This window comes from Pelodiscus sinensis, chromosome 1, assembly GCF_052426305.1.
Source record: "Pelodiscus sinensis isolate ZL-2025 chromosome 1, ASM5242630v1, whole genome shotgun sequence".
In the NCBI taxonomy this organism is placed as follows: domain Eukaryota; kingdom Metazoa; phylum Chordata; order Testudines; family Trionychidae; genus Pelodiscus; species Pelodiscus sinensis.
Genome location: NC_143052.1, coordinates 42,301,596 through 42,373,684, shown reverse-complemented (window position 1 = coordinate 42,373,684; position 72,089 = coordinate 42,301,596). Strand labels below are relative to the sequence as shown.

At 41.3% G+C, this 72,089-nt stretch overlaps 1 protein-coding gene across 6 annotated transcripts; it reads left to right on the top strand.

Annotated features, from left to right (window-relative positions):
• Positions 1-30,197: 30,197 nt before the first annotated feature.
• Positions 30,198-63,637, top strand: SPAM1 (sperm adhesion molecule 1). Of its 6 annotated transcripts, none has more exons than XM_089778976.1 (6): positions 30,198-30,516; positions 38,166-38,337; positions 45,707-45,876; positions 57,170-58,357; positions 59,138-59,227; positions 62,368-63,637. In XM_089778976.1, the coding sequence occupies exons 4-6, from the start codon at positions 57,395-57,397 to the stop codon at positions 63,025-63,027; spliced, it is 1,713 nt and encodes a 570-aa protein (XP_089635102.1). In that variant the 5' UTR covers positions 30,198-30,516; positions 38,166-38,337; positions 45,707-45,876; positions 57,170-57,394; the 3' UTR covers positions 63,028-63,637. The 6 variants fall into 6 exon arrangements, with proteins under 6 accessions (XP_089635102.1, XP_006122658.3, XP_006122661.3 ...); XM_089778977.1 differs by lacking the exon at positions 30,198-30,516 and adding an exon at positions 37,934-38,034; XM_006122596.5 differs by lacking the exon at positions 38,166-38,337.
• Positions 63,638-72,089: the final 8,452 nt, after the last annotated feature.

Here is a 72,089-nt window from a genome sequence, read left to right as displayed (position 1 = left end):
ATGTGGAAAGTAAGATCAGTGGGTGAATTTAATTGTAGAAATTGAGTTTTAATTCACATTAAAGAAAAAATGAAGCTAAAATGTGCTCCATTCACTCTTTTCTTATGACATGCTCAGGAGGTTGTGAATATTCCACCCTTCCCAAGCAACATAAGAAAAAAAGCACTTATGTGCTTAGCGCTGTATAAACTGGAGAGTTTCTTCCATCAACATAAATTCTGCCTCTCACAGGCCATGTCCAGACTCAGGGTTTTTTTCGGGAAAAGTAGCCTTTTCCCGAAAAAACTTCCCCTGCGTCCAGACTCAAGCCGCGTTCTTTCGAAATTATTTCGAAAGAACGCGGCTTTTCTTTCGATGGCGGTAAACCTCAATTTACGAGGAAGAACGCCTTCTTTTGAAAGTTCCTCTTTCGAAAGAAGGCGTTCTTCAATGTAAAGAGGCCATCTTCGAAAGAGAGCATCCAGACTCGCTGGGTGCTCTCTTTCGAAAAAGCGGATTTCTCTTTCGAAAGATCCGCCTGCAGTCTAGACGCGATCTTTCGAAAGAGGCTCTTTCGAAAGATGCTTTCGAAAGAGCCTCTTTCGAAAGAAGCCTGCAGTCTAGACATAGCCACAGGGGGAGGGGACAATTAATGCTGACAGTTAGCACTGAACTTTTTAACCAGATGTGCCGCAGTGGTGCAGCACTATTCATACTGCATGTACAGACATGACCTAAGTTAACATGCTGTACAGTTAACGTATTATAAAGCCATTATATTCGTATGGCAAACTTTAAAAGATTACATTGAGACCCAGTTCTGATGGGAAAACATACTTTTTTGTGTAACTCTGTTGTGTATACCACTTGTCAGCCTACCCTCTTCCCCAGTTTTCAGAGCCTGGGCCCCAGCCTGGGCCAGCACACCTATACTGCTAATTTTTGCTCTGCAGTCTGAATACCATGAGCCTGAGGTTCTGAGACTGGTCATTGTGGGTCTTTTATTGCAATGTAGACATATCTTTTATTGCAATGTAGACATATCTCTAGGCTGTAGGAAGCAAGATCAAGATTGCAATGTTCAAGTCCCTTGTGGATCTGTGTCTAAGATTTTGAGTACTACCAAAAGGGAAATTGTCAGGCCAGATATTGAGGGATAGAGCATTATCTGGTGTAAGTTTACATCAGAATTTATGCCATCTGAAGATTTGCCCTCAAGAAAGGGGAAATAAAGGAGAGAGGGACTGCCTGATCCTGCCCTTCTCAGAAGCACTATATCTCTGCTCCAGCAAGAAAAATAGAAATTGTACTTCTAGCTGGATTACCTCATCCATGGTTTACACAGAGTCTACATTGCACGTTGATGACAATGGCTCCATGCTGACTTACACCAGCTAAAGATCTGGCCCATGAACATTGCTCACAATAATGTAGATGCTGAAGCCATGCCAGATTTTTCTCTAATATCTTTTTTAATTCAGTTTTTGCAGTATGCTCTGCAATCCTGCACTTGATTCTTTAGCTATTGTAGGGTGTGTCTAGACTACATCCCTCTGTCATCAGAGGGACGTAAATGAAGCACTTTCAAAGTGCAAATGAATCAGGGATTTAAATATCCCATGCTTCATTTACATAATCACATAATGGTGCTCTTTCGAAAAAGCGCTATTTCAAAATTGAAACCGCAGTCTAGACACAGTTCTTTTGAAAATGGGGCACTTTTTTGAAAGATTCTGTAAACCTGATTGAGGTTTCAATTTTGAAATAGTGCTTTTTCTAAAGAGTGCTATTACGTGATTATGCAAATCAGGGGGAAGGATAGATTATGCAAATCAGGGGGAGGGATAGTTCAGTGGTTTGAGCATTGGCCTGCTAAACCCAGGGTTGTGAGTTCAATCTTTGCGGAGGCCATTTAGAGATTTGGGGAAAAAATTTGTCAGGGATGGTACTTGGTCCTGCTGTGAAGGCAGGGGACTGGTCTCGATGACCTTTCAAGGTCCCTTCCAGTTCTAGGAGATAGGCAATCTCCATTAATTTAATTTAAATTAAGTGCAGGATATTTAAATCCTCACTTCATTTGCACTTTCGAAGGGCTTCATTTACATCCCTCTGCTGACAGAGGGATGTAGTCTAGACACATCCTAAGAAAAGATCAAAACTGCCGCTGTCAAGCTTCTAGGGTTCAAAGCAGTGGTCTAGTTGAGACAGCTAATTTGAACTGACGGGGTGTTTCGGTTGATGCCGGTGATCCTGCTTCCATGAGGACTTCCCTTTGACTTCCTGCAGTGTGGACAGTGCCAAAAGTCGAGTTAAAGTCCTTTGACTTCAGTTATGCAAATAATTACCTTGTTCTATAGTATAGACATACCCATAGGGATTATAACTAAAGACTGTGGTTTTCCTTTAAGCTGTAAAACATGGCATTTAAAATGAAGAAACTAACACCATAAATTGAAGGATTGTATAAAATAATTCTAAAAATATCAAGAATAGAGCATGTTACCAGTAAAAAGTACTGGAGATGATTAGACCTCAGCACACACTACTCAGAGATTTTATGCAAAGAAAGAGTTGATTTACAGGCATATTTTAAGGAGTTCAGTGGGAAGGTCATGTTTATGGGCACTGGAAGAGAAACTTGATGGCAGAAGAACATAAGGCAGAAAAATAAGCTCTTAGATGGATGCTGTGGTATCCTGGGTAGACCAAAAGGGCTATTCATCCACACAGAATTGAGCAGAGGATCATACAGAAAAGGCTACCCTGGTTGGAAATCTCCAGTAATGGTGATGTCATATAATAAGAAGAAAACTCTTCCTTTCTGTGGACATGTGTATTTTTCAATGGAATTTTGAAGGGGGTGGATTTGAGAATCTTTGGAGTAATCAAAACAATTTCTTCTGTCAAAGAAAGACAAACAGGAAAAATGATTGCACCTTTGCCAGGAACTTTGTTCCAAGTCCTCCTGGTATCTGTAGTTTTATTCAGAAATGGTAAGCTATGTGGCCCCACGTTCTTAAGAAAATTTAGCATTAGCACCATAGATTGCAGCTGTCTTTCCAGTCTTTGGCTTCAAAACTGTAGGATATTTTGAAAGACATACGTTCAGAATGACAGATTATACAGAGGAGCATGTGAGTTGTCTGATTCCCATCTCATGGGTCAAGACACATTAAAAAAAGCTAACAAACTTCTAAACTTAGAACTTGATGTAGTATATTATTTGTTTATAAACTGGCTAATGGTGGAAACAATCACTGTGCCCTTTAGGAACTTTGGACCATGCAAATATTTCATCACTACAGACAGTAGCTATGACATGTTTAATGCCATATTTTTGTAAGTGATCTTAATATGGTCATGTAATATTAATAGTAGTAAAACAGGTGTGATAAATCAAGGAAACAGGAAATCCATCTGTCTTTAACTGTGTGTTCCTTTCAAACATCATTAAGTGACATTTCTTAGCAAACCATACTGTATGGGCTGCAATACCTCAGCACTGTGCACGTAGTGTGCTTGACTTTTATCTCGACCTCTCACTATGTGTAAATAGATTTGTAAGAGAGTCAAGATCTGATTGAAAGTGCCTTTTATAATTTTTATTAGTAGCACTAAGGGCATGATACAAATCCCCAAACAAGGAAAGGTGAAAGCTAAGATTTAACTTAATGCTATTCAGGAGTTATTAGGAGACATTATATATCTATCCCTGGACATAACAAGGTTAAAGGTAAAGAAGCAAATTTAATCATGAACTTCATTCCTTCTGGCATCTTGTTTTACAATTGAAAAATTAGATGATTTTTAAAAAAATTGAACATAATTATTTATATGATGTCCAGAAGCCTAGGTTATAGTTAGGGCTCCATTGTCCTGGGCACTGTACAAAGAATAATGATGTAACTACACTGCACATTAAGCTTGGTCTCTGATTTTGATTTGAACCCAAACCTCTCTTCTGATTAGTTTTTTAACTCACACAAATTACTCTGATTTGGGCAAGCAGAGTCTCAGGACCCCAGGTTTTAGGACCTGGTTAGTGAGTGGGTCAGAGCCCAAGTTCCACGGTGATTTGGGTCCAAACTCTGCCATTTTGCAGTGTAGACACTGGTCAACCTGCAGACCTAAGTCTGAAGGTCTACACAGAGCAATACAGATGCATTCTCAAGTCTGTGAGAGCAAGGTCCAATAATTGTAAACCTGGATTTGCAATACAGCATGGACATTCAGGAACAATTGTGGAAGTAGAGTCTACAACCTCAGAATCCCACATACTTGGGTTTACAATTCAGTGTAGATATACCCTGTTAGAGAGTCTCTGCACTGAAGAGCAATATGATATGAATGTACGAAAGAACTTTCTCAATAATGGTGTCACTTTAGATTATTGAGTAAACCAATACTCACTCTCAAATTTTTAACAAGCACTAAGTGTATTTACACTATTATTTTTTAAATACTTTTATACTGGAGGTGGTTATAAAATGAAATTTCCATCCCATCACACTGAAAGTTGTTTTTGTTACTAATCAGAACAAAAGTTAAAACTTCAAAATGTATCACAGAATTAATGTTTTGGAAAAAAGTGATTTGGAAACAGCACATTATTTTTTCACTAATATTGAATTGTTTCATTTAGACAACGCTGAAATATTACAACTAAATATTAAATACTAGAAGATTTATCTGGTGCTGGCCAGGTCTTTCAGGGCAGAGGGCTGGCAATGTGGAGTGTGCAGGAGTCAGGGCAAGGCCTTGGGGATGTGTGAGGGGACAACGGGAGGCTGGGAGCATAGGATGTGCAGGAGACAGGGTGGAGGGTTGAGGAGGGGCTCAGGGCAGGGAGTTGGGGATGTGTGTGGAGGGGTTGCGAGAGTGAGGTTTGGGGGTAAGGAGAGGCTCAGGGCTCAGGGTCCCTTATGGTGGGGCTTTCTCTCCTCCCCAGCTGGCAGCTGGTTCCTCCTAGATTCCTGACCAACAGGAGCCTTCTGTCCCCCACCTAAGCCCCTGGCTGTCAGGGGCCTTCTGTCCCTCCCCAGCACCTGCTTTCTCTCTTCCCCCTCAGCCCACCTGGCCCACAGGGGCCTTTCCCCCATAGTGCTGGAGTCAAGGGCTGGGGTGTGGGGGCAGGAGGAGAAGGGAAGGTTTGGGGCAGGTGGGCTACTTACCCAGTCCATTGTTTGGAAGGATGATGAGCCCCAGTTGCAGCTTTCCACTCTCTTAGGGTACGTCTACACTACAGCGCTAGTTCGAACTAACTTAGTTCGAATTAGTTAATTCGAACTAAGCTAATTCGAACGAACGCGTCTAGAACTAAAAACTAGTTCGAATTAGCGTTTTGCTAATTCGAACTAGCAAGTCCACATTGAGTGGACTCTGAACCGGGGTTAAGGATGGCCGGAAGCAGTGCCGGCAGGGCATCAGAGGAGGACTTAGAGCGTGGAGATGCTGTCTCAGGCTAGCCGAGGGCTGCGCTTAAAGGGTCCCGACCCCTACCCCGGACAGACAGTTCTAAGGGGTGCCCCGCTTGCAAAGCAGTCCTGGCTTGGATTGCCCGGACTACCCACACTGGGCACATCACACCACTCGGCCATCAGCCCGGCTGCACTTGCCGCAGGCTGCCATCTGGGGAGAGGGGGCAATCGGGGGGCTGCAGGAGAGCTTCCACCCCCAGAAGCCCACAGAGCCAGCCCAGTCCTCCCCATCGGGGGCTCGTACCCCATTCTTCCCTCACCTCCTTCCACTTACCCTTCCCTAGCCCCCCTTCCTGATGTACAAAATAAAGATAACGTTTCTTCCAACATTGACTCTGTCTTTATTGAACAAAACTGGGGGAGACTGGGAAAAGGAGGTGGGAGAGGGGAAGAGAAAGGCTGGGAGAGGGGAGGGCAACTAACATGATCAGGGGTTGGGAACAGGTCCCAGATGAAGAAAGGCTACAGAGACTGGGACTTTTCAGCTTAGAAAAGAGGAGACGGAGGGGGGACAGGATAGAGGTCTCTAAAAGCAGGGGTTGGGTGGAGAGGGTGCATTCAGAAAAGTTCTTCCTGAGTTCCCATAAAGAAGGACTAGAGGACACCAAAGGAAAGGAATGGGTAGCAGGCTTGAAACTAGTAAGAGAAAGTTGTTGTTCTTGACAAAGCAAATAGTTAACCTGTGGAACTCCTTGCTGCAGGAGGCTGTGAAGGCTAGAACTAGAAAAGAGTTTAAAGGGAAGTGAGATCAAGTCATGGAGGTTGGGTCCATGGAGTAGTCTTAGCCGGGGGTAGGAGTGGTGTCCCTGCCCAAAGTTTGTGGAAGGCTGGCGAGGGATGGCACGAGACAAATGGCTTGGTCACTGTCTTCGGTCCATCCCCTCCAGGGTCCCTAGGGTTGGCCGCTGTCGGCAGATAGGCTACTGGGCTAGATGGACCTTTGGTCTGACCCAGGGCGGCCATTGTAAGCTCAGGGCTCAGGGTCGGGGGTCTCAGTGGACCCCCTTGATTTTCATTCACACCTGCTCCTGGGTGGCCAGGCTGGCAGCTCTCCTGGCCTAGACGGCCACTTTCCTGTGCCTAGTGAGGAGATCGTGGACGAGGTCCACGATGTCCGCACTAGCCCAGGAAGGTGCCCGCCTCTTGTGGTCCAGGGCAAGCTCCCGGGAGCCGCCAGCCTGGTCCCGGGAAGAGGGGGTGGGCTGGGGGACATCGGGTGGGTGGCTCTGTGCCGTGCCAGGTGCAGGGTCTGCTGGCTGGGTGCTGGCAGGCTTGCACCTGGCACGGGCACCGTAGCCAGCCCGTGCCCCTTTAAGGGATCCGGGGCCGGGAGGGGGGCATAGAGTTTCCCTGGTGTTGGCCAGAGTGGCCACCAGGGAAACCTGGGGAGGGCTAGCCTCCCACTAGTTCGAATTAAGGGTCTACACAGCCCTTAATTCGAACTAGCTAGTTCGAGCTAGGCTTAATCCTCGTAAAATGAGGTTTACCTAGTTCGAACTAAGCGCTCCGCTAGTTCGATTCAAATTCGAACTAGCGGAGCGCTAGTGTAGCGCCTATGAACGTTAGTTCGAACTAACGTCCGTTAGTTCGAACTAACTTTGTAGTGTAGACATACCCTAAGTGATACAGTTGCCTGCAGTGGTCAATCTGTAGAGTAACTTCCCCCTGAACTCACTACCCCCAGTTGAGTATCAGTTCTCTCCTCTCTGTGCTCCCTCCCTTTGCATGTTATAGAACACAGTTCCATTCTAGGAATTTCGTTTTCCTGGCACAACCAAAGCCTGACCTTTCAGTTAGGATAAGATGAAGCTGAATAGCAAATTTGTGGTCCTAACTCTTACCCTTTATGAGGAGTTCTTTAACAAATGGATTCACAGATAGACTGACAGATGCACATTGCTAAAATACATAGATAGCTAGAACATAACATCATGTTACAAAGTCAAAATGAAAGAAACAATTGTCAAAATGAAACATCAACATTATCAAAATGAAACAAGAATGTCAAAATGATTAGTTTCAACACTTTAATAAGAACAATTTTTTTCAATTGATAAATCCCCAGAAAACATTTTGATTTTGACCAATTTCCTTTGCTGATGGAAAACTGTTCTGAATTTTTTTTCAATCAGTTTATTAAATAGTTCTTAGCAGTTCTACTGCATTCAATATTAAAAGAAATACTCTTCATTTCATTTATATTTGTAAAATATAGCTCTAAACTTAATTTAATTCTTGTTGATTGCCTGTTTTTGGCCTCCCTCAAACTTTACTAGATTTTGATGCATTTTATTTAACAAAGGAGAAAACAGTTCTGTCATAGAATTTATCTGTGACACTTACATGACCTCAGTGGCGAGGAGTCCTGTGGAACCTTATAGAGTAGCCGAAGTGTTGGAGCATAAGCTTTCATGGGCAAAGACCCACTTCGTCAGATGCATGGGTCTTTGCCCACGAAAGCTTATGCTCCAACACTTTCGGTTAGTCTATAAGGTGCCATAGGATTCCTCGCCGCTTTTGCAGATTCAGACTAACACGGCTACCCCTCTGATATCTTACATGGCCTCCATTACCATGGTAGCTGAGTACCTCACAATATTTTCTTAAGTTTTTCCTGACAACACTCATATGAGATAGGGCAGTATTATAATATTCATTTTAGAGATGTGGAAACAGAGGTCAGGTTCCTCTATTTCAGTGGAAATTAGGAGCCTAAATATCATTGGGGATCTGCATCTAATTAAGTTTACCCTAGGCCACACAGCTTGTGGCAAAGTAGGCAGTTGAACCTACCTACGTAATGACATAATTTTGTGTATGTGTATTTTTTTAAATACGTGTTACTATTCACCAACTAGATGCTCCATTCAAATAAATCCACATTTCTATACTTAATCCTAAGAAAACTTTTAATATTCATGTGGAAGCAGGCTCTTTGCTGGCCAGGCCTCTCGCGCGTATTGCCATCCAAGCAAAAGGTCAACTTCCCCTTGATGAAAAACCTTACACTATGTAACTTAAAGATCAGCGATGAACAGGAACCAAAACCAGACCTAAAAAGTTCATGTAAAGTTCGTGCTGGTTGTGCTGACTGTGCCATGCCCGATAAGGCAGAAAAGGAAAAACAGGAAACCATCTCACCCCCTTAATCCTGTCACTTAACGGACAGGGTCTGCTAGCCTATCACAAAAGGTGTGCAAAAGCTCTCTCTATAAAAAAGCTACTCCTCCTATATCAAATTGAGGAATCCCAAATAAACATTGGATGGCAGAATATGAGCCAGGTCCGAGGACTGATCACCTGAGGGCCACCTCCCACTCACCGAACCAAACGAGTTCCTGTAGAGCGTAACGTATACCAAACATAACGAATACCAAATATGTTGTTGTTGTTGTAGTTTGTGTGTCTGTTAAATGTAAGTATTGTTATCTGAAATTGTTTAGAGGTATTGTTAAGTAGTAGTGTTAAAAGTTTTAGATAAATGATTAGTCTTATCAGTAACACTGATGCAAATGTAACTGTTAATAATCCCTGGTCCCTTGTTAACAACTATTGGGATTTAGAGAAACCTCAAAGAATTTTCTTCACTGTATTGCATTTTGCTTATTGGTCATTCTAATAATTATTTGGTGCCTACGTATGTAAGAAATTGATAAAATAATAATGTATACGTAGAAGCCCTTTAATAAAAGTTTAAAAGATATTTAGGAATAGTTCGCCTGTTTCTGTGCCTCCCTGGGGCTAACCACATTTCCGAACCTTTTACTTTAAACCACAATTCATATACACAATACTTTGAAAACAAGTTATTTTCCAAAAGTTTTATAATAGGCACAAGAGATCTCTGTGCTAGGAGTTTCTGGCCTCTGGGAGGCAGGGAAGGTTAGAGTGCTTCAGAATGTGAATTCCACAGCATATCTTCTTTGCTGAAAACATCCCTCAACTTTCTCCTCCCTATCTGCCTCTTGACATAACCCCTCTCCTGTGGCCAGTTCCTGACCTTTTGTACCGAGAAGCAAAAGACATCAAGCAGCAAGGGCAACAGCATGGTTGGAAAGCAGAGGGGAATAGTCTGGAATGGGCTAGGACAATGGGGAGAGGTCTGGGCATAATGTGAACTGGGAAACAGAAGCAGGAAGAGAGTTGTTAGTTCCTGCTAGTGAGTAAGATGATGAAATAGGGTTTTAGTAAACAACACTTAAAAGCAAGTAATCTTGTGAAGGGTGAAAAATTTGATGCTTGATATGACAGACTGTAATGATTGTTTCAGTTCTTTGTGGTCTGCTATCTTTCTTTGCTCATAAATCTCTTCCCATCTATTAGCAGATCTGGTAAAAAAAAAACCATGATACAATTTTCACAACAAAATTCATACAATATGTACTTTCAGTCTAAATTATACATTTCTATGAAAAATTGTGTAAAATAATTTGACTATCTGTGTTTATTGCTGACCATTGTAGTATCTCTCTTCAAGCTGGTGGCTATAGGTGGTCATCAAATATAGTGCCCATCTATAAAAAGGGAAATAAGAACAACAAAGGGAAATAAGGACAACCGAGGAAACTACAGACCAGTCTGCTTAAAGTCTGTGCCAGGAAAGATAATGGAGCAAATAATTAAGGAATTCATTTGCAAACATCTGCAAACATCTGGAAGATAATAAGGTAATAAGTAACAGTCAGCATGGATTTTTAAAGAACAAATCAAGTCAAACCAACCTGAAAGCTTTCTTTGATAGGATAACAAGCTTTGTGAATAAGGGACAGGTAGTAGTTATGGTATAAACCCCTAATTTAGAAGCTACAAATTGTTTCACCTTGGTACAGTTGCCTTGCAAATCCCAGAGAAAAAAAAGACATAGCTGAAGTGAAACTCACTGGGCTGTATCCTTTGTTCAAACGGAAGAATTTGCAAAATATAAACCAAAAGCATTAAAAATGGAGCTAGAATTAGGTTATTAACTGTCTAAAGTAGTAGTGGATACATACACTAACAGGTTGGTGGTTTGATATAAATATGATAGCCTGGGGATCTTTGGATTTGATTGGAGCCACAGCTGTGTTCAAATAATTGGCTTCACCACTTGACCTCATTACTGACCACTGAGCACATCTACTTGCACCTAACAACCTTTCTTTCCCATTACATCTGTCAATCAGAATAGCTCCCCCAAAATGCTTCGCATAAGATTTATTCCCAGGCTTCTGGAAGTTCAAGTTCAGTGCTACAGAGCTCAAACATTCCCCTTTACATTTCCCCTTTACATTTCCAGGCCCATAACAGAATGCATTATGGCTCCATGTACTAGCCTAGATTTATGAGTCCAAAATCCACATGCCTAATTAACACTTCCCATAACCAGCTAGCTCCTTCTGAAAATTGCAATAAATGGATATTTAAGAAATACCCAAGGCTGCCTGCCCTGGCTGACTCATCAGCTAATAAGGTTTTGGCTGAGTTCCTGCAGATCTGTTCAGTCACTGCAGAAGGCTCTGGAAAACCTAGCCAGGACTATGGGCAGAGGCACCATTTTGATTTTGGTGCGTGTGTGGAGTGGGGGGAGGGTCAATGTGTGCATACCCTGATGGGAGAGGGAGAAACTGAGAGCATGGGGGGGGGGAAGAGAGATGAAGACAGCAACTTCAGCTGTGTTACTGAGCATGCTCAGTACAAGCCAAGCAGCAAATGCGGGGGGGTGGAGGGGATCAGTTCCATTCACCCTATCCCCACACACGTATCACCTCTTTCTAGGGCTACTAAGGCACTGGAAAATTCTACGGGTTTTTTTTGGCAGATAACTTAGCAATTGCCTGACAGGAATCCTGTATCTAATTCCTATGTAAAAGAAAGAAAATTTAAATAAATATTAGACCCACTTAATTCTAATATTAAGATGTTCTAAAATCTTATGTCAAATCACTTAAGGGACACTGGTTAGCCTTGCAATTTTAATATATAGTCTCACTTTCTTACTAACTACAGAGAGAGAGAAAAACTGATTGTCAAGACTCCTGAGCTCTATCTCAGCACTGGAAGTCGAGTGGAGTCCAGTGGATTACAGCAAGGGGCAGATACATTTGGGCTCTATATAAGATCAAAATGACCATATTGGATCAGACCAATGATCCTCCTAGCCCTGTATCCTGTCTTCCAACAGTAGCTAATTCTGAGTGCTTCAGAAGGCATGAACATGATGGGGCATTCATCAAATGACCATCCCCTGTCATCCATTCCCAGTATCTGGCAAACAGAAGCTAGAGTCTGTCTACATTAGCCCCCTAGTCCGAACTAGGGAGGCTAATGTAGGCATTTGAAGTTGCAAATCAAGCCCGGGATTTAAATATCCTGAGCTTGATTTGCATCTTCCCGGCTGGTCGCCATTTTCGAAATTTACAAGTCCAGACTAACTGCCCGCGTCTACACATGGCAGGGACCCAGAATTTTGAATTAAAGCCCCTAAATCGAACTACCCGTTAAACCTTCTTGCAGGAGGAATAACAGCTAGTTCGATTTAGGGCTTTAATTTGAAATACTGGGTCCCTGCCGCGTGTAGACGTGGGCAGTTAGTCCGGATTTGTAAATTTCGAAAATGGCGACCAGCCGGGAAGATGCAAATCAAGCTCGGGATATTTAAATCCCAGGCTTGATTTGCAACTTCGAATGGCTACGTTAGCCTCCCTAGTTCGAACTAGGGGGCTAGTGTAGACATACACCTAGGAACACAGATCCTGCCTATTCTGGCTAGTAGCCATTGATGGACCTATCCTCCTTGAACTTATTTTGTTCTTATTGGAACCCTGTTATGGTTTGGGCCTTTTCACCATCTCCTGGCAGAGAGTTTGTTCCAGAGGGTGACTCTGAAGAAATAATTTGTTTTAAACTTGGTGTGTATAAATTGAATTTAATTCTCATGTTATATTAGTGAAGGAATAAATAACATTTCCTTAGTCAATTTTTCTACACCATTCATGATTTTTAGACCGCTAACATATCCCGCCACCCACTAGTCCTTTCTTGTCCAAGCTGAAAAGTCCCAGTCTTGTTAATCACTCCTCATATGGAAGCTGTTCCTTTCCCCTAATCATTTTGTTGCCCTTTCTGTACCTTTTTCAAATCCAATATAACTTTTTTTAAGGTGAAGTGACCAGTTCTGCATACAGTATTCAAGATGTGGGCATACAATGTCTTTGCGTAGAGCTAATATGGTATTTTCTCTTATTATTCATTCATTTTCTAATGATTCCTAATATTCTATAAGTTTTTCAGTTTTTAGACTGTCACTGCACATTGAGCAGATGTTTTCAGGGAATTATCCACAAAGATTCCAAGATCTCTTTCTTGAGTGGTAACAGCTATATTAGATCCTATCATTTTTGTGAGTATAGTTGGGATTATATTTTTCCATGTGTATTACTTTGCATTTCTCAACATTGAATTCCATCTACCTTTGTGTTGCCCAATCACCCTGTTCTGTGAGATCCCTTTGTAACTCTTTGCAGTCAGATTTGAACTTAACTATTTGGAGTAATTTTGTAGTATCTGCAAATTTTGCCAACTAGCTATTTACCCCTTTTTCAAGAACATTTAAAAATTTAACAGTACTGGTCCTAATGCAAATCCTAGCAGCACAAAACTCATTGCTGCTACTCCTCTCTCTCCACCCCCCCCCCCCTCCAGCTTTTAAATACCTGGCAATGTTGATCTAAGGATCCCTTAATCACTGTCTTAAACGTTCAGTCTTTTGTTATTTTTATCACCTGCCTCCCTCTTTTTATAACAAACTCCCTGCCCCAAAGGCAAAGCTACAAGCAGCTCAAACTCTACTGCAGTTAAGACATGTCTTTGGAGCCAGGGCATGCAGCCTGAAGTATGAAATCCAGGGATTCAAACTCGGGGGGGAGGGGGAGAAGGGGAGGACTACTGCCCCCACCTTGCCCCCCATAAATGGTGCCCATGACTATGGGTATTCAGAACATACCTCCAAAATCCCCAGTGAGAGCCACAGAGTTCCCTCCCCATCCATGGTGGCCTATAATTAGGACAATAACCTGTTCAAGAAAAATTTGAACATTGCACCATGATCTTAATTGGTAGCTAAGTGGACTTATTGAGCTATCACACCAGCTGGAATTCAGTGCTCAGGAAAATGTTGTTCATATAATGGAATGAAGATATATGCTGCAGTGGTACATTTGAATTAGCATTATGGCACTGACTTACCTCAGATGATATTAAATTCGTATCTCCCCAAATAACAATTCCTGAAACTGCTAAGCCAGCACTCTCTCCAATAGTGCTAATAAGAGCTTGCTACCGAGAAAGCAATAGACATAATAAAACAATAAAGTTATCACTGTCAGTCCAATTCATTGCTTTCATGGTTTGTGTTATTAAAGCCAGGCAAATGTTAAATTAAACAAAATGTAAAGCAAGGAGAGTGTTACACAAACCTCATAAGACTATATGGATTTCCAGTCCAGACAAGTGTGAACCCATTTAGGCCTTCATATGAGATTAACAAATAAAAGTGATCATGAATGGACGGCCTTAAGGAGGGAGAAGACTGACATTTGAATAACTTGAATGAAAGTATTGCCATTTTGAGGTCTGTCTATGGGAATTTATAAATTCCATTATGATTTTATGCATTATCTGTATGTATCTAGATTATGCATCCTTCTGTTATCAAAGAGGAAATGAGGATTTTGGAAAATCATAGATCTTTTCCCTACATTCTAGAACCTTTGGGTTATACTTCTTCAATGGCCACACAGTTTCTAGATTGTCAACTTTCATTTAAAAAAATCAGTCTTCCATGTTTAAAAGTTGAACACTGTGAAAAGCAAAAGCAAAAAGTGGAATTCAACAAATATACTAGGCTATTGCAAAAAGATGACATGCACTCTTGATGGGACTTTTGAATGTCACAAAGGGACCAAGCTCTTTTTGAAGCTAATGTGAAACTTTCCATTGGCTTTGCTGGGAGCTGGATGGAGGCCATATTTCCATGGAAATTATTAAAGACCATCCACCCTGGAAAGCAAAACAAAACCTAAACATACCACAACCCCAGACAAGGACCAAAAATGCAAAAACTGATTCTATGTTTCAACACCCATCTCAGAACTCAGGGTTGGTCAGGTCTATTTTTAGAAAACACTTCAGCTGTGTCCTTAATGGTATGTCTATTTATTTCATATGGTTTACAAAGGATGTCAGGAAAATTCCTTTTGTTTCAGAGACTTCTCTTTTTGTCCAGCTGTTTGACACATTATACCAAACTCCAGTGCTCAAAACATCTACCCAGTTTTTAAGCTCTTTGGAAACTATGGACCAGATTCCCACTGCTGTATATTAGAGTTGCATCACTAACTTCATAGGAGAGTCTCTGATATATACCACCTGGAAATCTGACTCTGAATGACTTAAAACAGACTAATGGACACTCAGTAGTTAAAGCTTATAACTGGTTGGTATTTAAAAAAATAGAATTCAAGTGCCAATCCCATCTTTGGCCTCTCTACTGAGGTTTTGAGCAACTGAAATAGTAAAGGTGGCTTCTGTGCAGAGTAGAGCATGTGTCTCATCCTCCCTCTCGTGGTTGGCCCAAACTCAGGCTACCTGCCTACATTTATTACAGTTCATTCATTAGTTCAGGTGTTTACGGGTCGCTGGGCAAGGTGTGTGTTTGGTGGCTCTGTACCCCTGGAAGGGCAGGGCCTTGGATGAAAGGGACAGGACAGGGGGACAGCCAGCACTCTGCACCACCCAGACTGCAGCATGACCCTCCCCCACGCCCCAGCCTTTAGAGCCATGCAGAGCGCACAGCACGGCACTCCAGAAGTGACTGAAAGAGTTCTGGACTCAAGCCATTGCCACTGACTCAGTAGCAGTGGTGGTGGCTAGGAGCCGGGGCAACTGCCATTTTGCCACCCCTCTCACTAGGCCTGTCTGTGGGTGAGTGCTTGCTCTATCCTTTCCACCTGAACAATCTCACAATCACTTCTATGAGTTCCAGTGGGTCTTGAAGAGGAGATGATGGCATTAAGATGATTCTCCCCATTTCCATGTGTAAGGAGGACAGCCTCCAATGTTGGTCTCTTCCCTCTGTACAAATAGCGGGAATGCCATGGCTTATTATTATGTTGATTTCTAAGGGGCTGACCTCCGTAGTATGTGGTGGTACTATAGAACTTTATAAGAACATAATTTTTCTCCATGGAAAACAAAGCTCTCCTTCTCCTCTCTCCCTCCAGATTAAAGCCATTTATTTAGAAGAATGAAATCTAGATGGGCCAATTCCCTAGAACATGTGGTCATTAGTTACTGTTGGCACAGCACATTGAAGATGGAAAGTGTGATACAAGGAAGCAATAATATTAGTAATAAGTCTTATTACTAGGACTATTAAAATACAAAGCTGTATTCAGTAAAATTGATTTCATTAAATAAATAGTAAGACTAATGAACCCAGCAAGGTAGTTCTTTTGTAATCCTGGAGGACAGCAGAATGAATGAACATATTTGCTTTTGAATTTTGTAATGATTAAATTGTTCATCCATTACAATAAAGCAATGGTTATAGGAAGGATTTGAAAGAAAAGCACTAGAGGGCAACAGATAGATGTACAAAGCCTTTTTAGCTCAGAGATGGAGAAAAGTAAAGCTTTCCTTTTGTTTACATCTCTCTCTGCATGATTGCCTGCCACAGCAACCTTCCACGCTAGGAAACCCCCTCTGAACCAGTAAAAGCACTGCCGTGACAAGCTCTGGAGTTCTGTAGTTGCATTCAGACAGAACATTTGGAGGCAGGAAGGTGGAATACAGACAGGAAAGGAAAGACATACCATTATGATTGTAAATCATATGAATTGGGGTAAAACACTGACTGCTGAGTTTTCACACTGATTAATGACAATTATAGACTATATCATCAGTTGGTGTATGTAAGTGCATAGTGTTAGCAACCCTCCTGACTTGATGATCAATTTTGTAACATGAGAGGGTTTTCTTAAAGCATCAGCTGATGGAGAGATGTGCGGGCATGAGGATCCCAGTTTTCACTTATATAAAAAATACAAGCATCTGGTCCTCATGCTTGTAGAGAAAAGCTTGAAAGCGTGAACCTTGACGGCTTAAAACCCAGAAAGCTAATAAAAACCCATGACCTTTAAACCAGTCCCATAATTCTTTTGAAGTCTGGCTCATGAGTTTTGAATGCTTGGGGTTGGCAAATCTGCACACTGAATGCTTTACTCAGCAGTCATGTAGGGGTCAAGACTTCTGCTGTGGAATTTATTGCCACTTGAAGTGAAGAATTTGGAAACTCCCACTACTCTTAGAACTTCTCTCTGCACTCTAGGATGTGGTAAAAATTTGTTTTGATTGTTTTAGTTATCAGGAAGGGTGCTATTCTATATGCAGTGAGCTCTATGCCCTACCTATCTCCTGAGTATTTTATTACATATAGTGAAACATGCACAAGAGAAAACCTCTTGCCTGGACAGACAACCCCAAAGTATCACCAGATGTACTGAATACAATTCTATCCTATCTTTAATAGAAGACAGCCTCCATAAAACAACCAGAGTTTGTCTGTCATTTGAGTTATCACACAAAGGTTCTTTTGTGACAATATCTGCTTTTGTCATTAAAACCATTCTATTTTGATTCACATTTCATAGAGCTGGTCGGATAACTCATAAATTAACATAGTCAATGGATCTGTGCCTCTTACTGTGATTGGACTACCAAGTAATGTAGTGCTTCACTCTTTCCTGACTGGATGAAACTTTTAAAATCAAGTTTCTAGTGCAAATGCTAATGGAAAAATAATTTGATTCACTTTTTGAAAAAATATTCTCCAATTTTCACTTACTGGTTCCTGTTTCCTCAAAGATCGTTGTCAATAAACTTGCTCACTACACTATTCATGGGACACAATGAAAAGGGGAAATTAACAGAGTCATACATCTCTTGGGGAAAAAAATGGTGGAAAATTTCATTGCTGGCTAAAGGTCTGCAAAACTACTAGAAAAAGATATAGAAGCAGCTGGGAATTTCCATGATGGCAGATAAAACAGCAGGATTGATTTGCCTAATTATTTAAAGGGAAACCAAACCATACAAGGATACTGTGTGGCACGACAGGTGTGTTAACCAAAAAAGCTGTGAGGCCACACAACAATACAATTAGCCGGTACTGTCATCTTACATGTATTATAAGAAGGTCATCCTGCTTTCCACCAAACTGGCTGACACCCATTCATTTCCCTATTCAACTCCCCAACACTGATTTTCAAATATGAAAACTACCAGGCCAGATTCACACATTTGCTCATCACCAGCTTTGTCATGCTCCCTGTATGTCCTAGATTGTTGACAGGACTTTTGAATAACTCGAACAGAGACTGTCCCAAACAGTTAATTTCAGCTTTTACAGGAGATCTCACTCATGCTGGAACAGAGTGTTAGCAGTTTTGGCTAAAGATGTTTAGATGCCCTTGAAGTGTGGATATATTCAGTAAAGCTGATGGTTGCTTTAGTATGGAGGCTCAGTGCATTAAATTAAAAAAAGTCCAATAAATGAAGACACTCCACTCCTCCCCTAAAGGGGGCACTGCCCATGGCCAGTGTTCATGCCTGCCTTCACAATCCTCAATTCCATGCCTATGCTTTACCTTGTGGAACACCCTTTTCTTTTTCATATTTCCCGCTGTTCAGCCAACAATCTTATTGCTGTAATTACAGTTGCTGCTTCTGCTTGCTCTGAGCTGATATGAAAACATTCACAGGCAAGGTGGTAAAATGGGCTAAATCATTGCAAAAAAGCAGTTGCTATTCCAGCACACTAGAGGGAGTGCAGGAAGCTGTTAAGCATGCTCAATAGCTGTTCTGAAGCTCACATGGAAGGCTTCATTAATGGCAGACATTCCTGCATGTACACTCGTGTCCCCCTTCATTAGAAGTTGAAATCTCCTGAGAAATCAGGAGCTAAGTTTTATCAGGAGTACAAAAGTGGAAGCCATGTTGAGCATTGGTCAGATCCAGGCCAGCCCTCAGGGGAAAGATAGAGCTGAAGACTGAATTTGTGAGTTGGAATATCAATGTGCAATCCACACACCTTCTGGATGACTTCAGGTTAGTCTCTGTTTCACCATCTTTAAAAAGAATCCTTTTCTGAGATCTGTGGATGAAAATACAAGAATTGAATGTTGATAATATAATTTACCATTCCACAATATTTATACACTTATTAAAATATCCTCTTCCTTGTTTAATCTTAAATGTGGAAGGACAAGGTTCAGTAAAGTAGAAAAACAAAAATGCTAGGAAAATTGAAACAGTGATTTGTGGGAACACCATATACGTAATGAGTTAAACAAAAAGACAGATCCACCATGGATATTAGTGACAAATCACTCGTGCCTTCTCTGGTCTTACAGCCTCCACCATCATCAAAACCATCACAATATCATATCCTTGTAATGTTTTTTTCCTACTATTCTATTAGCATAGGGACAGTTATGTTATGCACAATTCTTTGTTCAAAAACATTGTCAGAAGTAGTCTTTACAATATTTTAATTGGTTAAAAAATCGAGAACTACACATTCAGGAATGGCAAATACATTTTTAAAATACATTTTAATTCATTTATAAGAGTACTTAAACTGTGAAATGATCACCCACTAAATACTATTCTGAAATAAATTGCCAAGCCATTCAGTTATATTGCTATACCTACTACATTTATTTACATATGCCCAAACAGCAATCATAATAATTAAAACTGCATTTAACAGTGTTAGAGTTGAAAATGAAATGACAAGTTTGAGCTTTATTGTCAAAGTATCAATTCATTCTACACTGGCATTGCACGTAGTAATATACTGATATAACAGACACGAAGAGTGGATGGAATATTAAAAGCAATTAAGAAACTCTACCACTTACACTCATTGTGATGTCTTTCTACTGAAATTAGTGGGGAAATTAAATCATGGCAATGTTTGAAAAATCATGTTCACTTTACGGAGCAATTATAACAGAGAAAACAGGAGACAAAGTGTTAAGGAAAGGATCTGATTCAAATCTCAAGAGGCTGACAAGTAGATAAACTAGGTATGAGATGGCCAGTGCAAACAGTAGGGCCTGTAGTTCCTTCTCATCTCACTCAAGCTATGTCCGTGATGACAGTAATGGACACTGTGTGTGTGTGTTCTAAGATAACACCACTGCATTTTGAGTAGGAACAGGAATATAAAAGCCAACAGTGCCATCCCCCTCCCATTACCTGTTATTATTACAGTAAATGTTTCTTCATGCAGAAACACTTTACTCTTATTAGAACAAGATCTTTTATGTACAGATTCATCGGCACACCCAGGGCATTGACTTAAGGTCATCAGTGAGACCAGGACACCACAGGAAATAAATATAACACCATAACAATAAATCCATGAAGTCTGAGAAAGAGCAGCATCTTTTGACTAAAACAGAAATATTTTCTGTGTGAGGATATGCTACTTCCTGAGACATAAGAAAGATTTGCACTTTCCTTTCCTCTAAAAGAAAGTAAGAGTGTTTACCAGCTGGAAGCGAGAAGATGAACCTAGTAGCACCTGGATACAAAATGGTCACTTTAGGAATATGGCTGCTTACCCCTGCAATACAAAAAGGAAAGGCTGCCAGAAGAGCATAATAGGAAATGGAAACCCAAATTAGCAGTTTCGGCAATGACAACGAAGGTAGAAGAGTGGGATTTTCTAAAACACTGACTTCATGTGTGTTGGAGACTTCCCAAAATTGGTGGGAGAGTACTATGGAACCACCCCTTCTATATGAGGCCTGCCCCCCAGCCAAGCTGGAAGCCAGAATGTGCTATGAGCTGCAGACATTAGGGTTGGTCATGGGCTAAGGGTTACTCTCAAAATCCCACTCACTATGTCCATGATGTGGTACCCCATGCTGCCTGAGTGCCTTGGCCAGGCTCCAGCTGCCGGCCAGGCAGGACTTAAGAGAAAAACAAGGGTGGAGAGGCCTCCGCAGGTCTGGTGCCCTTGGATGACTGAAATCACTGAAAATCCTACATCTAATCTTCTGACAGCTGACTCTCTGAGGTTTTGAGAGAAATGCTCACGTGCTTTCAAATAGTTATGTCTTTTTGTTTTCATATATATATATATATATCTTAGAGATTTGTGCATCTATCTCTGTGTTTGTCTGACAGTCCTTTTGTTCAAGAACTCCTCCTAAATGATAAGACCTAGAATCACCTAATTTGTTATGCTGCTTCCTCTGAAAACAAGTTCAGGAACTGGTTATGCTAAGAAAACAGGAAGTGCCAGGAATGGGACTGTTTTCCATAACATGGCATAGAAAGGAGGGATGTGATACTGTGATTTGGCCATTGGGGCAAACCAGCCTGTCGAGGAGAGCTGTACTGCAGAGATATCACTGGGGGCAACTGTACCACCAAGGGAATAGCCAGCAGGGCTGGACTCTGTCATTTTGCCTGAAATCAGACTGTGTAAGTAGCCCCCTGCCCCCAAATCCTTTCCCCCACCTGCCCTTGGCTGCGATGTCAGAGAGAGGGGAAGGCCCATGCAAGTCAGAGGGACCTGAGGGGAGACAAACGGTACAGAAGGCCCCCAATGGCTGGGAAGGGACTGGGGGGGCTTATGTGTTTAGGTCCCGTGATGGTGTCACTTGTATAGATATGTGGACAGAGTTGGCAACAACAAAGGGAGACAGCTGAACAAGAATTCATTTGCAAATTCAACACTATCAATTTAGGACTGAATAAAGATCATAGCTGAGTAACGCATTGCAAAGGCAATTTCCCCTCTCTAAATATTCACATCTACAGACCAAATGCTATGAATAACCCACTTCCACCCTGTCTTGATTAGCTTTATTAATACAAGCAACTTCTCCCTTATATACACTCCTGCTTCTGTAATTTCCACTCCAATTCATCTGATGAACCAGGTTTTACCCACAAAAGCTTATACCCTAACAAATCTGGGGCTACGTCTACACTACCAGGTTATTTTGAAATAATAGTTCCCAAAATAATTATTTCAAAATAAGCTTATTCTTCATCACAAGCAGGAGTTATTATTTTGAAATAACAAGCCCATTATTTTGAAACAAAGGGCTTGGTAGCGTGGACGCTTGCCTTTTTATTTTAAGTTATTTCAAAATAACTCCCCAAGGTAGCCATGCCCTAAGGTGCCACAGAACTCCTCATTGCTTGTTCAGATTGAACAGAAACCTTCACATTACTTAGGAGAATGCGGGAATCTTTTACATACATTGGAATTTGAATATTATCCAGTTTCAACAGTTTGGGTAACGTGGAAGTTCATATAATAATGTAAAATAGCCTCATAACAACAAACAAAAGTTTCACTTGGCTTGGGCATAACAAAAATCTCCCACCCGCTGGGCATACATGTATCCAGTTTTCTGTGGAACAAAACTATTCCTTGCCTAGGGTTGCAGGCAGGGTGTTTCTTTCACTGTATGTAAACTGGAAATCAATTAAGCATTGCCATACCTACTACTTAGGGAAGAGGCTTTCCTGCAGGTTCTCTGTGTTGTTTCTGTAAGACTTATTATTATTTCTATCCGGGGTAATATCCAGCTGAGTTAAATGATAGACATTGAGGAACACCCATCAGGATACATACTGTTTCTTAACCTCTACGGGACTTAAATATAATCTACATTGTGGGGAAGTATAATAAAGTTTTCTTCCATTTATAAGATGGGAGAGGAGGGGAAGGCATTTTGTGTCAGCTGGGTTGTCTCCCCCCGAAGAGCTAATCACACCCATGGCAATACTGATAACAGCAGGAATAGCTAATAGGACATTGTGCATATTTAGTGATTTACATAATGAAACACCTGTTCAAATATTAACGAATACAGGAAAACAGAGTCTGAAATGGAACATACTCCTCCCCCCAGCTGGAACAATAAAATAACATGTTGGAAAAGTATGTGTAATTATTTTATAGTAAAAAAGATTAAGTATCAGAATGAAGGGCAGAAAAAGAAAGAATTGCTGTTATTGTGGTAGTAAAATCTAGCCTTTGGAATGAACTATTCAAACCAAATCATCAAGTGACTTTTACTAACCATCCCACAATTTTAAGGGCACTTCCATTTGAAAATTCAGAGGAGTGTACAAAGCATCAGTGGGGCATCTGACTGTTCAATTTGATCTTGAAAAGCGATTTTTGGATATATTAGTTGGAGACCAGTTGAAAATGTGATCCAAAAAGTAATTAAGAATTCCTTTAGAAAACCCTCCACAAAAACAAAAACAAAACCCTGGATCCAAATGTCTCTAAATCTTAACTGTTCTTCACCTTCACATCGTGGGTAGCCACTACCATAACAATGATGATGGCTGTGGGGGTTCGTTCCGCCCCCCCTTCTTTCTCTCCCTTTTCTATCCCCAGTCTCAGTCCCCTTTCTCCGTGTTGGTGCGCTTACAGCCACGGAAGTGCGGGGAGGGGGGTCCAGGCCCATCCTCTCTCTCGGACCCCAGCCCAGGGCCCTAAGGACAGAGTTGCACGGACCTGTCCCACGGAGGGGTAAAGACCCTGAACCCACCAGTGCGCCGGCTCCTTGCCCTGCCCTGGGCTACTTCCTCCCTGCCTTCATCCATCCCGGATTCTCCTATGCTCCCCTCCTCTCCGCCCTTGCCCCTCCCCGTTCTCCTCTCTCCCCCCGGCGCCTCCATCACGCCATTTAAACCTCCCACGGCAACGCCGGGGACATCTGACATCATTGACGTCGGCTGCTGCCAACTCCTGTGGTCCTGCCCCCCCTCGCTACGTGCCTGCTGTTTCCTTGCGGCTCCTTCTGCCCTGCCGCCCAGCTGAGCCGTCGCCGTGCTACACTGCGCGGACGCCGCTACCGAGCCCCGTGCTGCCCCCATTAGCGACAGGGTGATTGCGGGGTCAGTGCGGGGTGGGCCCGCTTCCCTGGAGTATGCGGGTCCCGCCCCGTCACAATGGCATTAGTAAGAAAGCATAATGCTGAGATATAAATACACAGTATTGGGATCAATCATGGTGATTTTTACAATGTAGACACAAAGTATTAATGTTTTACTGACTTAGAAACTGATTGAAGTGAAGATGTTCAACACCTCCCTCTCAGGATTGGTGTCTAAGAAAATGGATGGCATATGTTTTTATAAAATACTTGTAGTATGTTATTTTATTGATGTACCACTACTATGAGGTACATGCAATATGAGGTTGCTGGGCAAGCAGACTCCATGGCCTAGCAATTTCCTAATGGAAGATAAGTGAGTATATTATGAGATGAAGACAAAATAAGGACTAGAGAAGAATTGTGGAGGATAAGGCATAAGCAGAGTTATCAGTGTGCCTTTTGAGGTATTTTGTATTTCAGGGAATGCATAAAAAGAGAAGTTCCTGTGAAATTTGTGCCCATTTCTGCATAGTGGTTCTGCAGTCTGTTCATCCACATATTACGGATTCTCATAGAGCAGCAAGCACTTTCTAGTACTTAAACAGAAATCAATGTAATTTAATGTAATTATAGGTTGAACCTCTTTGGTCTGGGACTCTCTGGTCCGGAAACATCCTTGATCTGGCTGGGACATGTATGTTGCTGGACCAGAGAGCCCCAGCAGCAGAGGTTGCTGGTGGCTGGCTGGACAGCAGATCCCACAGCAGGTGGAGCAACAAAGCCAGCAACCAGTGGGGCTGCTGGAGCCTGTGGTGTCAGCGGGGCAATGAAGCCAGCAGGGAGGCAAAGCCAGCGAAGCCAGTGGGGTGGCTGGAGACTGCAGGGCCACTGGAACCCAATGCGGCTGGGAGGGCCACCGGAGCCCGGCAGGGCAGCGAAGCCAGAGGGGCTGCTGGCTCCCAGCTGCTCAGGAGAGGAGCCCAGCAGGGAGGCTGGTGCCACCGCACCTTCCCTGGTCCACCAGACTCCCTTGTTTGGAGCCGATCAGGTCCCGAGGGTGCCAGACCAGGGAGGTCCAACCTGTACTGTGACAGTGTTTAGTCAATTTTATTGTGCAGAACTGTCATGAGGAGCTGGACCTATAGTACAAGACAATAACTAAAAGCACATTGAAAAGTTCTGTTCAGAGTTGGCATTGGTTGTTTTTGAAGTTGACAAACACAGATCTTCTTTAGCCTTGCCACTGGGATAAGGAGAAAGCTAAGGTGAACATCCAAAGTACAAAAGGTATTGGAATGACAGAGTCGGTCATTCTGGTGAGTAGGTAGCACACGGTGGCTACGTCTACATTGGCCCCTATTCCGTAATAGGGATGCTAATGTAGCACTTGAAAGTAGGAATAAGAAATCCTCCGGAAAAGAGCTTATTTTCCGGAGGATCGCGTCCAGACTGGCGCTTTTCTCCGGCTTATCTACAAGCCGGAAAAAAGCGGCAGCCATGAAAATGCAAATCCCGCGGGGGATATTTAAATCCCCCGCGGATTTGCCTATTCCAAAGTGCTACATTAGCATCCCTATTACGCAATAGGGGCCAGTGTAGACGTAGCCTATGTGAAAGAAAGTATAGCATCAAATTAAGTTAAATCTTAAATGAATAAAGATGTACCTGGAATCTCTATGGTTAGAAATTCCATGCTTGAAGATTAAGAATATAGCAGTAGGGATATAGTACCAACCACCTGACAATGCTGGTGACAGTGACTGTGAGCTGCGTGGAGAAATTCAAGATATTAAAAAGGCAGAATATGCAATAATGATGGGGGATGTCAATTATCCTCATTGTAGTAAAATGAAAGCTTGAAACATAAACCCGTGTATCGTGATGTGAAGCCTGAAGCCTGACCAACAATGGTGAAGACTTTGCTAATATAAAGCAAAGTGAAGCTGTGAGCAAGAGGCAGGCCCTGCTCACTAAAGCTGGCAGGAACAGGGCTGATAGAGAAACACTCATACCTAAGAAGTACTAAGCACAGGCTGTAAGGGCATTCCAGAGGGGTTGTAACAGAACACCTAGTGAAGAAACATCTTGGTGCCAACACACTCCTCACAAATAACAGACATACTGACCCAGGTCCAGGACAGGGTCTAAACTGACAACATGATAGCTAGTGATCGAACTCCCATGCACAAGCTATTTAGGTAGTGGCAGGGAATGGCAACCTGATATGTCAAGACTGATGTGTAACTTGTTTATACCAATGTATAAAAATGTACCCCAAGGGAGATGTCTTTGTCTGACCTAGGGGGCCATAGCTGATCCTGTGCTACTGACTGGGTCAAGCATACATGTGTTAGTCTAACTGCAGATATCTGATCCGGGGAAGCTAGGAGTGTGCTTAGATTACAATAAATCTGCCTGGGCGCCTTTGATCTTTATTTGGTTTTGTGGTCCCTCAGAGTCTGCTGCATTGGGTACTTGTGCAAAGCCAGAACAATATACAGGAGGAGCACAAGCACGCAGCCGAATGGTTATCATCATTGGACAGAGCAAGATACCTATCTGGAAACCACGCTAGTAACTTCTGGCAACTTCACTCATATTGATTGGGTATATGCCACATCAGGAAGAGATGCACAGAGAGAATTTCTGGACACCAAAAATGATTGCTTCATGCAGCAGCTTGTCCTGCAATGCACAAGGGGAGAGGAAATTCCTGGCTTAGTCCTAAATGGAGCACAGAATCTGCTCTAAGACATAAGCTGAACTGCTCAATATTAGCAGCCATGGTACCAAAGAAACCCACCACAGTAGCATTTAACTTCAAAAAGGATAGCTACAGAAAAATAAGGAAACTAGTTAAATGGAGATTAAAAGGAACAGTCAGTCACAAGAATGATATGACAGAAAATTGCATGGACACTATACAAATACCTTAATAAAGGTTCAAACTAAATGTATACCCCACTAACTAAGTAAACAAAACAAAACAAGTAAAGACCAAAAATATCATCATGGTTAAACAATAAAGTAAGAAAAGAAGTTAGAGGCAAAGAGGCACGCTTTAAATATCGGAAATCAGATCCTAGTGAGGAAAATAGAAAGTGTCATAAACTCTGTTAAGTCAAGAGTAAAAGCAAAATATGGCAGGTCAAGAAAGACTTTGATGAGAAACTAACCAAAGACATGAAAACTAACTGCAATTTTTTAAAATTACACCAAAAGCAGGAAGCCTGCCAAACAATCTGTAGTAACAACTGAATGATTGATGTGCTTGCTAAAGGAGCATTCAAGGAAGACAAGGCCATTGCAGAGAAGCTAAATGAATTTTCTGCATAGGTCTTCATTGCAGAGAACATAGGGGAGATACCCACCCCAAGTCTTTCTTTTTAGGTAATAAATCTGAGGAACTATCCCAGATCTGCATGTCAGTAAGGGAGGTTTTGGAACAAACTAATACATTAAACAGTAGTAATCAGCTGCAGTCACCCAGGAGTTCTGAAGGAACAAAAATATGAAATTGAAGAATTACCAGTGGTGGTGTATCAATTCAATCAGATTCTGCAAGATGATGTGCTTCTCCTGGCCTGTTATTCCTACTACACATGGGCTGTGTCTACACTGGGCCACTTATTCTGGAAAAGCAGCCGCTTTTCCGGAATAAGCTGCGAGCTGTCTACACTGGCCACTTGCTTTTCCGGGACAAGCAATGATGATCTAATGTAAAATCGTCATTGCTTTTCCGGAAAAACTATGCTGCTCCCGTTCGGGCAAAAGTCCTTTTCCGGAAAAACTGTTCCGGAAAAGGGTCAGTGTAGACAGCACAGATTTCTTTTCCACAAAAAAGCCCCGATCACGAAAATGACGATCGGGGCTTTTTTGCGGAAAAGCGCGTCTACATTGGCATGGACGCTTTTCCGGAAAAAGTGCTTTTCCGGAAAAGCATCCTGCCAATGTAGACGCGTTTTTCTGGAAATACTTATAACGGAAAAACTGATCCGTTTTAAGCATTTCCGGAAAAGGGTGCCAGTGTAGACGTAGCCATGGGGTTTTGTAATGGGAAATCATGCTTTACAAGTCTATTAGAATTTTTGAGCAAGCATGTGGACAAGAGTGATCCACTATATATCATTTACTTGGACTTTCAGAAAGCCTCTGACAAGTTTCTCATGAAAGGCTCTTGAGTAAAGTAAGCAGCCATGGGATAAGAGAGATCATTTCATGAATCAATAACCAGTTAAAAGACAGGAAACAAAGGGAAGGAAAAAATCATCAGTTTTCACAATGGAGACAGCTAACCAGAGGAGTCCTTCAAGGATCTATACTGGAAGTGATGATGTTCTACATATTTATAAATGACCTGGAAAAGGAGGTGAAGGGTGAAGTGGCAAATTTGCAGGTGATGATGAAACTACTAAAGATAATTAAGTCCAAAGTTGACGGTAAAGTGTTAAAAAGAGATCTGAGTTGAACTGGGTGACTGATCAACAAAATGACAGATGAAATTCAGTGTTGATAAGTGCAAGGTAATGCACACTGGAAAAAATAATCCCAATTATACATACAAAATTATGAGGTCCAAGTTAGCTGTTACCTCTCAAGATAGAGATCTTGGAGTCACTGTTGATAGTTCTCTGAAAATATATGCCCAATGTGCAGCAGCAGTCAGAAAAGTTTTCAAAATATTAGGGCCACGGGGAAGAAGATAAATAATAGGACAGTAAATATCACAATGCTACTATATCAATCCAAAGTGCACATCTACTTTGAATTTTGTGTGCAGTTCTGGTCACCCCATCTCAGAAAAAAATTAGAATGGGAAAAAGTTCAGAGAAATGCAACAGAAATGATTTAGAGTCTGGAACATCTTTCATGTGAAGAGAGATTAAAAAGACTGGAACTGTTCAACTTAGAAAATATATGACTAAGTGAGGATATAATAAAGATCTATAAAATCATGAAAGGTGGGAGAAAGTGAACTGGGAAGTGTTATTTTCACTTTCACATAACCCAGGAACTCTAGGTTACCTGATCAAGTTACAAGTTTACAACAAACAAAAGGAAGCACTTCACACAACACATCAGGTAGTGGCCACTGTCAGGAGACACATTACTGAACTAGATGGACAATTGGTCTTGCCCAGTATGGCCATTCTTACCCTGTGCCCTGAGTGACAGTTGACAAGCATATACCTGTGTATGATCTTTGAATGCTTATGGGTTTAGTCATTTTGCTTTCACATCTCCTGCTTCACTGACCCAAATTCAAGATGCCACAGTTGCTTTAGAACTGTAAATTATCCCACATTTGTAGTGAAACATCCCTAAAATGATATCACCACTTCACACTTCATAAGATGAGTTTTGGCTTTGCCAGAGTAAGCTAGCAGGCAATTTCACACATTTAATTCCTTCTTTACTTTATTTTGTAACATACAGCTACACTGATTTTATTTCTCCGCTGTGTACTTCTTGATTTGACACACATTTGTATTGGTAGAGAGGCCTGTAGAATCCTTCTATAGCCCCTGCTGGTACAGTGACTGCCCTTTCTGCAATGGAGGATTGTCCGTGCCTCGCTCTGGGGCCTTAACTTGCTCTGGGCGCAGTCCTCAGCAGGAGGTTATACAACTGGCTTTTGTCCGCAGTCTATTAGCAGTTAGTGAATGTGCAGGTTATGCCTTATGCATTTTCTTCTTTGGCAGTGTTCAGAGCTGCTCTCTTTTACCTTGGCTAGAAGGGCCATTGTCCTTAAGCTCTCCTTTCAGTGGCTAATTTGTCTGAAACCCCCCCCTACAAAGATTCCTCCATTTTTTCCTGGTCTCCTCCACAGTCCACCCTCATGACTGACTCTGGCAGCGCCTTAGGAGAACTAGATCAGAAACCAATATTTTCATATAATCATGTATGAGATGTGGGCAGGGCTGCACACCACCTTCCCTTGTCTAAAGATATCACTGTTTCCACTCCCATCTGCTTGCCTTTGTTCCATGTAGTACCACCCATGTTACCCCTTCAGAGGGCTTTATATTAAACAAATACATAAATAGTAATAAAGCACTCTGAGGATGAAAATGCTACAAATGATTCAAATTATTCTGATGACTTACACAGCAATTGCTGTATACATTTATTGTTATATATAATCATACATAATAGACTAAAGTTGCATTGATAAAGTTAATGCAACACATCCTGACCCTTTCAAAACAAAATGATTTGATAATTTCCCATTGAAGATTGGCATGAAATTGAAACTTTTCCAGAAAAAAATCAATTTTTTTTGTTGAATCTACATTTTCTGATGAAAAATATATTTTGTCTAAAAATGTTAGACTCCCAGCTCTTGTTACAGGTGATCAGGTCATTTAAGCCGTTGATAAAAGTAGGTGTTCTTTTCCCAAACCTTGCTCACTAAACACCTAACCCATTAATTCTCTGCAGCCCATGGAAATATTTTAACTCCCGTAATCCACCAGAACATGTATCTGTTTCGTGCAATTAGTCCTGTGATCCAATTACAAAGTATTTCTAATGCTGTTCCTGTGGTAATTTGAACAGTCATTTTCCATTAAATTCCCTACATTACAGTTAAAATATCTAGATTTAGAGCCTGAACTTACTCCCATTAAAGGTAACGGCAAAATTCCCTTTGACTTCAGTGGTGCAGGATCAAACCCTTAATCAACTGTAGCCACTTTTCAGAACTGAAAATAAATGGCAAACAGCAACAAAAGTAAATAATTACATCTCCCTCCTCCCAGTACCTGAGTAAATTTAACCATTAACAGGTGTCATTTTCCTTCATCCTTCTTCACCAGCTAGCTGGAATTTTTATGGCTTTACTGTCTTTTGTTTCCCTCTCTGGCTTGCTCCTCCTCTTTTCCCATGAAGACCAAATTCTCTCCTTCTCTATGAGAGCCCTTGTGTAGTATTTTCTTTCTCCCTCACTTCTCACATCTTTCCTGTTCTGCTGTCTTCCTGTGTCCCTTCCACAGCTCACCTCAGAGCTGCTCACAGGAAAAAAGCAAAACAAAACAAAACTGGAAATTCTTTTATATGATTCTTTCCTGGAGACAGCAGGTGCAGGAGATATCCACCAGGTAAGTAAAATCATTTGAGCATCATAGTGGGCTTTCTGGGCTGATGGCAGTTCTTGTGGGGAATGATACAGAAACTTTTGAACAAATTTCATAAGCTATTTTGCCTTTTGGGTAACTTTAGCAGTGATCAATCAGAACCAAACAAACCAGTCTCTTTTCCCCAGGGAAAGAAATAACAGGGGCACAAATATATGAATAGAGTGAGGGAGAAATCTGGGGAAATGTAATGCTGAAGGAGATCAAAGGATGTCAATGGCTAACAAATTACAAGCCAGTTATGAGATATAGCTGCACAAAAGAGCAATGAACATTATGATGCAGAAAAGAGGAACTGCACTTGGCATACTGCATTCCATTCTGAGTACCTCATTACCACAGAAAAATTAGAAGCAGTTCAGAGAAGAGCAACAAAAATGACCTGACTTTTGAAGGAACTGGCTTGTAAGTGAAGATTAAGGAGGTTTATTCAGCAATGATTAAGGGCACAGGGGAACATAATATCAGGCTACAAGTAAATATTGAGTATAAATGCCAAGAAAGCAGAGGAATTATATATTATGGCATACAGTGAGTATAGCTAACTTCAATGGGATAAACATAGGATGGGGGAAATTTAGGTAAATATTAAGGAAAACTTCCTGGCATGAGATGTATCATTATGTAGAATAGTGTCCTACAGGAACTGGTGGGAGACCAGTCTTTTGAGGTCTTTGCAAACATTACAAAGTATAACACAGGGAATAATTCTGCATTGATAAGGAGATGGCTTGTTAGGTCATCCCATTTTTTCCCCTCATCTAAATTTATAATACTTCTGGACATATTCAGAAGAAGGATTTCTATTAACTTGACAGGGGTTATACCTTTTTACAACAGAGATTAATTTGGCAGGTTGATGCTATGAAGGGAAAATAAACTGTTTTAGTTAATTAATATTTAAAACTTTGCCCAAATTTTTTCAAGTAAGTATAGGTGAGCTGTTTCTCTTGAGGTCCTATATGCATTCTGTGACCTTGTAGACTGTCTATTTTCAGTGTAGAACACTAAAATGTTAAATCAGATGTATTCACCAATATCTATAAAGCAATTAAATGCATGAAATGTCAAACTATTTCATGTCATCCATGAGACAGATTCAGGAGAAATTAAAATTGTTCTCCCTTCCACCAGTGCAGAATGGATCACCAGTTACATGTGCTGCTAGATTTTCCGGGTCACATATTCAGCTGATGTAAATACACAAGAAAGGAATCTAAGAAAAAAAAATCTATAATGTTCATTTATGGTGAAGAAATCAGTAAGGGTGTGCCTAGACTACACAGTTTTTTCGAAAAAAGTTGCCTTTTAAAAAAAAACTTCACCCACATCTACACTACCGCTGTGTTCTTTCGAAAGTAAATTGAAAGAATGCGGCAGTTTTGTCGACAGCGGCAAACCTCATTTTACGAGGAATAATGCCTTTTTTGACAGTGATCTGTCGAAAAAAGGCATGTGTGGATGCGGGGTATGTTTATGTTTTTGTTTTTTTGTTTTCTGTCTGTTTTTTTTTTTTAAACAGACCTCCAGGGAAAAGCCCTGGTGGACAGTCCATCTGCAGGAAAACCTCTATTGTTCCTGTCGGTAGCTATGTTTTAAAGGCACAGGCACCAGGGGCAGCCATTGTGTCAGGGAGGCAGCCAGAGGAAGCCTCTGACCACACAGCTCTCCCTGCATCTCTGAGAATTCATCATAGCACAAGCCCAAGACCCCAGAGGTCCCCAAGGACCTTCCAGGGAGCTGTCCCAGCAGCCTTCCGGGGCAAAAGGCGAGTTCCAGCCTGGTCAGGGCCTGAGATCCTGACCTTTTGGAACTATGGGGCAAGGAGAAATCTCTCCAGGCTCTGCATTCCCATCGCCGGAATGCAGATATTTACGGCCGCATGGCCGAGGGGCTGGCCAAAAAAGGACACCAGACCAGAACCTTGGGCCAGAGGCGGGCCAAGGTTAAAGAACTCAGGCAGGGCTATGCCAGGGCCCGCGAGCACAGCACCACCTCGGGGGAAGTGTCACACAATTGCGCATACTTCCAGGAGCTGGACAGAGTCCTGGATGGTGGGGAACCCCTCTCTGCCCCGGTTCTGGTCCAGACTGGATTGCAGACACTGGTGAGTTGCTAGGAGGCGGCTGAGGACAACCCAGAGGAGCAGCTACAGGATGAAGAGGAGGAGGAGGAGGAGGAGGACGACGACCCCAACCGCAGTGTGGTTACCCTAACCCTGGAGTTGGTCCCTGAGGCCCAGGAGGCCTTGCAGGCATCCTGACGCTGGTGAAGGAACATCAGGCGAGTGTGGTCAGGGTCACGCACAAAGAAGGGGGAAGGTGGGAGCACAGGGGTTGTGGGGCAATCCGCACATGTCATGCTCTTCCTGGACATGTGCAAGCATGTTCATTCCCAGGGCACACATGGGCAGCTGCTCACAGCTCGGGGAGGGCCCCACACATGTCTGACTCAAGGGAGGTCTGTCCTCCCCCCGCCAGGAACTGCGGGCAGCAGGCTGGTCATAAGGGTGCATGCACGACACCACACAGACCACCGCAAGTGTCATACTTAGCACTCAGGCATGTATGCACAAGCGACACAACAATCGCTCCCACAAACAGTGCTGCAACGGGCAGGCAGTGGGTGTATGGGTGGGGGGCCTGGGAGACCCAAGCTGCTCCAGGCCCCTGTCCTACGTTGTGTGACGCACTGTGACTGCACACTTCCCTGGGCTGTATAGCCATGGTGGGGGGCAGCGTGTTAGGAGGGGGGCAGGAAGTTACCCTAGCCACCTTGGGTCCCCAGTGAGGCCGGGGCTGCTGGCCAGGCCAGATATGGGCTTGCAGTGAGAACACTGCCATCCCTTGTTCTAAGGATTTACTCACTGATCACAAGCAGGGACAGTGTGTGCATTCATAACACTGATCACTTCTGCCTCTTCTCCTCCACAGCTGGACCTGCCGGATCAGAGTGCCATGCAACACCTGTGCCACCACCCACCCGGGCCCATAGAACCCACAGGCACTGGGGGGCTACAATGACCTCATGTGGAGGCATGTAGAGGCCCTTGAAAGGATGGAGGAGACCATGGCAGAAAGGGCACAGGAAGAGGCTCGGTGGCACAACCAATTGCTGGAGGATTTCTTCCCGCAGTGGACTGCAATGTGTGGGAGTATCCGAGAAGCCCTGGCTGTCCCAGGACCTGGCTGTCCCAGGACCTGTCTTCATTGCCGCTCCTCCCACTCAACCCTGCTCCAGTCCCCCCTGCCCGCGCATCCTCCCCCTCAACTCCTGCCACCCCTCAAACCCTGCCATCCCCTCACCCCCTGCTAGCGCAGAGACAGCTGCAGGCCCTCCCCCCCACACACACTGTCCCAGGCCCCACTCGATTCTGAGGACGTTTAGGGCCATGGACCCGAGGCAGCAGTGTTTTGCAGGCCAGGTGACACCCTGAAACCTAAACCGCTCATCCTCCCTCCCTCCCTCCCTCCCTCCAGGTTTACATCCCCCCTCCTCCCCAGTTTTAAAAAGACTTTGCTAGTTGCACAAGAAAGTTTATTTTTGAAAACATTTTGCATACAGTTTTATTTTGTTACAAAAAGTTATTTATTTGCACTTAGTTTGTTAATAAACATAATGTTTTTTTATATTAAACCTGGTGTGTGTGTGTGTGTGTGTGTGTGTGTGTGTGTTCACTGTCTGGAGACTGGTGCAGGGTTGGGTTGTGGGAGGAAAGGTTTTGGGGTGGGGGGCAACAGGCCCCATTGGTGAGACCCTGGGGAGAGTCATTGGGCTCCTGCTGAGAATCTCTCACGCACAGCCTCCCAGATGCAGACCCCCACCTGATGGGCTTGGTGGAGTGCAGCTGTCCAGGGCTGCTCGAACCACCTTCCCTCCACATCAGCCTGTGTCCCCCACCCTGGGAGGAAGGCCTCCCCTTTGCCCTCCACCAGGTTGTGGAGCACGCAACATGCAGCCATCCCTCAGGGATGTTGCGTTCCCCCATGTTGAGGCGAGTGAGCAGGCACCTAAATCTTCCCTTCAGCCGGCCAAAGGCGAATTCCATCTGCAAGCGCACCTGTGTCAGGTGCGCATTAAATTGTTCCCTGCTTGCATTCAGATGCCCAGTTTACGGGGGTATACCTCATTGGCCACAATGCAGATTGGCATCTCCACGTCCCCAACAGCAAAGTTTCGTTGTGGGAATAATGTTCCAGTCTGCAGTAAAGGTAGGAATTTCGGAAGATCCGAGCATCATGTGCCCAGCCCAACCACCCCACACAAATGTCAGTGAATAGTCCACGGGGGTCAACCAGGGCCTGCAACACCATGGAGAAGTAGCCTTTTCTGTTGATATACCGGGCTTCAAGATGGGGCAGTGCACGGATCAGGATCTGAGTTCCATCGAGCGCTCCTCCACAGTTCAGGAATCCCAGCCCAGCAAAGCTGGCCATGATGGTGACTACGTCTCCGAGGCGGACAATCCTGTTCTGCAGCTCTAAACTGATGACCCTCACCACCTGCAGAAATAGACACATACAAACACAGAGAATAGGAAGTTTGAGGGGTTGCCAGAGTTCTTTGGAGGTGCCTCCCACCCTCACCCCCTAAACACCCCAGAAGTCCTCCCCCCCCAGCAGCTGCTCCCAGCAGTAGGGCAGGGTGAGGCCAGGAGCCCTCCCCCACTCCCACTCCATTGCCCCCTCACCCTTTCCTGTTACAGTCCTCTTACCCCACATGGACTGTCCCCCCAGAGGCGCCAACAGTAGATCTCCCAGCGCCAACAGTAGATCTCCCCATACCAAACTGGTGTCCTACCGAATGGTAGCTGTCAGGGGTGGCCAGCTTCTAGAGGGCAATATTTACCCTCTTCTCCAGGGGGATGGCAGGGCACAAGTGGGTGTCCTGTCATTGCAGAGCAGGGGTGAGCCTGGAACACAGCTCCTGGAAGGTGGACTTCCACATACGCAAGTTTTGGAGCCAAGCCTGGTTGTCCCATCGCTCCATGATGAACCGGTCCCACTAGTCTGAACTTGTCTCCAGCCTCCAAAACCACCTCTCCTGGAAGAAGTTCGGTTGCAAGAACAGTGTTGCTGCAGCCCGAGCAAGGGTCTAAAGGCTGAGTTCAGAATCCAGACCTGGCATGAACATCATGAAGGTCTCATGGAGTTGCAGCAGAACTTGAAGCACTACAGTGTGGGGCCATCGCCTGCCCAGGGGCAGTTCCGGCTCCCTGGCAAAAAAACAAAACAATTCAAAGCACAAAAACCAACCAGGAAAAAAATGCTGTGGTGTCCCATAAAATAGGGCACTCCAAGCAAGCACTGCAGAAGCTCTAGGAGGTAGGTAAACCAGCTTCAGGAGCACAGGAACAGCTGTTCAGGGGGGGTCCCTTAAAGCACGCAACTCTGCAAGGAGTATGCTGCAGGACCCGGAAGTAAAGGCTGCCACCATGCCCTGGCACAAGTGCTTCCAGGTGCCCTTTTTTCGACAGAGCATCCAGACTGCCTTTTTCGAAAAAGCAGATCGATTTTTCCATCTGCTTAGTGCAAGCTAGACGCTCTTTTTTGAAAGAAGCTTTTTCAAAATTATCTTTAAAAAAAACCCTCTTTTTCTAAAAAGATGTGTAGTCTACACGTACCCTAACTGATGCTCTTGTACTATAAACAACAGCAAGGGTACACCTACACAGCATGCTTGTTTTGAAATAAGCTATTTCAGAATTTTTTTCTGAAATAGCTTATTTTGAAATAGCACGTCTACACTACAGTGAAGCCTGTGAACCTCATTTTTTGAGGAATAAGGGCTCTTGCGCAAAAGGTTTTTTTTCCCAACAAATGGTCCCATCTACACAGGGCTTTTTAATCACAAAAAATCTCTTTTGCAAAAAGGATTGGAAGACGATATGCAAATGAGAGCGTGAGATATGCAAATGAGCGCTCCATTTGCATATCTTCTGTCGAAAAAAACATGCAGTGAAGATGTAGCCTTAGGTGATACTATATATTTGACTGTGTCTACACTAGATTTTCCCTTTCCAAATATCCCTATTATGGCTATTTCCAGACTTTTTATTCCAGAAAAGTTATGCCACGTTCAAGGAATGCATCCACTTTTTCAGAACAATTTCCGAAAAAGTGGACGTGTTCTTTCGCTATCCCTATAATCCTCATTGTATGAGGAAGAAGGGATGTGTTGAAAGAGGAGTTTTTTCTGAAATTTGGCTCTGTGTAGATGGGCCAAATTTCGGGAAACCCTCTTCCTAAAGAAAAGCAGAAAAAGATATGCAAATTGCGGCTTTTTTCCAACTTTTCTTTGCAGTCTAGACATAGCCTCTGTTGCTAATACCAGTGCAGTTTCAATAGTAAAATGGGATTACTGCCATAGGCAAGACTTCAGCATCTGGCAGTGTTTCTATGGGTTGTTCAAACGTAGGTTGACTTAGACATATAACTTTAGGGGTGTGAAAATGTCACAGCCCTGAGAAATGTATCTAAGCCAGCCTAAGCCCCAATACAGGCAGGGCTAGGTTGATGGAAGAATTCTTCTGTTGATATAACTACCAACTCTTAAGGAGTGGATTTACACCTTCAGTGATGGAAAAGCTCTTCTATCATTGAAACAAATGTCTATATTAATGTGCTACAGAGACATAGTTGCAGAGCTGGAGTATTTTGGTGTAGACATACCATATGTCATCTGCATCTGACCAGAGAGAGAGTCTAGAAAAGACAGTACTAAAACTGACAGTAAAAGCTAGCTGTTGTCTTAAGAATTCTTACTGTTTCTAACACTTGTGATGTTGCATCAGTATTATGAATGACTGGAAATGGGTTTTTTTGGGGGGGATTGGGGGGAATGTAACATAGACAAGACTTCAGAGTGGTGATTTGATCTTTAATTGTATATTGAGAAGAACTGGACTAGGTTTTAAATATAATAAACTAATGAAAGACATGGGAGTATACCAAAAAGCAACCAGTCTTTGCAATCAAGTCAGGACATTGGGAAAGTCTTAAGTAATATTCTTATACTTTCATGATGGAAAATGTGTTTCAGAGTAGCTCTGGGGACATTCTTCCAAAGGAAGATGATATAGGTTCTGTCTGCAGAAAATATGCAGGATAGTAGTATGTAGCTATTCACATTTTCCTATCCCAATTGCTACTGATATAGTTCAGTGTGTCTTCAAAGCACTGTACAAACATTTCTTCCTGTGGAAGTAGCAGGACTTAAATAAGTGGGTGGAGGAGGGAAAGAGCAAAGTGAACATTAACTGAGTCCAGTTGGGCTCTTGCAACACCTAATGTGAGTTTATAGATGACTATTAAATTGTACAAGCTCTCACCCATGGTAATTTTGAGCTGAGCATAAGGAAGCAATGATTAAAAGGCAGATACAGCTGGCTGATGGATTGAAATGGATGTAGTCTCATCAGGTGTTTGAAGGGATCTAACTTTCTGTGAGGTTTCTCGATGACCCTGTAATACTGTTATGTGGGTAGGTGGTTTTCTTACTAAAGGCATAAACTATTTTTCTTGTGCAAAATGTGAATCTTATCACAATGATTTTTTATGTTTCATTGGATTCAAGAAGTCTTAAAAGTTTTGAAAACAATTATTTAATTTCAGATTCTTTGATAGAGAAATAAAAATGAGAGAGGAGATCCAGCAGTAGGTGATGATTTTTAATCCATTTCCATGGAATTCCTCTTAAAAATCTTTATGACATGAGGGGAACAGATGTCTCCCAACATCGTTAGTGGTGTTTCTCTCCTTCTGGAAAGAACAAATATACCATCAGGTAACAATCAGATTTATTCTCTGTTACAAGATATCCTGAATTTATAAGCACTAGATATGTGTGAAAGTTTTTTGGCCTAAATCCCTTTTCAACAAAAAATGCAGATTTTGGGTCACTCGAGAATTTTGCAAATTCATGTTAAATTAGATAAATTGTTGTGGTTGGAGAAAAAACCCAAAAGAAATTATGAAAGAGTAAAAATATTTTGCTTTTTTATTTTTGATGGCATTTTAATTTTTTGACCTGAAATGACTTTCTTTTATCTAAAATTTGCTTTAATTTTATTTCAAATTATAAAAAGTTGTTTAAAAAGCAAAACTTAATGTTTATTTTTTTTCTGAGCTCAAAGTGTTTCATGAATATTTTGGTATGCTGAAAATTTCAAACAGAATGGCCAGTTAACTGAAAAATCAGTTATTCACACAGGCAAATAGGTTTTTCCTCTCTAATTACAGTGATCTTTTTCGTTGTTATTTTCATATACAAACATCATGCAAACATTGCCCCTTAATGCCCCCATAAAAATCCCCATCACAATACCAAAGAAATGTGTATTACAACCCCAAATAATGTTTTAGTGTTTTACTTCTCATCCTTATCAATATCTCCTCCACCTCATGCTTTTGTTAGTTTTATACTGAGAAAAGATGATCCAATAACACATTATTATGCTAGCAAGTTCAGATGCATATGATTTGGTCTCATTTAAAAAGGAATGAGTTAAATGGATCAGCATTTCTTTATTTTACTCAGGCTATGACTAGACTGCAGGCTTCTTTTGGAAGAAGTTTCTCCAGAAGAGATCTGAAAAACTTCTTCTGAAAGAGAGCATCTACACAGCAAAAGTGCATTGAAAAAAGTGATCTGCTTTTTTGAAAGAGAGCGTCCATTCAGTATGGACGCTATCTTGCATTTAAGCTGTGATTACTATGGATGGAATGGCCACCAGGGCATCTGTACTTTCTCCTCTTTCCTCTTCTTTTGAAAGAACTCCCTCTTCCCCACCCACACATGCCTTTTTCCAAAAGAGTTCTTTTGAAAAAAGGCATCTTTCTCATAGAAAGAGGTTTACCAATGTTGGAAAAATGCCTCTGTTTTGATTTTTTTCGAAAGAATGAGATTGCACTGTGGATGTAAATCAAGTTTTTTCAGAAAAACGGCCATTTTTCTGAAAAAAAATCGGTACTGTAGACATAGCCTCAGCCATTTCAGAAATTCATATGTTTTCTTCAAATGGAAAAATTCACATTGGTACAGTACCAAGTATAGAGGAAACTGTATACACTCATTTCATATCCTATCAAAATCCCCTCCAGAAATTCCATTCATATGTCGCAAAGAATTAAACTACCAGAAATCAAATGCAATCTGAATACAGGTTTTTCATTTAAATTGACATTTCACAAAGCTATTTTTCTAGGGCCTAAAAATTTGACAGTGCTATGTTAAAATGCAGTGTTATTTTTATAATGTATATTAGTGTTTTAGGAACAGGCACAAAAATAACCCGTACAATCGGAGTATCAGCATCTCATTCTCTAGTGACTCTTTAAATTTGTATTGGCACTAGTGCTTTAGGTTCTGTGAGCTGTTGTATGTCTTTAGTATGCATGTATTGCTTGGGAAGATTCTTACTTTATCTCAGATGCTTTGCATCCAGATAGCCTGTTACCTTTGCTACTGACAGAATCTTTTTTTCATGGACACTGTTTCACAGACAGTTGAAACAATTCTGGGAGTAGTTTATAAAGATTTTTCATGATGCAATATTCTAACTGCATAAGCAGAGAAGAGGTGTAATAACATTTAAAGTGACTGAGAAACAGTGTTTCCATCCCATGAAAAATTTTGAAGTTTAAAAAAAAAAGTGTTTATCCTGAGCTGGGGAGTCAGCTTTCCAGGGTATCAGGGAGCTGACCTAAATTTCCATTCACTTCTAATTAGTGTACTTTTTCCAGAGATGTCTTTGTAGAGAGATGTTTATGAACAATTATGATTTGAAGACACTCCCTCGTAAGGGACTGTGTTATGAGTGTGGGAATTTAGAGATGTGCCCTGGAGACAGGTGTTGGGAATGTCACAATGCTATGTGAAGCAGTTCAACAGAGACACTCTCCAGTTTGTTTTATAAAGTTTGATTCCTTCTTCATTCACTGGTCTGTAATTTAATGAACCCCAAGATTGTTACATAGTGCCAGTGCTAGTGAATGAGAAGGGAACTGCAGTCATTCTGAAATTAACTCCTGCATTTGCAATTGAAAGCAGAGAGAAAACGAGGCAATAGAGAAGCAGGTGGAGCACCAGGGGGGAGAGGTTTTTGCAAGTATTTGGTGAGCACCATACATCTGGACTGGCTTCAGTGGGGGTGGGAGGGAGAAACTCAGTCTGCTAAAGTGGGTGACTTCAATACAAGATCATACTAGGGATATGAAATCCTGTTTAATCTTTTAACTGGTTAAACATATTGTTTAGCCAGTTAAAAGCTCAGTGAGTGGGGAGGGGGCGCTCCAGCTCACTTGGGCTGGAACTTCCCACCCTGCCTCCTGCTAGGTTGGAGTGGCCCCCCCAACTCCCCTCAGCAGGCAGAGGCTGATACAGCCTGGCCAGAGCAGCCCCTGCTTGAGAGGTGCCCAGCTTATCGTGGACAGAGACTGCTCCAGATGTCTATGCTCATCTGAGGAAGTGGGTTTTGCCCCCAAACTATGCACATTTAATACCCTATTTGGAAGATACAGAGTCTTATGCATACTCTTTGGCATAGGTTCACCTCCAGAAGTGTACCACAAAACCATACATACAATCTAGGAATATATTAATGGTGTTGACATCTCAATAAAGGACATCATCATCCAAGGCTCAATGAAAGAGGATCATGACTGTAGACTTCAGGAAGTCCTTGATGCAATTAGAGTTACAAACCTTAAACTAAATAGGTAGAAATATATTTCAAGGGCTACAGAACTTACTTTTGTTGGAGACATTATTTTTGCAAAGGGCAAAATCTGAGAGGATGATAAAATGATGTTATGTTCCCAGTCAAAGAGAAATCTCCATTGGCTCTTGTGAATTATCAGTTATTTGGGAAAATTCATACCAAATTTATGTACCAATGCATTGGCATGCAGAACAGGGGAAATCACAGGAAGGTCTAATATAATGACTGATACAAGAACCAGTGTTGAAGTTCTATGCACCAGAAACACCTATTAAAATCACAGCAGATGATTCACACAGTCTGGATTAGCTACAGTGATTTTACTGAAGCATAACAATTGTTGGCGACCAGTGGCATACATGTGCAAATCACTGACTGAGGCAGAAACCAGATACTCACAGACAGAAAATGAGCTTTGAGAAATATTATTTGCCAGGGAACGAGTCAATCTTTATATTTATGGACAGATACTATAAGTTTAAATGGGCTACCAGCCCTGATGTCATTATTTAGCAAACTACTAAAGGATTGTCCCTTAAGGATTCAAAGAATGATGATAAAGCTGCAAAAGTATGATGAAATTATGACCAACATGCTCTGTTAATTCATGTTCTCTGCAGATGTACTTTCCAGAGAAGTGGCTTCCACAAAACCAGAGAAGAATATAGAAGCTGAAGTGTAAGAAAGAAAGTCTTGCGCAAGAAAGCTCTATGGCTAAAATGGCCATCGGAGCTTTCTTGCGCAAGAGAGTGTCTACAGTGGCACGGATGCTTTTGCGCAAAAGCACATTTCTTGAGCAAAGGCACATGCCAGTGTAGACGCTCTCTTGCACAAATACTTTAATGCAAAAACTCTTGCGTTAAAAGTATTTGCGCAATATCTTGCTAATTTAGACGTAGCTTGCTTGTTTTGAGTTTACAGACTGTTAAGACACATGAAAGGCATGTGACTCAAGTCTTGGCTTGGCTCCTGGTTAAGCAGCAAACTAGACAAACCGGGAACCCTAAAGAGGAATGGGGTTGTTTTTCTTCTGTTCTCTTAAACTACTCAGATTCTCGCTAGGCTGCACAATTGGAAATTTTCAGAGTAAATACCGATAGTATTCAATGGACTGATTTGTGTCTATTTTTTATATCATACACATTTTAAAAAAATCCCTTTGCAGAGATGTGTATGATTGGTCATGACAAAGTAACACATGCAATACTGTAGAGGAAGGCAAATGAAGGCACACCCAGATACAGACTTACTATTTGTATCAGCAAGGGTTTGTCAGGCTGTTGCAGACTGCACTAAGGAAATGACTAGTAAGGCGATGTTTCTCAGATTATAATAGCATGCTGGCTGTTCCAATGGTTAGTTTGGACATCTTTCAATTTACAGTCTTTGAAAAATAAATAAATCAGGTGCTTAACAGCAGACCTAGATGGCTCAGGAGAGCACAGAAACACTTAGCAGCAGGTCATCAGTTTGCATCCAGCTTGTTGTCATAGTAGCTAAAAGCTGTTGGCATCTGATGTCTGACTGGCATCAGTGGGCAGTGAGTGAGGTGGCCTCAGTCCATTTTCCAATGTACAGATGTCCACATTATACAAGGCACAGCTATTACTGACCTCCTTGTTGGGCAGTCTTAGAAGACAGACCATGGATTCAAGGGGCTATCCAGGATGTCCTCAGTCCTAGGTGGTTCCTGCAGGAGAAGGGATGAAGCACAGAACAGCGGGCTAATGTGGAGGGCTTCTGCTGTGCCTGCTCTGTGGAAGCTTTCTGTATCCGGTACTTTTTGAGAGGAACAGTAAGATAACCGTGGACAAAGGTTTAATAGCCATTCCTTTTAGCCACAAGGAATCGCTATTAAAAGCCATAGACAGACAAGTAGTTTAGCCTAAAAAGGGGTTTTGCTGTTGGTCTGGACATACCTTTCTAAGGTATGTCATTTTTAGTAGGTGGCTATTAACTCCTCTTTAATGCTTTCCCCCATATAGCTCAGGAATTATCTCCAGAACTCATCAGACTCATGTCTCATTTTCTTTACCACAGAGCACCACAGCCACCATTAATCCATTAAAGAATCATATGAAGAGCATTACATGGCCCCCCATTAATTTTTATAAATTTAAAAACAAAGTCTCAAGCTGTATGCAAACTCTTGTTGACAATAATGAGGAAGCTCGTGCCAAAAGAAGCAAGGGAGACTCCTGCAATACAGAGATAAGTTGAGTTGGGTGACGATATGGACAATTAGTGGTTTACTGCTCACTGGCAAGTACGTGCTGCTTTTGTTAACTGTCACTGATCCTTCTGTCCAGAATAATGTAATCTACAAGTCCAATGGATTATACATCTAATATTTGTTGATTGTCTGATCTTTGATTCAGTGAACACCGATGTCCAAGGGAAGATTCCCATTGACTCTAGTGAATTCAAAGTCACCGATGCTTAAAAAAAGTCCCATTTGAAACAAAAAATTACAAACCTGTACTTAGCTTTAAATGATTTGATTTAATCCTACATTCCAACTGATGTAATTGCTAAAGTAATACAGATAGCACAAGAGTGAAACAGAGTTTTGTTGCACAACTGAAACATGTTCAAGTATGACAAGATAGAGTTCTGACCAACCTCCATGTAATTGGGATTAAGGTCATAGATTAAATGTTAATTTCTGATTGGTTGTGCCAATGCTCTGCCCTTCTTGACAGGGCAGATTAAACTGACTAGCAATACATCCATTCATTGCAGCAATTCCTGCCCTTCAGAATCACACAGGTGAGCACTTACAATTGATTTTCCAGCACTTTGTATTTTGTAAAGTATCACAGTTTCACCTTTGATCACTGAAATCTTTTAGTTAAGTTTTCTAGAAACACTGAAGATTGGTTATAACTAACTAAACAGTATAATAAAACATGTAAATACCTTCTTCTATGAATAATACCAACTATCATCTGTTTGCCATTTATAATGTTTTTATTTTCTTTAATCTCAATTGATTAACAGGTATCCTGACAAATATGCATAGGGCTATTTATATTTCATAGGTTTTCAGCTTGGAAAAGAGATAACTAAGGAGGATATGATAGTGGTCTATAAAACCATTATTGGGGGGAAATAAATAAGAAAGTGTTTATTTACTTCTCATGACACAAGAAGAAATAGAGGTCGCAAATGAAATTAATGGACAGCAGGTTTCAAAGAAACAAAAGGAAACATTTTTTCACACGATGCACAGTCAATCTATGGAACTCCTTGACACAGTGAGTTGTGAAGGCTGACTATTACAAGGTTCAAAAAAGAACTAGATAAGTTCATGGAAGCTAGGCCCATCAATGGCTATTAGCTAAGGTGGGTAAGGATGGTGTCTCTAGCCTCTCTTTGCCTGAAGCTGTGAACAGGCAACAGGTGTGGGATCATTTGATGACTACCTATTCTGTTCATTCCCTCTGGGACAACTGGCGGTGGCCACCATCAGAAGACAAGACACTGGGCTACATGGATCTTTACTGTGACCTGGTGTGGCCGTTTTTATGTTATGTTCTGTAAGGGTTATTGAGTAAAGTGCATATATCAAGATCTACAAAATGTGTCAAAACAACTTCTCAGATAACTTAATTTAAATTATATTAGCTTGATCTAAAATTTACTCTGGACATTTTTTTTGGTGGGAGCAGTTTGCACTTATGAGGTTTTCACACTGTTTTAGGAGGCTACTAAGAGGAGCTATGTTGGAGAGAAGTTAGATTGTCCCTATTGACAGTGATTAAACAATGATGTTACTGGGAAATTTCTAATAAAGGGTGGAAGGAAGGACACATCAATGTCTCTAATTTGCTTACAAATGATATGTTATAACAAATTAATTATTACTTATGAAGAATAATTGACACCATGACGTGCTGCCAACAGGTAAAATTCTAAGGTGTTAGCCTCAGAGTTGTTTAAAAATGAATGGCTAGTTTCTAACCAGCTCCTGTGTGAGTGCCAGAAGGGAGGTGAGGGTCGTTTCAGGGAATTACAATTGCTGCTACTTCCTAATACCCCCTGTAGGTGTTGCTGTCTTAAAAAGGGTAGGGTGAGGGTGGGCCATAGCTCTATCCATCAAATACCTTAAGAGTTCTCTGGACTGCCCACTGTCGAAGGTTGCAAGGGCTTCTGAAGGAAAGTGGTCCCTCCAATGCACACAGAGGTGGCATGTGGGGCACATGGGATTGCATTCCTTCCCCAAGATTTCTGCCTTCTATTTGGTCCTGATCCCAGAAGTGCTAATGTAATAGGCAGAGCCCACCCAGTCTCCTGCCAGTTGTAGGTACTATGGGCTGGATGGGCTCAGTGCTACTTGACTCCTAATGACTCAGCACCTTCCCCTCTGCATTCTCCACTGGGACAGGAAGCAGCCCATCTAACGGGACCCTCCCTTCTCTTCTTGTTCCCTAGGCTGGACTGTCTTCTGCTGTTGCTCCCAAGCTCGCACCTACAAGCAAAACAGCTCCCAACAGCAGCCTCACCCACCTGTCCCCTCCAGCCCACATGCTGGGAACCCTGCAAGATGGGACTTCCCACCTCTGTATGGCTCTGCTCTAGCTCTCAGCAAAAGTCCAGCCAAGGTCAGCAGACAAATTTCAACTTTCCCCATGGCCCCGCCTCCCAGAGGAGAGATGTGGGGTGGTCACCTATCCCCCCTATCATCTAGAGGCACAAGTCTCTGCCAAAGGTAGAAACTTTCCCTAAAAGAGATGAATTTATACTGAGAGACCATGGAGATAATAAAGAGAGGGAAAGACAGGAGATGGCCTGACGGAAAATAAAGGGAAAAGGAAACTACTCTTATGAGAACTGAGTTTCTGTTTTGCAATTCCATCTTCTCATTGACTTTCTTTATAATAATAATTAGGGGTGAGAGAGGACACAGCTAATACCTGAGTGGGTGGAAGTGACAGGAAAACAACCTTTTAAAAAGTGACTTTTGAGTTGTAATAAACAATAAAAGAAACCACCTGCAATATAAAATGGAGCAGATATATAAACTGGCTCTGAAATCAGTGAGCATGCATTTCTGAGGATCACTGAGATGTTTACCCTTTCATAGCCCTACAGATAAATCACTGGTATTAAAGATCCTGGAACAACTTTCATGAGGCATACCAGAGCAGTCAACAAAGGCTTCCCTTGTTGACCGTGCCGTGTCTAGACTGCCGCGCTGTGCCGGATCAGCTGATCGTCAGCATAGTTCAGCGGCCATTTTTATTTTAATAAAGCGGGGATTATTTAAATCCCTGCTTCATTGACTATGCCTAATAAACTATTTTACATGGATCTGTCGATGGAGCTTTGTAGTCTGGACGTACCCCTAATGTCCAATCTAAACCTCCCTTGCTGAGGTTTAAACCCACTGCTTCTTGTGCTATCCTCAGAAGCCAAGGAGAACCATTTTTCTCCCTCCTCCTGGTGACGCCCTTTTAGATACTTGAACTTATAGTTACAAAACTACAACTTAGTTTTGTGACTGAAATCAATTCACAGTGAACTTTCTGATGCTAAAACGGCAGCTATATTAACTTTGATTCTGTATTTCTTTAAAAGATCAGGGTTCTGAAAAACCCATTATGACTATTTCATTGACATTTTCTTGAAAATTACTATCCTAAGGCACAGCAATTTTCTTAGAATCTGGATCATTTCCCATATAATTGTTAAAGTTGGGCAATAGTTCCCTTCCTGGGAGGAAAAATTAGATGTGTAAATGCTCTGTACTTTAACCTGAACTGTGCTTTAGCTAGGTTTCTGTCCTGGCAATGTAGCTGGGAAAGCAAGTTATATTTTTTCTGAGCAGAAATTAGAAATCAGGTTTTCAAAATCAAGGTCCTGATGGGAAAAAGATTGTTTATGAATACAGTATTTGTGTATGTCGACCAAGTAACTTGTAACTTTCCATTTGCATTGTGAAATAAGGAGTTGGGTAAGTATTGTTTCTAGCCATTTGACAGACAAGGAAACTAAGACAGAGGATTTAAGGTCATTTTTTCAAATGGCCACTGACTTGCTGTGTTTCAGATTTTGGGGGCCTAATCTGAGACATTGTAAACTGCTTCACAAAAGTAGCTGATCTTCCTTGCCTCACTTTTGGTGATTTGCCCAAAGCTACACATGTAGCTTATTGCAGATATTTGAACAGAATGGACCTCTAGTCTGAGCGGAGGCTCAATTAAAGTCACAATTAAAGTAAATTAAAGTCACAATTAAAGTCACAAAGTTACATTATTGTGCAGGGGGTATGCCTTAAGTGAGATTACAGCAGTATTTCTTTAACATACTGTGCTTTTTTTATATGGTCACTTCCCAAGAAGTATCTAAAGCAACATCGGTGAGCTTGAATTGCCTGCTGAATCAACAGATGGACTTGTTTCTTGTCCTCATTCTGATTAGATAACTTCTGTGGAAACTGTCCTCGTAGCATTTGGGTTCTGCTAAGCATCAATTTATACAGTCAGGAAAAGGGATTCCTCAAAATGTTTTTGGAAATATGGTCAGACAATTTATTTGGCTAACATGCTGAAAAACAAATCAGAACATCAATAAATTGGCTCCTAAGAAATGATGCTGTTAGCAGAATCCTTACAGATTTGAGAGTTCAAACTCCTGGGGTATGTCTAGACTACATGGCTCTGTCGACGGAGCCATGTAGATGAGTTTACTAGACATAGGAAAATGAAGCAGTGATTTAAATAATCGCCGCTTCATTTACATAAAAATGGCTGCCGTGCTGTGCCAATCTGCTGTTTGGCGGCACAGCGGGGCAGTCTGAATGCGCTGCAGTCGACAAGGGAAGCCTTTGTCGACCACTCTGGTATGCCTCATGAAATGAGGTTTACCGGAGCAGTCGACAAAGGTTTCCCTTGTTGACCGCGGTGCATCCAGACTGACCCGCTGTGCCACCAAACAGCTGATGGGCACAGCGCGGCCACCATTTTGATGTAAATGAAGCGGCAATTATTTAAATCGTCGCTTCATTTTCCTATGTCTAGCGAACTCATTTACATGGCTCTGTCGACGGAGCCATGTAATCTAGATATACCCCTGGAGTGTGACTGGAGTAAAGAATTCCTAAGACTCTATGCTTGTCACAGAAAACTGAAGTAGTCATGGTAAAACATGTTTAAACCTTGATATGGCCACCTCTAACAATGCATATTCAACATTGCTGATCTTTCAGGATGTGGTTTAGGCTACCAACAAATGTGCTATTTAGACTCATTTGAAGGTGTGCATTTATTGATAGCATCTTCAATCTAAAGCACTCAGCATACTTTACCAATATTAATTTGTCTGTTGGTGTTTGGTCAGTAACACTATATCCTGTTTTAAACGCAACAAAACTGGGACAGAGTTAGGAAGTGAACTCACATCTCTACTGCCAGACCTCTGCCTTAACTATAAGTCTATCCTTCCCTCCCTTTGGAAGTGACTTTATGACATTGATATACATTCACTAGAAAAAGAATTAAGACATGGGTCAAATTGTATAGGACACTGAACAGCCATGATTCCAACCTGAGCTGGAAATGGAAGTAAAAGACTGCATTCTATTAAACTGGAACAAATCAGATAACCCAGAGATGATTAAGTGCCATCCTTTCATATAACACAATGCTTAGTAATAACATGCAAATTGTCCTGTCTTTTTGGTCTCTTGTAAAATATTATAGACTCATAGAATCATGGGCCTGGAAGGAACCTTGAGGGATTTTCTAGTCAAATCCCCTGTATGCAAGGCAAGACTAAGTACTATATAGACCATCCCTGAAAGATGTTTGTCTAACATGCTCTTAAAAATCTCCAATGGTAGAGATTCCACAACCTCCTGAGGCAATTTATTCCAGTGCTTAACCATCCTGATAGTTTTCCCTAATGTCCAACTTAAATCACCTTTACTGCAATTTAACCCTATTGTTTATTGTCCTATCCTCAGATGTTAAAGAGAACAATTTTTATTCCTCCTCCTCGTAATAACCTTTCATGCATTTGAGAACAGTTATCATGTTCCCTCTCAGTCTTCTGTCATGACGCATCTAAACTTTCATCATGATTATTTGCAACATCTACTGGTCAACAGCTATACAAAACAAGAATTCTCAAAGAAAGTAGGACATTTGCTGTGCTTAATGGACCACCAATGCTTTGAATGCCCTTTCAATTTGTGAGAATGGGCAATAAGATTCAAATGAACAAATTATTTTTCTTAGCTTGAGGCTACCTAATGTTTACTCAAACAAAACAGTTATCAGACTACCCAAGTTATGCATAATCAGCCTTTCTGGAATTTTCTGAAGTTATCTGGTTTTTCTGCAAGCCTTTGGGTCTCAGTTGTCTTCTTCCCTCACAAGGCTTTAGAATTAATTACCCTTCAAAGACAAAACTAGCTCATTGTTATTTTGGTCTGTTGCTCCTCAGCAACTGTAGGTGAGTTTACAGCTCTAGGCTAAGGCGGCTTACATCAACCTCATTCTGGTGCTTCAGCCAATATAATTCACTCACCATATTGGCCTGCAAGAGATGTACAGTTTAGCTCAATGTAGTTAGCATAACACAGTGTCTGTATAGACACTCCATTACCACCATTGCCTTTTGGCTGTCCGATGCACAGGCCTGACAGCCTGGAGTGCAGCCACTGGGGCTGACAGCCGAGAGCCACACCATTGCTTCCCTGTGAGGGGCTAGAGTGGAAGACAGGGAAGGAGAGCCCAAGCCCAGCCATCATCTAGGCTCTCCTTCTTCCGCAATCCCTCACGGGAAGGCTGCCAAGCTTGGGTTCTCCTTCTCTCCCCAGTCCCTGACCATGAGGTAACAGCAGGGCTCCAGGCTGCTAGCACTGGCAGTATGCCTGGCTCTCCTGGCTGTCATCCCGAGGACAGGGAGGCAGGTCCAACTGCCAGTTTTCCAATATTGCCCCACTTTAGTCAGAAAAAGCATTTTTGATGAGGAAGTGCACCACTAAAGTTAGGGTCTAGGGTGGCCATAAAAACAGTAATTACAATGGTGGCTGTATGTCAATCTAACTTAGTGCCACTTAATTTTGTAGTGTAGACAAGACATCAGTAACTACTGATTGACTCTGTTTCTAGTAGGTGGAGTTGATTTTAGTCATCTTTTCACTGGTTCTATTATAAACATGCACAGAAATGAAGGAAAATCTATACCATTTTGTTCTATAGAGTTACAAAGAGTTAGAATCTCAAGTATGGTATATTGTTCACAGTGTGAGTAGCTACGTTTAGAGCCCTACAAATCTGTGGATATCAGCGAATATGCATGGAGTATATTTGTGAATCACAAATCAGATACCAGTACAAAACTTGTATCTGTTCAGGGCTCTTTTCACTATAAATACTCAGTTCCAATATATACGCATAGTCTGTGTCCGAAATCATGGAATAAGTAATTTAATTTTTGTGGTTTTGAAAAGGGAATATCTCAGTAATTATATCAAAATAGCCTTGAATGCCCCAGTACCATTAGAGTTAACTTACATACATACTTTGTATTAATAGTTTATAAATTATTTACTCAAAAAGAAAGCAACAGGGTGAAAAGGCCCAAAATTCTGGTTTCCTGGAGACTTTTGTCGGGAAGTAACCAGATCATTCGTGACAACTTTATACTGATCTACGCAAATGACCTAATCCTTCCATTTCCACCTTAACCAAGTTTCCAATTCCACAAGCAGATTCTTGTACCCAGAAGATTTTACTGTTTAGCCTAATTTGCTCCATTGAATACTTCATAATTTAGTGTTAATAATATAAAAAATAATCAAGTGACTGAGGCTAGAATGAAGTAAACACATAATAATCACTAGACTAGCAAACTGGGTTAAAATAGCCCAAACATTCTGGACTGTAGATAAATATATCCATGATCATAATATTAGAGATGTTTGGAGACAGATAGAATGTATATAGAAAATGTATTTGTATATAGAAACACACCAGCATACAAATAACAGCTATTACCAATCAATCAAATCTATGACAATCCATGAAAAACAACTGTGAACCATTCAAATCTGTGTATTCACTGACTTTTGGATCAAAATTGAGAAGTGTAACAAAGGGTACGTCTACACTAGCTCCCTAGTTCGAACTAGGGAAGCTAATGAGGGTGACCGAAGTTGCTAATGAAGCACGGGATTTAAATAGCCTGCGCTTGATTAGCATAATCCCGGCTGGTCGCTATTTTGGAAACTGACTAGCCCGAAGTAACTGCCTGCGTCTATATGCGGCAGAGAAGCAGGATTCCGAGATAAACCCCTTAGTTCGAATTAACTGTTAAACCTCATTCCACGAGGAGTAACAGTTAATTCGAACTAAGGGGTTTATCTCGGAATCCCACTTCTCTGCCGCATATAGACGCAGGCAGTTACTTCGGGCTAGTCAGTTTCCAAAATGGCAACGGGCTGGGATTATGCTAATCAAGTGTGGGATATTTAAATCTTCATTAGCAACTTCAGTCGCCCTCATTAGCCTCCCTAGTTCGAACTAGGGGGCTAGTGTAGACGTACCCTAAGAGCGTTATTGGCAGTTGCTAGATGCTGGCAGCATTTATTGGATCAAACTTAGTCCTGATGTCAGTGGACCCAAGCCTAGTGAGCTATGCCTAGTTATATCAGAGTTGAGTTTAGACTCCTAGTAAAGTAACACTGCCCAATACTTATACTGCTTATGAGCAGTTTTTAGACCTAATCCAAGCAGCACTACCAGTGATCCCTGATGGGATACACATCATTCTGTACTAGGAGACCTATTCTATTTATATTCAACCTTTCTATTGATTTGCAATCTAGTTATAAAATATAAAAATGAAAAAATAATTAAACAGAGAAAATTGATAAATAAATAACCTACATAAATGTCAAAATCAGGAAAATATAACGCAGGAGCTATTTCTGTAGACTCAGGGCATGTAGATCTACCAGTATACACTCTCAGATAACCCTAGAGCAATTAGTGTTAAGATATTCTAAAGATAATGGCTTTTTGACAAAGACAAAGGCAGCTTTATTACTCAGTTCATTTGGACATACATTCGCAACAGGAGACTTGAAAAAAGGCAACTTTTATTAGACCTGCCATCATTAAGCTGGCCCAGAGGCAATCCTTTTAACTGAAAGCTATCATGTGAAATAATCTATTAACTTTAACACACAAGAATATATTACTGTAAGCTTTGGAGGCAAAAGTTTCCCAACAATGAATTGAACAAATCTTAGTAAGAAAGGCAAAATCATCTGAGCTTTAGCTAAGCTGATAAATATAACACAGTACAATGATTAGAACCTTTCCTCCACATCCAGGGCTTTTCCATCAAACCCACTTACAAGTAAACTTAATAGAGTGGAAAGTAAGAGTGCTCCAGTTTGTTTAATCTAATCAGATTAAATAAAATTATCAGACATTTTATGGAGGAATTCTTACCCTGAAAACAAACTGGAGCACTCTTACTTTCCACTTTGTTAAGTTTACTTGTAAGTGGATTGTTCATGCAAAAATGGAAGACATTCTCTCCCCTACCCCATGATTTATCAGAAGAGTTCCTTGTTTTGTCTCTTGTGCCACAATATAAACATGTGACTCAATTGGGAAATGTTGTCTTATTTGGTTAATGTGAAGAAATTCAAGTCACAGTGGTGAACAAAACAGAAAAGTCAAGTTAAATCAGACTGCAGGTTGCCAGTCTGGAGGATCAACTTTTTGTGCACCTTGGGCTTATCTCACTCATGGAAGTCATCAAGAAATGGCAAGTGACTTCAATACTGCAGGATCAGACCCTTTCTAAAGAATGCATGGCTATTGAGTAGGAGATATAACAACATTATATTATGGTGATGCTAATTGGAAATAGATATTTTATTGTATAAATATACAATCTGAAGGATGTGATTACATTTTTCCATAGGATCACATTCTCCTTATTCCCCCAACACGACGGCTACGTCTACACTGGCCCCTTTTCCGGAAGGGGCATGTTAATTTCAGCTATCGTAGTAGGGAAATCCGCGGGGGATTTAAATATCCCCCGCGGCATTTAATTAAAAATGTCCGCCGCTTTTTTCCGGCTTTTAGAAAAGCCGGAAAAGAGCGTCTACACTGGCCCCGATCCTCCGGAAAAAGTGCCCTTTTCCGGAGGCTCTTATTCCTACTTCAAAGGAATAAGAGCCTCCGGAAAAGGGTGCTTTTTCCGGAGGATCGGGGCCAGTGTAGACGCTCTTTTCCGGCTTTTCTAAAAGCCGGAAAAAAGCGGCGGACATTTTTATTTAAATGCCGCGGGGGATATTTAAATCCCCCGCGGATTTCCCTACTACGATAGCTGAAATTAACATGCCCCTTCCGGAAAAGGGGCCAGTGTAGACGTAGCCAAACTGTGTATACCTCAGTAGAAGACAAGGCTTAACAGAAGAGTCAAAGAGACCAAGAAAAGCTTAAAACATTCTTTTTTCCTCCTCAAAAACCTCAAATGGAATCACATGAAACACAGTTATACTGTGTAACTACCACTACCCTTTACTTATGTTTAAAGCAGAGTTTCTATATTAACGTGGTATGTTCAGTATAAGTATCGTATTTATATTCAAATGGCCTGTTATCACTCTATGTATGGCAACTACACCCTGGAGCACTATAATGAATTACCTGGCTATGAGCCATTGATAATTTGATATCAGAAATCACTTTATAGGAAGATGGTGGTTGGGGTGAGTTTCCTTCTGTTCCTGAGATATTGGAGCCAAAGGACAGTTCCACAACAGAGATGTAAGCCAGCGATGATAAAGGCCCCATTCTGAATGAAGCTCTCCCACACAACCAAGGGCATCCAGAGGACAGAGAAAGGCACAGCAAAACCCACCTATAACACTTCCAATCCTCCCACTGATAATTTTTTGCATTTTATGGGAAAACAGTATCCATGCTCACCTGTGGTTTGCCCTCCGGTTCCCTTCTCATCCCCCTGGCTAAAGATTTGTCTACACTGTGATAAAAATTCTGTGACATAGTCTCTGAGCCCAGGTCAGATGACTCAGGTGCACAGGATTTAGGCTGCAGGGCTATAAAATCACAGTAGAAATGTTTGGACTTGGGCTTGGGCTTTAGCGCTTTCTCCCCATGGGGAAGGAGGTCTCATAACCAGAGCACCAGCCTGAACCCAAAAAATCTATCCTGCAATGTTATGAGTCTTTTATCATGACATGGCTCATTGATCACAGCACCAATGTCCTCTTTCCCAACAGGCTTCCCAGGACTGTAGTATCATTTGTGGTCCCAGCAGAGGGGAGACAAATGAGATGCGATTTACAAAAGGCTGGTTGAGCATGTGGGGAATCATACCCCTTCCAGCATCTCTGTGATGTGACCAGCATTTCTGCAGAGCTCCTTTGTAGCCCATAATGTTCATATTCAGCTTTGGCCAGAAGCAGGTCTTATGCAGGATGTTGACGTACCCCAAAATGTGATCTCTCATATGCCTCAAGGAGAGAGAGTTATTTGTAGATGAAGGGCCAGTAACAGAAGTGGTTTCCCTAGCCACGTTAGAAATGCTTTCAATTACTGCACATACCACTACAAATGCCAGGACCCTCGCTAGGGAGACTATTAGCAGTCTCAGCCAGAGATAATGCCTGATAAAGGATCCAGCAGATTTTTTTTTTTAGTTCTATCTCTGACAGCTGTTCCCTTCATTAAGTATGGGACACATTTGTTTTGGATACTAGTTGCACAAGAATCATTATCCAGAAGGCTAGCTGATAAAATGTCTCAGTTTGCATAGGCATTCAACCCAGCTTAAACTGATGATAGAGCATCTCTGTGGGAGAATTTACAGAAGCTGCCCAGTTCCAAAATAGGTCCTGAACCTATCAGAGATGAGAATGTACATCTGTTGAGAGGTAAAACTTCTGTTAATACAACATCATTTTCTCTATTCTTCCCTAGCATGTTGGGTAGTACAGTCACAAATCACAAGGGAACAACCTTACCAATAACACAGTTACCTATAGCAAATAGGTTCACCCATAGTCTACTTCCACCCTCAATATTCATTCTCACAATAAAAGCCTATCCTTATACACCAGGGCTGTGTCTACATTGGGCCACTTATTCCGGAAAATCAGCCACTTTTCCGGAATAAGCTGCGAGCTGTCTACACTGGCCCTTGAATTTCCAGAAAAGCAACGATGCTCTACTGTACAAAATCAGCCGCTATTCCGGAAAAAATTCTGCTCCCGCTCGGGCATAAGTCCTTATTCTGGAACACTGTTCCGGAAAAGGGCCAGTGTAGACAGCCCAGTAGTCTTTTTCCGGAAAAGCGCATCTACATTGGCCATAGACGCTTTTCCAGAAAAAGGGCTTTTCCGGAAAAGCAGCCTGCCAATGTAGACGCTCCTTTTCCAGAAAAACTGAAAATGGAATAGTATTCTGTTTTAAGCAGTTCCGGAAATTCATGCCAGTGTAGACACAGCCCATCATACCATTAACATACAGTGTGCGTTAGAACCATTCAGTGTGTTACTATAAAGCTCCACTATAAAACAAAACCTCCCAAATTCCATAACCAGTGTTGTCTGTACTATTAAAGTATAAATTGTATAGCACATATGCATACAGTATGCCTGCCCATACAAATGTATCATAAACTAGAATGCAGAGAGTCACTGAATTACAGTGCTTCGGTCATATCCTTTCTTGCCTAAATACTACCCACCCCCTCCTCTCTGCTGGGGCTCAGATAGTGCTGGCAAAGCAGTGCAGATGAGCTATTGAAGACCAAAAACTGGGCTATCTAGATCAGAAGCCCTTATCTGCATCTATCAGAGACCCTGATTCCTGGAGGAACACCCCCCTCCCACCGCAACAGGAGCCTGGTGGCCCAGTAAAGTGCCACTGTTGTACTTTGGCTAGGTTTCACTGAATGAGGGATTTCAGTACATCCCATGAGACTTGTATATTGAAGAGCAACCCTTCGTTGTCGATTATATTCAACCCCGAGGCAGAACATGGCACAGATAAACCTCCTCTGCTTCTCTGGCCTATGCCAGCCTACCTACCAAACTGCCCTAATGATTTCCCTCATTTAGGAGTTTCCCACAGATCTCCTTAGGCCAGTTGCAGGACTTGATGGACTCCTTAATGTGAGATCTTTCATGCGGCCGGTCATTTGCTAATACTATTAGTATATGGTTTGGTAAAAAATATTCAACAGGAAGGATTTTTACAACTGCGTAAATTATGAGAAAGGACAGATTTCTCAGCAAAGCTTGATTTATAGGTACAGGGACGTTTACCAGTCTCAGAAGTGGGAGGCAAACAGAACTACGGGGTACAGCATATTGCATTAAAACAGGAATTCAATAGGAATATGAGAAACTTACACAGAAGAAAATAGCACCCACATTTTCAGCTAAAGCAATGGCATGATCATAACAATTGCATAACAATTACATATAGTTTGGGTTCTCAAAGTGCTTTGTAAAATTAATAGCTTCAGAACAACCTTATGAAGTAGGTAAGTAATATTATACCCAGATTACTATTGAATAAGGCACCGACAGCTTATGTGACTTTGTTCAAAGTCTCATACTTTAAATCCCTGTTAGAATCAGAAGTAAGATGGGGATATTGACTCTGTTCCATGCTCTGACTATTAGAAACCACTTCCCTGACCACCTTATGTCTTTTCTAAGTATGTATTACTTCTGTGATGCCATGCTGTTTTTTCACATAATAGGAGTATTCTCTACTCACTGAAAAATCACAGTATTTCCATAGCTACAAACTGTCTGTGTTTTAAGGATACTCTAAAAAGATATCCTACTGGATATTATAATGGCTTCAATCTCTTTTTCTGCATTAGGTTGGGCAGCTATTGAGAAGCTTCCCTAAATGCGCAATGAAGAAATAAAGAACATGGCATAAACAACACACCTCTTTTACCCTTATGGAATATTGCTGACTGTGTACTCTGAGGAAATGTATTATTTTACTGAAGACTTTGACTGACTACCATGGCTGTGAGCACCTATGAAGCATTTATTTGCAGTTTGATCAGAAACAGCTACTGAGCTATTCACTAACTGAAATGGAAATCTTAAAGCAAGCCCAAAGCTTTGGTAGCTTTATTGCCTCTAACAGAGCATCCTGGCTGGTATTCATCATTATTCAAGTTTCTTGCTGCTCATCGTTGCATATAAGAGCCCAGCCTCTCATCCCCAATTCACCTTTCCTCTCTATCTGGAATGCTCCTACAGAGCTTTGCACTGAGAAGACTAAAGTGCAGCTGGATATGAGACTCTTCCACTTGGTAGGAAGCACACTGAAGACATCCACAGAGCAGAATATTACTATATTCTATGCAGACAGGCTTGGTAATTATCCTTACATAGATGAGAACACACATAAGACATTTAATGGTGGGATCCCCCAACTCTGTTTCTTGGAACACCATTTAAAGAAAGCCAGGGATGACATTAATTTTTATATGCCTTCAGATGAACAGGTTGGCTTGGCTGTCATCGACTGGGAAAACTGGAGGCCACTATGGATACGGAACTGGGGAGCAAAAGACATTTACAGGCAGGAGTCTGTCGAGTTTGTTCAGCAGAACGATATAAGCCTATCAGAAACCCAAGTAAGGACTCTAGCCAAAATGGAATTTGAAGCTGCAGCAAAATCATTTATGTTGCAATCTTTAAAACTGGGAATATCAATGAAGCCAAACAATTTGTGGGGCTATTACCTTTATCCTGACTGCTATAACTATGATTACAACCAAAATCCCCATAATTATACAGGAAGCTGTTTAGATATTGAAATAGCAAGGAATAACGAGCTTAATTGGTTGTGGGAGGAAAGCACAGCACTTTACCCATCTGTCTATCTCGAAACAGCCTTGAGATCTTCCAAAAATGCACCACTCTTTGTTCGTAATAGAGTTCAAGAAGCCATTAGAGTGTCTAATGTCTCCAATTCCACCTGTCCACTTCCCATTTTTGTATATACACGTCCAGTATTTACGGATTTCAATCAGGAATATCTCTCTCAGGTGAGTGAGGTTTGGCTAGCTCTTAAATATTTGTAATTTAAGGATCACTACATACATAGGCACAAAAAATTGCAAATTGATGAAAGTAACCTACAGAGGGTTTGAATAGAACTGTATCCAACAAGCAGTAAAATACAGTGGAACTGGAAAGAATATTATAGCATGTTAAGCAAAGGAAAATATAAATATGCTGTTGTTTCAAGCTGACTGGTTAGGGGCTATTAAAATGAGAGTAGAGGCAATGTTTGTTTTTAATGATATATAAACAAAGTATGAAGATCACTTTTAAAAATATTTTTGTTGAGTTTTACCTCAAGAATTATTAGGAATATACAATGTTGCCTGGCCTGGTTTTGTTAGAGCATTGCCCTGAACAAGGTCTTTCATGTCCCAGCCTCAAGTAGAACTTTTGAATTGGACTCCACCAACTTTGATTTGCTAATAGGTAAAAACCTAAAAGGGAGGTAAAAAGTGTATCAGATGGATCAGCTTGGAGAAGTGCCAATGTATCTCAGGAACTTGTTGGAACTCAATTTGAGTCTTATTTCTCTAATCATAAGCCATACTTACAATGGTGTTAGGTGGGGACATAGTTTTGCATCATCTGCTCAACTCTGTATCAGAATCTACCAGCATAACTGAGAGCAGAATGGAGAAGTAATGTTTAATTATGCACTTCACGGTGGTTATTCTGGTTATGTTTCTGATTATGTAACTTATAGTCATACTGCATGTTGCTGAAATATACTTTATTATTCATCCTCACACCTTTGTTTTCAGGATGACCTTGTAAATACCATTGGCGAATCTGCTGCATTAGGTGTCTCTGGAATTGTAATCTGGGGAGACCTGCATTTAGCACTGAGTGTGGTATGTCAGATTAATTACATTCAATTCTTTTGAGAGATCAATTTACTTTTTCCTTACAGATGAAAAGTGTAAGGTTTTTATTCATTTACTGCTGTCAGAATTTCTACTGTACACAATGACTAAGCAGTTTTCAGAAGACCCAGGGTGTGTCTAGATTACAGGGTATTGTCGACAAAAATGGACTTTTGTCAACAAAACTATACCTGCATCTACACTACTGCCAAGTTCGGTCTACATAACGGCGACAGAACTCGGCAGTTTTGTTGACGCTGGTAAACCTCGTTCTATGAGGAATAATGCCTTTTGTCGACAGAGTTCTGTCAACAGAAGGCGTTATTGCATCTACACTGTCCTTTGCGTCTACACTCTCATGTTGACAAAGCAAGCCCCTTTGTCTTCAGAACTGGATGTAGTCTAGACACTCTTTGTCGACAGAAGCTTTGTCAATAGTATCTGTTGACAAAGCTTCTGTCGACAAAAGCCTGCAGTCTAGACATACCCCCAGAGTCTTCTCTCAAAATTAAAAAACATTTTTAGGCTTGTTGTCATCATCTGCCATTCTGCTTAAATAAAATCTCAGCCTTCTAGAAATCTTTTTATTATCACTGTTGGTACTCAGCTTTTAATCTGATACGTGCTGTTAGGGGTCGGTGACTAGACAAGCTACTATGCCAGCTACAGGCAGGTTGGCATTTGTTTGGTTAATTTAGAAATTCTGTAATTTCTTTGTAGTATTCTGTCCTAAGGTACAGAAAAAATATTCAGGCCTTGTCTGATACAAGATTTTTTATAATCGGCTTCCCAGATTATTGTTGTTGTTTTTTTTTTAAATGGTCCATTTAGGAAAAAATACTTTAAACATTAGGAGGAGACATTTTGTTAAATGTCATGGTTAGTTGATTCTCTGTTTCATATGCAATGGATGATAATACCTTGACTGACTCCTGTATGAGAAAGATGAATGGCAAAAAGGAAAAATAAAACCCTTCCCCCTTTCATTTACTATAATAAGGTCACACACAACATAGTTTGAGAAACACTGTTTTAAGGAGGTTCAAATAAATCTTTTGAGCTAGCCCATTTATATACAGTCAAGTCAGTCTATTATAGAATATTATTTGTGAAGTTATTATGGTACTTTCACCCCCACCCACAGTCTACTAAAGGAAAGGATTCAGAACTGTTCAGCACTGTTGATGTCTCTTGAGCAGAAAGTATGCCCATATAAATATTCATAGTTCTTTAAGGACTGAATTTTCAAAAAAGTCTGAATGTGGACTTCATTTGTACATGCTTGGTTTTGATATGCATATCATTTGCACCTGTAATTTTTGCACACAGTTATAATGACAGAATTTATATTGGCAACAGCTTTTAGAATTAAATTTGCAAGTGATTACTGTAAGCAAATGAGATTTTGCATATACAGATTAGAATATTTATATCCACAGTTATGCAAGTTTTAGCATGAGTAAATCTGTTTGTTCGTGGAACAACCTTCCTAAGTGACTATGTGAAGTCATTACCCTCTTCATAAAGATCTCTCGACCAGGCCCATTTCTGTCATAACTTCTCCAAGAATTTAGTCAATTAAGAATTGCTAGCTAAAATATCTTTGGCTGTTATCTTTCTATATATAAAACAAAACAATACTTATGCCAATCATCTGTCTGACTTTGATGGTATATTATATCCCTTTCCTTTTGAATGTTTTCCCCTTTATTGTAAGCAACATTGCAAGGACAAATCAGCACCGAAAATAGAAGACATGGCTTCCCATCTTTACTGTTCTGTCCTCTCCCCTTTTATGTCTTGTTTTGTCTTAAAAACATAGGGTTGAATTTTGACAACAGCTCCAGATCATTCCAACAAACTTCTCTTTTATTTCTCCAGAAGTCCAATTAAAGTTAAAAGACTATCAGACACTGTTTCCAGCTAATGGGGAAGGGAATAAGAGTTGCTGTTAAAATGAAAGCCTTACTAACTACCACATATTTCAACTGCTTGACTGTTTCTCCTTCTTTTTCTGTATCTTTAATGAAGGAGTTAAAATTTAGTGGTGGCTGTTACAATAACTTGACATTAAATCCCAGATCACGCTTTACTCATGAATATTTTAACAATAAACAAATGTTTCATCTTAGCTTTATTAGGTCCAACACAAGCCTTTGTTAGATTCAGCACAGCTGGTGGGAGAAGGGAAAAAGCAGAGATTTCTTAGGCCTTGTGTACACTGGATTATTGTCCTGATTTCAGCCATTGTTGAGCAGTTGCTGATATAGCTGTGCCAGTACAAGCTGGCAGGTAAACATATTCGTTGTGATATGTACCAGTACAGTTTACCCAAGGGGTAAGCCCCATTGGTACAAAAACTGGCTTTGTCTGTCGATACTAGGTGTTTAATGTCTAATCAGGTCAAATTGCCAGTGTATTCTCAGAAACAAAACAGACCAAAAAAACTAACCCCTCAGCTTCTAATTATAACACCATGCCAAGCGAACCAGAAATCTATGCCAACAACACAAGAATTTCTCAGTCATTGAGGCATACTTTGAAGATATTTCTCAATGTGAGGAAGTTCCAAGAATATGTTTCATTCCAAACGCAGGGCCCATGAAGTGCTCTTTTCAAGTCTCTAAAAACAAAAACAAAAAAATCAATGACAACTTAGCTTCCTCAGCTGAGGGATACTCAGTTCAAGGGATGCGGGGGAGAGAACCAGAAATTTCATGGGGACAGTAATTTATGTCATATGAAAAGACATAGAAATCTTCAGGCTTCCCTAAAAATAACAGGAATTTTGATCTTTCTTCTAAGTTAATGGAGCACATTGGACTAAAAAACAACAGGCTAACCATAGTAGATAAAGTGAAAGCTTGAATTCCTCTGATTTCGGCCATTTGAATACTTTTAATAAAATCTACAGCATCTACCTAGTATAATTTTGCCTTAATTATTGCAATGTATAATGATTTAATTGATACATTTGGTTGTTTTCTACAGCCAATAACTGCTTATCTACATTTACAATACCTCTAGAGAAACACTGAAAATTAGCTACAATAAAGTTGTTGAAATGACGACCATTTTCATAATGAATTTGTATATTGAGTTTTTAAAATATGATTTTCTTTCCACAGAACACTTGCAGAACTTTAGGCAGCTACCTTGGGCATACTCTGAATCCTTATATCATCAATGTAACCATGGCAGCTAAAATCTGTAGTCAAGCATTATGCCAAGACTCTGGTGCATGTGCACGAAAAAACTGGAACTCCAGTGACTATCTTCATCTGAATCCAGAGAATTTTATTATTCAGATGTCAAAAGATGGAAAATATGCTGTACAAGGGCAGCCATCATTTCAGGATCTGCAGCAATTTATAGAAAAATTTTATTGCCGCTGTTATGCAGGCTACAGTTGCAAATCTAGAGCTGATGTAAACGACATCCACTACATCAATGCCTGCATTTCAGAAGATATTTGTGTTCAAGTGTCCTTAAATTCACTTTCTAATATGGATGCCTCTGGGGCCAGGGCCTCTTCCAACATGAGTGTATTTTCATTAACTCCAGAGAAAAACATGACATTACCTGCACTTAATGCAACAGAAGGTTTTCAGCAAACCATTAGGAATAACAAATTCACTGTATCTAGTGCAGAACATACCAGTGCCACAACTAACAGTAAAGTTGATTTAAAGATAACTGATACTCACAGCTTCAGTGATTCATCTGCTGAGGAGATGAAGATACTGAATATGGCTTGTTTAATTCTAATTTTGAGAAACCTAATTTAAATGACCCAACTGAAGAAAGAATGTCATTTTCATTCTCTTTCTTCCTTCAAGGCTGTGTTCAGAATTCCAGAGTTTTTATTCCCACAAAAGGGCAGTACTTGAAAGGTGATGAGTAGCTGTGATTTCTGTGGATTTATCTGGATCATTACCATGTTCTGTCCCTCAAACTTTATATTTGCTTTTCAGTTTAGTTCTATAAACTACTATTTGTACCAGAGAAATCCTGGTCGCACCTTTTGTAGCAGGATAATCCAAAATTTTTATATTTGAGAAACAAACCTTTTATATGGTTTGAGGGAGCTATTTGTAATAGAAGATTTTGTATGTGAAAACAAGTGTGTGAAATTCACTTCAAACTGAATTTACATGGTTCTTGAGTAGGAGGTGGGTTTAGGGCTGGTCCTCCTCATGGGGTGAAATTAGTATGAATATAATACAAATTCTTAAAAATACTGGATTAATTTTAGATCTGAGGAAATAATTTGCAGCCTCTTTCTGGTTTTGGAACATCTGTAATGACTTTGCAATATCAGCTACTAGAAGATTTACGTGGCATTGCTCAGGTTTTTAACTCAATTTTTGTTTTTTGGAAAATAAAATGTAAAATGAGGCTGGGGATGAGGGCTTCAGTATGCACACTGTCCTGGGAAGAGAGTACAACCCCAGCCCTCTCTCATAGGATCAGCTTGGCGCCAGGTGAGAAGTGCTTCTCCATGGCCGCTGCAGCTTCAGCAAGTATAGGTTGGGGAGAGGGCCATGTCCTCTGGCTGGGACAGGCCCAGGTTTGTCTGCCCCCTATGCTTCCCAGGCAGTGTGAGGAATGCAGCAAACTACTGGTCCATTCCCCATCTGTAGTCCCTTGTTGCCCTCCTGTGATCATTATACTGTATAATTGTCCTCGCTTTCCATTCCATATCCTCTGCTACCCCCATGTGGTCATTATATAGCAGAGCCCTTCCTTTCCATTGTATGAGAAACAAATCCCATTCCAGGCACATCCTATTTTACAGGCACCACCAAATTCTTACCTTTCTTTAAGTTATGATAAGAGGAAGCAGCACACCAAATTTGGTGGTTCTAGCTCTTACCATTTAGGAGCAGTTCTTGAACAAACAGACACACTCACAAACAAACTCTTCAAATATATAGTAGATTTAAATATATTCAAAGACTTTTTTAAAAAGTTAATGCTCATCACCGTAGTAGCTGAGTACTTCAAAAACATACATGGATTTTCACAATAGGTCAGATGCTATGACCCCTATTTTACATAGGGAGAGCTGAGGGCTAGAGATTAAGGTCAAATTTATCCACTTTGTTTCAGATTTGATGCAAGACCTGAATTTTCAGAATCCTTAGCATTATATAGCATATTATACATTCAAAGCCCAGCTTCCATTGACTTCAGCTGCAGCTAGGTGTGTTAACCATACCAGCAAATGACAACTTCAGGGCTTAATTGCATTCCATGTTCATAGCCCCATGTTGAGGCGACATGGAGCTATATGCATAATATGGATTTATCAAGAACAATCATTCCAAGCCAAACTAATTTCTTTCTTTTATAGGTTTACTGGCCAAGTGGATAGAGGAGAAATAGATATGATTTATCTTGATGTTTAGTATGATTTTTGATACAGTCCCTCACAGGCAAATAAAGTAGATGAACAACTAATTGAAAAACCATACCTCAATGAGTAGTTGTCTCTGGTTCCCTGTCAAACTGGGATGGTGTCTCTCATAGGATCAGCAGGATTTTGTTTGGTCCAGTATGGCTTAACACTTTCATTTGTGACTTTGAGAATGGAGTGGAAATTATGCTTATGAAATACATGGATGAAACCAAGATACAGGAGATTGCACACATTTTGGAGGACAGGATTAGAATTAAAAATTACCTTGATAAACTGGAAAATTGGTCTGAAACCAACAAGATGAAATTCAATAAAAACAAGTACAGAATACTATACTTAAAAGGAAAAATCAAATGCACAACTACAAAATGTTGAGAACTGGCTTAGGCAATAGAACTGCAGAAAAGGATCTTGTGATCGTAACAATCACAAATTCAACATGAGCCAACAGTTGCAAAAAGCTAACATTCTGAGGGCATTAACAGGAGTATTGTATGTAAGATGCAGGAAATAATTATTCTTTTTGGGCCCAAGGTGACCTCAGCTGGTGTGTTATGTCTAGTTTTGGGCACTGCAATTTAGGAAAGTTGTTTACAACTAGGAGAAAATCAAAAGGACTGCAACAAAATGGAAAAAAAAAGCTTAGAAAGGTCAAAAAGTTGGGTTATTTTTAGTTTTGAGAAAAGAAAGACTGAGGGACCTGGTAACTGTCTAATATGTTGCAGGCTGTTACAAAGAGGATGATGATCAATTGTTCTTCTTGTCCACTTGAAAGTAGGACAAGTAGTAACTGGCTTAATCTTCAGAAAGAGAAATTTAGGTCAGATATTAGGAAAAAACTCTCTCACATTATCTTCTGGGAATTGACATATTTATGTTCTTACCTCAATAGGGCAAAAGATATGAGGCAGCAGCATTGCTGGAGATGGAACACAGCATGGGCAATGTTTTCAAAGGAGTGTCAGTCTAGAAAATATCCGTGCACATGCAACATTGTACATGCACTCATCACTTGTTTGTGTATAAAAATAGGATGTTCATGCACAAAGACCAGAGAGGACAAAAATTGCTCAAACAGATAAATGCATAAACAAATTTGCAGGTGCACAGAAACACCATTTTGCAATATGATCTTCCACTGAAAAGCTGATATAAAATGAAAGATATCTGTTACCCACAAGCTTTTCATAGCGTGACGCAGAATCAGTGATTACCTTTTTCTTTCTTTGAAAAGGTGTAAAAATTACATTGGTACTGCCAGTTTCCTCATTCACTGGATGTTGGTGTCACACTCTGTGAAGTGAATCATGGCCAACAGTGCCAAATTCAAGAGGCAGGGTACATATACCCAAGACTGATTATATGCTCTATAATTAGATTTTACCATCCCAGTAACAAAGATGAGTTCCCAGAGTACTACAGTTGTTTTATAATGGACTAACAGACATTCCCTTTACACACTCCAGTGTATCTTGCCACCTAGCCAAACTGGACTTAGTGATAAATGGTCACTTACATTTTAAAAAATATTACAAGATAGTCAGGATGCTCCCAGTTCCAAGAGACTGATCATTTACTCACATGTATTATACCTTATATCTCACACCAAAGACAACATGGTAGCCAGTCCTGTGATAAACTAATGACTAAGTAGGAAAAAGACTTGTTCTTTATAGGCTAAAGCAGGCAACATATACACACAAGTGAGTTCAGTCTGTGGGTTTGAAAGCTTTCAGATCTGTCAGCGCTGAAATGTTTTTCAGAGCTAACCAGTGTCAAGCAACCTGGGGATCTCTATGCTCATGTTTAGAAATCCTTGCCCCTCAGAATACAGACAACATAAAAATGTTGCTTCATCAGTGATTTTTTATCCCCTCCATCCCAGAGTCCAAAACTGTTGGAGTGAGTTCATGTGTAGGTCTCTCCTTCCTGGAGGGAGTTAGAAAAGCTATCAACAGTCTCTGTCCTTTGATTCTACACAATATGTCATTTACATTCAACAGGATATCTTAGGTGCTGGACAAACACTTTACCTTAACCCCTCTTTTCATATTTTGAGTTACACAATTACAGAGGTTTACAATGCAAACACTTATATTATGAGCTATAGAAGTTATCACTGAGATTAACACATGCAGCATTGTATAAAGTCTAAATACTAAAGCTATTCTTAGCAACGTAACATCTGTATTTTAACAATGCTAACACAAGTGAGCTGCATTGGCTTCCAGCTATTCATTTGTAATTCATTTGTAGCACTGGCATGAACTGGCATCTCAATTGGCATTTTGGGTTTAGATATAATTAATTCAGAAGGACAGATAACAGAGAAGCTAGTGAAAGTTTTTTTTATTTGGAGCTTAATACACCTGGGCTACATCTACATTGGCACCCCTTTCGGAAAAGGGATGCTAATGTAGCACTTTGGAATAGGCAAATCCGTGTGGGATTTAAATATCCCCCGCGGTATTTGCATTAACATGGCTGCCACTTTTTTCCAGCTTGGGGAAAAGCTGGAGAAAAGCGCCAGTCTAGACATGATTCTCCAGAAAATAAAGCCTTTTACGGAGGATTTCTTATTCCTACTTTAAAGTTTCTTATTCCTACTTTAAAGTTTCTGGAGAATAACGTCTAGACTGGCGCTTTTCTCCGGCTTTTCCCCAAGCCGGAAAAAAGCGGCAGCCATGTTAATGCAAATACCGCGGGGGATATTTAAATCCCCCACAGATTTGCCTATTCCAAAGTGCTACATTAGCATCCCTTTTCCGAAAGGGGTGCCAGTGTAGACACAGCCCTGCTTTAAAATGCTATATTTGAGTAACTGTCAGCCGATGGCCAGGGCAGTGTGTGGTGTGTGTGTTATACACCCGAGTCTTCAACTGCTAGAACTCAAGGTTCCTTCACAGTGGGCGGCCTTAGGGGAGGCCGACAGGCGCCCCGAGAAGTTTTACATCCGTGTCTTTGACCACTAGGACCAGGTCCCTTCGCTGCGGGCAGCTAACAGGCTGATAGATTCCCCAGAGTTTACAGGGAGAGCTTATTACACTTCAGACTTTGACTGCTAGGATACATGATCCCTTCTCAGCGGGCAGCCTAGGGAAGGCTGAGAGGTGCCCCTACGGATCTGTCCTCTGGAAGCGACATGATCCAAATGCCCAGCTCTGCCTATATCTGTCCGTTATGACCGGATGGAGTTCTTTTAAATTGTGCTTGGTTCTGTTACAGCAAATGAAGGAGTCAGGTTAAAGCTTAACCAGTTACAGGTTTATTAAAGAAGCTTATAAATCATATGGTTACAATGGCTATTGCTCTATTTCTTAACTGCTAGCAAATTTAGATCTTAAAAATGGTTACAAAGAAAATAAAGATAGAAAATAGAAATAATGGTACCAAATGACAGCTTAATCTTTAAAGAGCTCTAAGTCTATGTGCACACTTAAGACAAAGGACACACACAGGTACAATTTTTACCCCCTTCTGTGCCTCTTGACTCCAGCGTATCAGGCCAGGGCCGGTCCCTCAATTCCTAGGAAAGACGAATACGAGGTGGGCGTCCTCGTGGAACCTTGGGAGATCAATCATCTAACCCGACCAGCAGATAGATGGTAGATTGATGCTCAGAGTGAGTGTGCTGCTGGACCCATCTTTATACCCATAGGGGCCCGTATCCTCTTTCTTATCTAAGATGCCAAATTGTGTTGGTCCGTCTTTGTGACGCCAGTTCTTACAAGGGAGTTTCAACTTAATTTATACTTGCAAGAGAGATAACTAAATTGTAAGTAGTGGACATTCTTTACTGGGTGGGAGATTCCTCCCCCCGCGGACGGCTGTGTGTTCGTATCAATATAGGTGCCAGCCAAGGCAGTTCTCGCAGCCACGAGGTCAACAATTGGCGTATCTCTGTTTACAGCCATCCAGGGTCACTGTGAGCTAGAATATCCGGGCCTCCTGTCAAGGCTTCAAAGACTATGCTGATTTTACTGCTCTGTGTGCCCTGTATGCTTCCAGGCAAGCAAAGATGGATGTTACAAGGGGGGGTTCCTGTCTGGCTACAGTAACTCCAACAGCTATTTGCGTAGAGTTCTTAAAATTTTCTTTGGCCAAGAAAGTGGTAAGGTTTAAAATTTGAATCTGCAATAATCTCTTATTAATTCTATATTGAGCTTGACTGTGATCTATTTATGCTAATCTGAACATTAAAGGCAACGAACAATGCAGTTTATCTAATAAAATAACCTTTCTGAATTATGACAGATGCTTGCTTGATTTGAGTAACTGATGGATGAAGAAAGCCTGACTCCTAGCATCAAAGGGTTAATAGACTGCAAGTGTTCCTAGAGCTACCTCTGTAAATCATCACTCCCATTGAAACAACTTTCCTCACTAATGGAACTTTCAGTGATTGTGATATAGTACCTCCTTTTTAAAAAGTTAATGCTTAAACCTAGAAGAAAGCACGTACAGTATATCTTGCAATCCATTACCTTCACATTTTCAGGTTGTCAGTCCTAACAGACACATGCAGAAAAGTGTCTGAAGGTCTTAGATTTACTAGAGATACATAATGTTCTGATGCATTTTGGATGGCAAGTTATCATGAGCAAGTGACAATTTTTCCATTGCAGCTATGGACTTGAATCCACCAGGCAAAGAAATTTCAGCCATTAATGTTCCAAGTTTAACCATGAATAGTATTAATAAAAATCTATAGTGTACTGCTGGACAGTCCCAGTCAACCTCAATATACATACATCATTGCATCCCTGATAAAGTTTAGTAGACCTTGACCATACCTTTTCTGCCACTAAGCCACTTGCTTTCCACCCTGCACATGAAGCCTATCTAGATGCAGTCACGGGGTGCATCTACACCCCAAGGTGGAAATAAGATATGCAATTTGAGCTATGCAAATTGCGTATCTTATTTAGATATTATTTCAATATAGCATATTTCATAATTTGGCGCTTACATTTCAAAATAACCTGCTATTTCAAAATGTCCCTTACCCCTTGTGGAATGAGGTTTACAGAGACATTGGAATAGCGAGCCTGAAAAAACAGGCTTGCTGTTAAGATGCGGGATAGCTATTGTGGGATACTCCGGTGTCCAGAAATAGTGTTGCAGTGTAGACGTAGCTCAAGTTACTCTTCAGCTGTTTATCAGAAATAACTGAAAACTATCTAGGCATCTCCATCCTCTGGAAACTTTATCATTAACATTTGATAAGTGGTGTGCTAGGGTTTTGCATCATCCAAAATTATATCAAGCGTAAGTCCCAACAGCAGCCTTTTGTCACATTTGAAATTATATTAGTTTATGCAAGTTAATGACCAAACTACACCATTGTTGCTGAGCTAATATATGTTTTCAAAGCTTCTTGTGCACAGATTTTTCTGTCTAACTCTCAGAACTGTACTGCATTGTTAATCTTTCACCATGAGAGAACTGTCAGGATCACAGTCCAAAGTTCTACATATAGCAAGACTTATAGTGTGGTAAGTCTTCAACGTGTTCAGACTTGGATAGGCAAAGATTCCCAGTGCCAATATGCCTCCCTTCCAAATAGATGGTCTGAAGATTTTGGAAAATGAGGACCTTTATAGGTCTCCATAATGTCTGTTCAAAATAGACAAATATATCTCATAAACATGGATATTCTTTAGGTGAGAAAACTAAGGAGAGAGTTGTTGTATGAACAACTGCCATATCAAGTTGTTTGACGATATCTTCTGGTCTTAGCTTAATTAATGTTTCTATACTCTCGCCTACAGTCATAAGAAGTTCTGAAGTGACTCAAAATGGAAGGAATAGTGAACTTGCAAAAAGGCGAAAAGAACATTAGGGAATGTATCTTGTTAATTTGTTCCTCTAGACATAACCATGGAAGGAGTTATCTGTTCATATACTAAATATGCAGCCAAGAATTAATATAGATGTAATTAAATTGCACATACCCTTACCTCTGCCCTGAAAAAAGCAACTAGGGTATGTCTACACTACAGCACTAATTCGAACTAACTTAATTTGCATTAGTTAATTTGAAGTAAGGTAATTCGAATTAGTGCATCTAGACCTAAAAACTAATTCGAATTAGCATTTTCCTAATTCAAAATAGTGCGTCCACATTGAGTGGACCCTGAACCGAAGTAAAGGCTGGCCAGAATCAGTGCTGGCAGGGCATCAGGTTAGGACTTAGAGTGTGGAGCTGCTTCCTGAGGCTAGCTGAGGGCTGTGCTTAAAGGGACCCGACCCCCACCACGGACAGACAGTTCTCAGGGTTCCCCGCTTGCTTGTCTAACTCGATGAGGGACAGCAAAGCAGTCCTGACTTGGAGTGCCCTGAGTGCCCACACTAGGCACATCACAGCACTCGGCCATTAGCCCGGCTGCACTTGCCACAGGTCAATCAGGGAGCTGTCAGGATCCAGGAGGCCCTACAGGAGAGTTTCCACCCCAAGGAGCCCACAGAGCCACCCCAGTCTTCCCCATCAGGGGCTCGTGTCCCATTCCTAACTCACATCCTTCCACTTACCCCTCCCTAGCTCCCCTTCCTGATGTAAAAAATAAAGGACACGTGTGTTCAAAAATAGAAACTCTCTTTAACAAAACGGGGGGGAGGGGGGGAATTAACCTCTGGGGAGACTTGGAAAAGGAGGTGGGAGAGGGGAAGAGAGAGGGTGGAAGAGGGGAGGGGGAAACCTGGGATGAGGGAGATGGATGGGGGAAGCCAGGGGAAGAAGGAGGAGGGGAAGTATAAAACTATGGTATGCCATATCTTCTGTACTGTGTACAGATGTGGTCTCCTCACCTAAAAAAGATATTTTGGCCTTGGAAAGGGTTCAGAAAAGGGCAACTATAATGATTAGGGGTTTGGAACAGGTCCCATATGAAGAGAGGCTAAAGAGACTGGGACTTTTCAGCTTAGAAAAGAGGAGACTGAGGGGGGATATACTAGAGGTCTATAAAAGCATGAGTGGTATGGAGAAGGTGAATAAAGAAAAATTCTTCATTAGTTCCCATAATAGAAGGACTAGAGGACACCAAATGAAATGAATGGACAGCAGGTTAAGCGAAAGTTCTTCTTCACACAGCACATAGTCAACCTGTGGAACTCCTTGCCACAGGAGGCTGTGAAGGCTAGAACTAGAACAGAGTTTAAAGAGAAGTTAGATAAATTAATGGAGGTTGTGTCCATGAAGTGCTCTTAGCCAGGGGGTAGGAATGGTGTCCCTGGCCTCTGTTTGTGGAAGGCTGGAGTTGGATGGCACGAGACAAATCACTTGGTCATTGTCTTTGGTCCATCCCCTCCGGGATACCTGGTGTTGGCCACTGTCAGCAGACAGGCTACTGGGCTAGATGGACCTTTGGTCTGACCCAGTACGTCCATTCTTATGTTCTTATGTTCTAAGCTCAGGGTCGGGGGTCTCAC

Bases quoted from the DNA above. Each gene is read 5' to 3' on its own strand.
- SPAM1 (XM_006122599.5), top strand. From the start codon at position 57,395: ATGGAAATCTTAAAGCAAGCCCAAAGCTTTGGTAGCTTTATTGCCTCT. The intron at 58,358-59,137 runs GTGAGTGAGGTT...CTTTGTTTTCAG, and splicing joins ATCAGGAATATCTCTCTCAG to GATGACCTTGTAAATACCAT. The intron at 59,228-62,367 runs GTATGTCAGATT...TTCTTTCCACAG, and splicing joins TGCATTTAGCACTGAGTGTG to AACACTTGCAGAACTTTAGG.